This window comes from Brachyhypopomus gauderio, chromosome 20 (genome assembly GCF_052324685.1).
Source record: "Brachyhypopomus gauderio isolate BG-103 chromosome 20, BGAUD_0.2, whole genome shotgun sequence".
Classification (NCBI taxonomy): domain Eukaryota; kingdom Metazoa; phylum Chordata; class Actinopteri; order Gymnotiformes; family Hypopomidae; genus Brachyhypopomus; species Brachyhypopomus gauderio.
The window spans coordinates 1,826,140-1,898,228 of record NC_135230.1 but is presented as its reverse complement, the minus strand read 5'-3'; the positions used below and the strand labels follow the sequence as shown (position 1 = coordinate 1,898,228).

The 72,089-nt window shown below is 40.5% G+C and overlaps 1 protein-coding gene across 1 annotated transcript; it reads right to left on the bottom strand.

The window, feature by feature from the left end:
• Positions 1 to 29,967: 29,967 nt before the first annotated feature.
• LOC143484525 (uncharacterized) lies at positions 29,968 to 66,980 on the bottom strand. The gene is made up of 32 exons (XM_076983301.1): positions 66,285 to 66,980; positions 66,009 to 66,173; positions 65,698 to 65,897; positions 64,841 to 64,953; positions 64,643 to 64,749; positions 58,568 to 58,723; positions 58,121 to 58,335; positions 54,352 to 54,437; positions 54,105 to 54,232; positions 53,400 to 53,522; positions 53,040 to 53,233; positions 52,760 to 52,854; positions 52,465 to 52,595; positions 52,162 to 52,286; positions 51,186 to 51,303; positions 50,886 to 51,101; positions 47,076 to 47,246; positions 46,733 to 46,870; positions 46,559 to 46,608; positions 46,074 to 46,206; positions 45,753 to 45,832; positions 45,131 to 45,251; positions 44,680 to 44,870; positions 44,310 to 44,400; positions 43,959 to 44,082; positions 43,615 to 43,796; positions 42,726 to 42,881; positions 39,983 to 40,116; positions 34,981 to 35,114; positions 34,509 to 34,603; positions 31,225 to 31,495; positions 29,968 to 30,901 (listed from the first exon to the last, which is right to left on the bottom strand). Exons 2-32 carry the CDS (start codon positions 66,153 to 66,155, stop codon positions 30,813 to 30,815), a joined length of 4,314 nt encoding a protein of 1,437 aa, XP_076839416.1. The 5' UTR covers positions 66,156 to 66,173; positions 66,285 to 66,980; the 3' UTR covers positions 29,968 to 30,812.
• Positions 66,981 to 72,089: the final 5,109 nt, after the last annotated feature.

Below are 72,089 nucleotides of genomic sequence, written 5' to 3'. Positions count from 1 at the left end.
AATGGCAGGAAATATGTTAAGGATATGATCTCGCCTTGTCAACCAGGGCTATTAGCTCTTTTATTATGCAAATGCATTAAAATATGCAGGGCCTGTTATGTAAATTACTATTTCCTTTTGTTGACTACTATTACTCTTGTTGTACTACTATTACCATTTGTTGTACTAATTGCCGGGGCAAAATTTATATTTAGTCTTTCTGTAATCACGTTCATCAGCATTCATATATACATTGACCACTATTAGTAATAAGTGGAAAGGAAATCACTTTATTAAACATATGTTAGGCGTAGTACATGTTGATCATTGTACGCCTTAAGTGCTTGTCATTCTCTCTCTCTCTCTCTCTCTCTCTATCTCCAGTGGTAAATTGTGCATGTGAGCACTCCCCGTGAGTTGAAGGAAGACAGGCCTGATGGTCTTGGGTCTGTAGATTGTTGGAAAAAAGAAATTTAAAGGTGCAGAACTTAATGTTTAAACTTAATGTTTTCCTGAAAGGCTATGGAAGAGCAGAAGTGAGAAGGCCTCAATGGCCTTGAGGAGAATAGAATGGGCCTATTCAGTGTAAGCTGCAAAACAAGCAGTTTGAGATAAGGAGATGGATGGCTAGTGAAGAGCAGGGGGGGCTCTAAGGAAGAGTAGCAAAGGTGGGGGCAGATATCGAAACTTAGAGAAGAGGTATGAAAGGGAGGACATCGCCCAGCACGAGGACTTTTTGCTTGGATGCTGCTGAGATCCACTTGGGTTAGGTAGAGTTCTAGGCAACTAGCACCAGTGCACTGGAGAGTTTGTACCATGTATATTTTGACTATATTGTATTCAATTATATTCCATAAAAATTAATCTAAAAGAACTTTTGGTGTTAAGACTTTGCTTGGGTAATTCAGTCAAAACCAATCGGTTCATCGGGGCAGTGTTGGGGCCTATCTGGGTCAAGAAAAAAATATCCCAACAAATGGTAGCAGAGGATGGTTTTGACTGGAGTCGAATTCTGCAATTAGGACGAGAGAGGAGGTCAATCCGTCCGTGAGGTGACTGAACTAAGCCGCGCGGCCTGTTAAAAAGGTAAGGAGCCATTCTCTCCTATTGACTGATATATCATAGGCGAAATTAAAGTTCAGTCACTGAATGGTCGAGGCGAAATACTCTCTGTAAATTTAGTATTAAAATTGTATACGTGTTACAAACTCGATATATAGACAGGAGGATTGCCCTACGACTCATAAAGTCGTAGGAGGACGCCCTGTAAACTGCAGTAAATTTGGCAGGTAGCCCGATTATTCTTGGAACAATCGGAGGTCGCGCCGTTTGTTATTTTAATTAAGGCAGGTAGCCTGGAATTCTGTGAATTCCGGAGGACGCGCCAGTTTATTATTTTAATTAAGGCAGGTAGCCTGGAATTCTGCGAATTCCGGAGGTCGCGCCAGTTTGTTGTTTTAATTAAGGCAGGTAGCCTGGAATCCTGTGGATTCCGGAGGACGCGCCATTTTGATTATTGGGGGCCCCGTGTGTTTTGTTAAAATTCCGTGTGAAGTTGGTGAAATTGCAGCTGTGTGTGTGTGTGTGTGAATCTGCAGTGTTCGGTTGATTCCCATGTATTGTGTGGTTTTATGCTGACTAAAGGCCTATATAAATTGTTGTTAAACAACGATGTAATAAACATTATGAGTCTTGTTTTGAGAGACTTTTTGATCTGGTGAAATATATGAGCTTCAGAGAAGGAGGACTTAGAACCTGGTAAATCGCATGAGCCTTGAGAAAGAGGTGTTCTATAAATTAGGACCACACCCATGAGCCTCAGTTTGAGGACTTAGAATAATAAATAAATATAAGCCTCTTTCCAGGGACTTAAAATCTAGATAAAATCTATGAGCCTCTTATGCGAGGACATTTGAACCCCTGAGTAAATTGCATGAGCCCCCAAGAAAGACGTTCGTCATTGTGTACACAAGCACAAGAGAAACATTTCATAAGAGGTTAAAGTGTAAAACAAAAATTATTATATATTTTTTCATGCATGAAATTATAATTTGGTTTATGACGCTCCGTAAACGTACGATTTAAGTGCTGGAAGTGAAATTCGCGCGAGCTGTGTTGAGCTGGAGTTGTTTGGAGTGTGGAGATATTAACTTGTGTCTGTCTGCCCTTGGGGTGCGCGCTGGCGAATTAAAGCGCTTGCGAACACGACGATAAAGTGATAAAGTTTACTGAATTGATTCTGGGGGATTAAAGCGCTAGTGAGTATAACGAAAAAGTGATAAAATTTACTGAATCGAATTGAAGCAAAAGTGAATTGGGTGTAGTTTGAAAAATTGGAGTTACATCATGGATAATATTAAAGGTTTGGAGGATTATTTAGTTGATACTATGGAGAAATGTGCTGTGCCGAAAGTGAGATCGGACACAGTGGTGGATGTTAAAAGGTGTTTTGAGAAAATGCGATCCGAAGGGTTGTGGCCAGACCCGGACGATCGCGGTATGTATAAAGTGGATTGGGAACATATTTTGAGAAGCACTGAGTTACACAAATCAATAAAGAGAAAAGAAAATTTGAAACTAGTGGAGTTTTGACAAAACAGCAGCGTAAAAACCAACTGGAAAAAGCAGAAACTTATGTCATATGTAAGAACATTCAGAAATTTACATTCAGAATTTATCTAAACACTAACTCCAAAGAAAAGTCTGAGACCAAAAAGGTAGACTCTCCTCAGCCCCATCCCTAGATAGAAAAAAACTTGCAATCGCAGTGCTCATCAGTGTCCGCGTGTAGCGCCGATGGCGCCTTTGTGGGAGAGAGATTAATAGTAGTGTTTGTGTGTAGTGGGTTTGATAGACGTGCGTGTGAGAAAGATGTATGCATGTTTGTGTGCGTGTCTGTGTGAGTGAGTATCGGAGAAAGATGTACAATATGCATGTGTGTGTCTGTGTGGAGTAGGTATGAGAGAGATGTATGCATGTGCGAGTGTGTGCGTGGGGGACTGAGACACTCAATGTCTCACTGACTGGAGAATCCTTGTTCAAGGCGAGAACATTGTTTTATCATGAACTGGTCGATTTTGAGGTATTAGGCTATTTTGATTCTGTAACATGAATTATTTCAAACTGTTGGAAAGAAAATATCCAAATTAATAACTTAGGTGTTTATTTATCTAAACTTTGTCTGGATGCACCTGTAGATTTTTTCTAAATTCATGAAAAGTTAGCATCATTACGGAGCATGAACAACATCGTGGGTATCGTTGTAAAGCTCTCTTTCTCGTGAACAAGAATAACTGATTCAAATATGGTCATTTCCTTTTCTATCAGCAACCAATCGTGAAAGAAAAGAGGGTGATTTAAACGCAAGCCTGACATCTCGTTGGCAGGTGTCGATTTCTGAGAACGTGATTGGTTCAGATGGGTCACGTGGTCACATGCACTTACATTTCCTGGTTTAGCTTTTCAGTATCTTTATAATATAAAACGCCGAAAGTATTACTTTTAACAGCATCACAGAAAAGACAAAAACTGTCACTTGTGAGAAGATGTAAGGGAAAACTTGCAAAAACCAATTAGATAATGAAATGCTTTCACGCAGTGCATCGATGCGTAAGCTGTCCTTAAGAAATAAGTAGACTTTAGATAGCGGGTCGGACCGATGCGCAGCACAGCAAAGCGCGTTTGAACTAATTAGTGGATTAATTTGTCCTAATTGTGTAGGTACAGGGCTTAAAATTAATATCAGACCACGGGTTTTGCAGCAGTTTGATTTTAGAGTGAAGTCTGTGTGAAAGAGATGGACGCCGCAAAACTATAGCCTATACATCAATGCGTCTTAAAGGTATAACTAGAGAAGATGTGGCATTTGAAGTGAACATGTGGATGATGATCTTAGCACACGAGTTAGGGTTGGGACATGCAGGTTTACAAAAATAATACAGGTATGGGACAGGGTTGAGATCAGTGACTGTTGAGATAGAGACAAGAAGCTGATCCACAGACTAATAAAGTGCCCTGACTTTCAATTTGTTGTCAGTTTTACTTTTACACTACAGATTTTATTTAGTGGCAGAATGGACAAAACATTAGTTTAATAAAAATTACGAATAAGAGTGAATGAATACAATGTTTTATGAATAAAAATTTTAAACACATACCTATTTTATGTTATGTAAAAGTAAAAAATAAATGCACCAATTAAACCTGAGGAGATGAACAGGTAGTGATATCCTATACATTTAATTGTATTGTCAAATGCAGGGTTGAGGCAGCAGCAGGTATGGCCATTTCTACCTTTAGTGAATGTGATTCTGCCATGCTGACTAGTATGGAGAGGTTGTGGCTGCAGAGCACAATCTTACTGTCAATGTAATGAAGCTGATATGATCAGAGTATCAAAAGCAGAGGCCGTAACATCTGACATGTCCGCCAGCGTGAAACATAAATGCAATCCTGAGCACAGTGTGTGCGCTGTGTTTCCGTTCTACTGATGTTAAAATTAGACATTACATAGTTCTGTTTTGCTGTTGTTTGTCTTTCTATCGTTGGGGATGATCTATATCACTGCTGATAACTATATGATTAGATTTTGAGTAAGTAAACAATGGTTTCCAATACAAATCCATTAAATTTCAAAATGTATATCTTTATGTAGTTAGTATGTATATATGTAGTTTCACAGTGATTGCTATTGGATAAAATTTTTAACCTATTCACCTGTAGAGTCTTGCCTTAAGTGTGATTTGGACCATCCAAACAAACGGTCGTAATGCAGGACCCATTTAACTTATCGCTTAACTGGAGAGTTTGTGTGAGAGAGGACAGCTTGCTGATGATTGATGTATTTTTGTGTGGTTTGACCCAATAGTGTCTGATTTATGTCAAGTTAAACACAAAAAAAGCCAATTCTGATTGAGAGAAATTAACATGGGAGCTAATGGGGCAGCTTTCTGTGTTTAGTGACAAACAAATGCTCATAACTTTAAAACTGATTGATCAAATTATTAGATATCTCTGCATGCCAGAAAGGACAGGTTTATCTGCCATTTAAAATTTAAATTGAGCTTCTAGGTGAATGTGTAAGGATTTTACAGCAGTTTATCCAGGAGAGTTTTGATCACTTTCGTGCCAGAACACTAACTGGCAGTTGATATTTGAAATTATGAACATTACACCATTCATTTTAATGGGGCTTTCTTATTTTTAAACTAAATTTGATTAAAATCTAAAACTATAATCGACTCCAAAAACAGATAGCACACCTGTCAGAGCAGAGAGCTCAGAAACGCAGTTGGAACAGAGTGTACATTAAGCGGTTTGGGTTGAATTAATTGAAAAATTTGGGGAAGAATAATAAGAAGAAGTATGAGGAATAACAATATAGTGCTTTTCAAGCACTATAAATACATAACATTAGTAGTTAAAATTAGCCATACACTCCGAACCGTCAGAACACATACTTAAATGATGTTAGATCGATGGAGACACTATAGCACAGTCTGTGTGTGAAGTACTGCTTGCACTGATTAGTAACTAACTGTAACCATATTAAAGATATTTTTCTGCAAGACTGAAGTCTTCTGTGCAGTAGCAGAGTTAGCGATAATACTGATTATCCATTTCTATGCACCCAAGGTTGAATCCCAGGGAAACTGATAACTGCTCCTGGGAAGCAGGCATCCTTAGTTTTTTTACACACTTTGACTAGAAAGAATCTGGACTGAGAGAGACAGTTCAGAGTTACTAAATGAAGTGTAAGCTTCACATCAAAATTCACATTTATAGTTCTATATTTTGTAACTCTCTTGCTATCAAATAAATACTGATTCATAAATTATAAGACCTCAACTTGCATGACATCAATTCCACAACAGTGGTATGTGATGTGGAGAAAGCCATAAGGCAAGAAGAAGATGAGTTAATGAAAGATGAGTTACTCAAGCTGTTAAAAGAGAAATAATTAAAAGCCCAAGAAATCAGAGCCAGTCAATACTGTCATTGACAAAGCCCACAACAGTATCTGAAATGATGTCCTTATTAGGCCTGACAGGCTACTGGCGTAGCTATATACCTAACTATAGTGATTTAGCTCACAGCCTCAGAAAACTCGCAGTGTCAAAAGGTCTGAGTAACGGGAAGGTGGAGCTTGACTGGACGGTTGAGGCAGAGAGGGATTTCATAACTCTGAAACAAGCACTTGCTAGCGCTACTGAATTAGCAGCACCAGACTACACACAACCTTTTCATTTAAATGTTTCTGTAAGAGACAATCATGTTCATGCTTGTCTCTTTCAGAAGGGGGAGAGTGAAGGAAGGAACATTTTATTTTTTCACAGTTCCAAATTAGATCAACCAGTGATAGGAACAGGACCATGCACAACATACATGGCAGGACTCACCACAGCGATAGAGAAGACAGCACACTTGGTAATGTGTCACCCACTAATAGTCAGCACCAATCACGGAGTAATGGCGTTCATAAACTCACAAGCCTTTTCTTTGTCAAGAGCACGACAGAACAAGATAAAAGCCATACTCACACAGCCACACAACACGTACAACACTGCGTCAAAACTTGTGAATCTGACTGATAACATTGAAGTAGCCGAAGATGCGACACCACATGACTGCGCTGACGCCACAGAAAGATACATTCAGCTCAGACCAGAACTGCACAAGGTCAGAATTACTAAACCAGGAGCATGGGAACTCTGTTCAGATGGGAGTTGTTGGAGACAAGGTAACGAACTGAAGGCCTCTTACGCTGTGGTACAAGCATGTGGAGGAGAGTGGGAGGAGGTGGAATCAGGAGTGGTTCCACAACCAGCTTCAGCTCAGCTGGCAGAAATGGTCGCACTCACTAGAGCACTGGAACACGCGTCAGGTCAGATTGTGAACATTTACACAGATTCAGCATACGTGCATGGGGTCATCCACCATGAACTAGTCAGGTGGATGGATAATGGGTACACTAACGCCACAGGACAGCCAATCAAACATTTGAGAGCAGTACATGAGTGAAGCTATCATGTTACCCAAAGAAGTGGCTGTGATAAAGGTAAGAGGACATCAGGGTAATGACAGTTTTGTTTCTAGAGGTAATGAAGCTGCTGACAGAGCAGCCAAAGCTGCTGGAGGGTACAACCCACAGAGCTTGTTGTTGCTGGAAACTCATAACATGCCTGAGTTGACGGAGAGCCACCTGGCACAGATCCAAGAACAAGCCACGGTCTATGAGAAGCAATTGTGGATAGACCGGGGAGCCACAGTCATTAAAGGACTCTGGAGGAGTCCAGAAGGGAGGGTAGTTTTGCCCTTAGAGAAGATGAAATTGATACTATGCGAAGCACATGGGCCTACTCACTCCGGAGTGTCGGCCATGGTGACCAAATTAGAATGTTTATGGTGGCATCCATACCTCAAAGACCATGTGAAGCAATACGTGAGCGAATGTGATATCTGTCAGTCATACAATGTAAAGAAACCATACCGGGTGAGAATTGGAGGATACCCAGTGCCCGCGGGGCCATTTGAGGAGATTGTGATCGATTACACAGACATGGGGCCAGACAACAGGGTAAGGGGGTACAGGTACCTGTTGGTCATGGTAGACAGATTCACCAAGTGGGTAGAAGCTATACCCACCAAAAAGGAAGATTCAAAATCAGTCATAAAATGGTTGCAAAATGAGTTGATTCCCAGGTATGGCCTACCAAAAGTGATTAGGAGTGACAATGGGTCCCACTTTGATAACAAACACTTGGCAGAAGTAGAACAAAAGTTGGGCCTAACCCACAAGTTTGGCACTGTCTACCACCCACAGTCACAGGGGTTGGTGGAAAGAGCCAACCAGACCATTAAGACTAAACTGGCCAAAGTGTGCGCAGCAGGAGACATGGACTGGGTTCAGGCGCTGCCACTAGTGTTGATGTCCATGAGAGCAACCCCATGGGAGAATACAATCTCTCCCCGCATCCCTGTCCCGATAGTAGTATTTAGACGCCACGCCATGTATGTAAATACACAACAATTGCAAATACAGAGCTATTTTTGTAGTGAACTTTTTGTAATATACTTAATATTTCAAGATTTTAATTACTGTTATTACTTGTCACAGTTTTCGTTCTTTTGTTCATTTTCGTTAAGGATTATAACCTTGGTATTAACCACGATTGTTGTTAAATGTGGATGTTGTATAACATGTATCAGAGCTCTCGCCCAAAGGTTGAGCAGTGTTGTGATCGAGAAGGGGGACACGAAGAACCCACCGCCATATACCATGCCACTGGTGATGGCGGATGATGATGACCTATCATCCGAAGAAGACAATTCTGTGTGAAAAACTTGTTGTTGTTTTTGATTAATTATGCTTGCTTTGTAGGTATTGGCAGCGTCTGCTACTGATGAAGAATGAAGACGCACCACATATTAGAGCACAACCAACAGTACATGAAAGCTGATTCACTAGTTTAAAAGTAATATGCATGACACATGGGCACATTAATAGAACGGGTCGAGGTGATCTCCCAACAGGCGGGACCTGGGTCTCGTGGACAACGTCAAGTCACGACACCGTGGGAGATGAAGGGGGGCATCTCCAAATAGTCTGAAAGGTCTCGGCCCACGACTGGGGAGGGATCCAGAACCCACAAATCACGTAAAAGAACACATAGACATTGTACTAACTGACATAGTCACACTATGAATGTATACACATTTAGGGATTTTTATGATTGTCTTTCTTTTAAGAAGTGCACTGGGCTAGATAGAATTTTGTATTAGACTAGAGTTAGACCAATGTTTTGGTCTAAAAGGGGGAATGTTGGAAAAAAGAAATTTAAAGGTGCAGAACTTAATGTTTAAACTTAATGTTTTCCTGAAAGGCTATGGAAGAGCAGAAGTGAGAAGGCCTCAATGGCCTTGAGGAGAATAGAATGGGCCTATTCAGTGTAAGCTGCAAAACAAGCAGTTTGAGATAAGGAGATGGATGGCTAGTGAAGAGCAGGGGGGGCTCTAAGGAAGAGTAGCAAAGGTGGGGGCAGATATCGAAACTTAGAGAAGAGGTATGAAAGGGAGGACATCGCCCAGCACGAGGACTTTTTGCTTGGATGCTGCTGAGATCCACTTGGGTTAGGTAGAGTTCTAGGCAACTAGCACCAGTGCACTGGAGAGTTTGTACCATGTATATTTTGACTATATTGTATTCAATTATATTCCATAAAAATTAATCTAAAAGAACTTTTGGTGTTAAGACTTTGCTTGGGTAATTCAGTCAAAACCAATCGGTTCATCGGGGCAGTGTTGGGGCCTATCTGGGTCAAGAAAAAAATATCCCAACAAGATAAGGGTGTGCTTGGCGTCAGAATGGTGCATCTGGCGGATCGGAGGAACAAGGAGGCCTTGGTCCGAGGACCCTGGCAGGAGAGGGGTAATGGGGTGGTACCTGACTCCATAACCACGTCTCCTTGCGCATGTACCCTCTTGTTCTCACTTGACAGTTCATTGTGTATGAATAATGGTTCTACTTTTACACAATATTAACATGTTCACATAACTAAAGAATTGACATGAAACATGATACTGTTATCCACAGTCTCATAAAATACTGGTGACAAAGTGAAGCATAATGTGTTTTTTGTTTGTTTTTTCCCCTTTCAAGTCACATTATTCAAAGTTGTGTTAGCATTCAAAGTCGTTAGCAGTTGAAGTGCAAGTGTTAGGGCTGCCTCAGATGCCACGCCTTCTACCTCCACAAGAAGCACCCGAGTCCTAGACTTAATCGGCGCAATCAGCAGTGATCCGTTTCACCAGTTGCCGTGGAGACGGATCACTGCTGATTTGTTTTGGCTGGCCAACTCGTTCTCAGCCCTTTTCCTGCTTTCCCTAAAGCCAGTACGTTGCGTTCCCGATTTAAGGTGTCTCGCCACCTTATGCTTTCTGTCTCTCCTCTCTGTTATTTCTCTATGACTTATTCGAGTAACTATCTCCTGTGCCGCTTACTGGCCTCTCTCAAGTTTTCCTGTTATACATTTATTTTGGGAAGGTTTTGTTTGTTGCAGTATTTTGCCTGCTGCCAGTTACTTCCCCTGGCGTTCTTGGTTTCGTTTTTACGCGACAAGTTTTTTCTGTGTCTTTTGAGTTGCCTGTTATTTTTCTCCCCTCTCTCTACGGGTGAGTTTTGCTTTGTATGCCAGTGGTTCCCAAACTTTTTCTGCCGTGTCCCCCTTTAGTAGATGAGAATATTTTTGCGCACCCCCCCCCCCCACACACACACACCCCCCCATATTGACACATGTGCACATTTTACTTCCAAGCTCCTCACCCCACCTAGGGGCCACGCGACCCACTTTGGGAACCATTGTTGTATGCATTGTGCTGTCTGCGTTGTTTTTTGTTTCTATTTTCTCCCGAGTGTTCACGGTTGAGTTTCATTTTGCGTGTTGAGTTTTCCACATCATTTTGTGTTGGTGTTTTTGCCACTGTGCGTGTGTGTGCTTTACTCTCTCACTCACGCATTACCTCATGGCTTATTGTGCCAGTTCGAGCCAGTGTTACACCAGATTCTGTGACTGTCAAGTTTTGTGACCAGTGCGGGTGCTATTTCAGTTTCTGTTCACAGGCACAAGCACTTTACGCATGATACGTATATAGATATGCGCTTTCTTTTGTCGTTTTGTTGGTGTCCGCCAGCCAAAAGATGACAGATCATTTACATTTCATTTTCTCTTAATTACATAAATGTACTTAAACAAGAATGTTTCGTTACATCATTTTACACAAAAATAGTGAGCTTCATCGTAAGCAAGCTCTGTAAGATGCTGTCATTACGAATGGTAATTCTAAACATTTGGATAAAATATTTAAATATAGAGTAATAAAAGGTTAGGGTTATTTTTTCATTGTTTTGTGTTATTGTGGAGTCACAGTGTTGCCTGGAGATTCAGTGGTTCACATATTCTTATGTCTGCCGTCAGAATTGGTGACCCCAGTTAAAAGGCTCATCTGTCCATCCCATTTATGATTTTTTTGTTGTTTTTAAGTACATTTATGTAATTAAAAGATGATAAAATGTAAATATAAACATCTGTCATCTTTTGGCTCCTGGACACTAACAAAACGAGAAAAGAAAGTGTATCAGCGAGCATAGTTTACGTAGCATTCGTAAATCGCTAGTGCCTGTGAACAGAAACTGTGAAATAGCGCTCTCTGTGGTCACAAATCTCGACAGTCACAGAATCTGGTGTAACACCGGCACTTGGGTCTGTCTCTCAATTTATTCACACGGTGGTTACGTCACCATACCCACCGCGTTACAGCAAGTCTGCGCAGTGCAGGGGTCCTGCTTCATTTGAGACGTTAATATTCTTCACTGTTAAATCATGTTAATATTCTTCACTGTTAAATCATGTTAATATTCTTTACTGTTAAATCATGTTAATCTTCTTTACTGTTAAATTATGTTAATCTTCTTCACTGTTAAATCATGTTAATATTCTTTACTGTTAAATTATGTTAATCTTCTTTACTGTTAAATTATGTTAATATTCTTTACTGTTAAATTATGTTAATATTCTTCATTGTTAAATCATGTTAATATTTACTGTTAAATTATGTTAATCTTCTTCATTGTTAAATCATGTTAATATTCTTCATTGTTAAATCATGTTAATATTTACTGTTAAATCATGTTAATCTTCACTGTTAAATCATGTTATTCTTCATTGTTAAATCATGTTAATCTTCACTGTTAAATCATGTTAATATTCTTCACTTGTGATGTTGAGGGCAACTTCAAAAAACGAGGTGCGTTCAAAGTAAAACACTAATGTTACGTTTATTTGTGGGTTACGCTGATAGCACGCATTAAACATAACACACATTCGAGTGAGACTCTTAAAGACGAGCACAGGATGCTATACACACACACGCTTTATACAGATATTCTAACAAGCACCGCGTGAAACACATTAGACTAACGACACAAGTGAACACATACACACACACCCAACCACACCCCCACATGTACATACATGGACATGGACTACAGAGACACACGCTGTAGCGAGACATCACTGTTAAATCATGTTAATCTTCTTCATTGTTTAACATGATTTAACAATGAAGAATATTCACATGATTTAGCTTCTTCACTGTTAAATCATGGTCAATTTAGCACTTCATTTTGTTCTGGTAATGAAGTTCAAATGAAAAACATGTGTTTTTGGTTTTCAATGTCATTATCTTCACTGTATGCAGGAGGATAGCAGTGAGGTCACTCAACACATCCCCAACACATCCCCAAGATTGTGGTTGTTCACTGTGCTGATGGAGAGGATGTATCTATCATTCTTGAAGTCAGATAAATGTTTCTGATGTGGTAGTCCTGTTACTGCACGCTGCTTATGGGTCTGACGTATTCCCTCCACCTTGCAATACTGTACAATCTCCACTACTGGTGCATGGCAACACACTTTTCCATCGTGCAAATGAACAACATCTTACAAAGACTCCATCTGCTCCATTACCCCTCACTCACATATGGCAGCGCGGATGACTCCTATTATAGTGTCATGCCCATTGTTATGATATCTTTATGTAGGTTTCATGTAGCCAGCTATGCTTTAATGTAATAATGTTTTAATGCATTAAGGGTTTAAACTTATACTTAAAGTGCACTAGTCAGTTTGAAGGTCGTTTTTGACAAGTTCATGTTGGTGAATGGGGACTCAACTGTTTTACAGAATCGACACATCAGTCATACTTAGTATACATAGTATTCAGTCATACTTTAGTATACATAGTATTCAGCCATACTTTAGTATACATAGTATTCAGCCATACTTTAGTATACATAGTATTCAGTCATACTGTCACATATGGCTCCTCCCTCCGCCCCTGTCTTGTGTTGTTTATCGTAGCCCCGCCTTGATTCTCGTTGCCTTGGTTTCCCCCATTGTTAGTCATGCCCCTGTACCGTGTTTCCCTGCCCCTTGATTATTACTCCCACTTGTGTCTTGTTTAGATTCCGTTTAAGTTTGTTTGATTCCTCGGTTGCCTGTGTTCTCCTTTGCCTCGTTTCTTGCCCCTGTCTCGTGTTCTGTCTGGTTTATTTAATTAAAAACTTAAAAACCTGCTCTTGCGTCATGTCTGCCCTTGCGAAACATTACACATTCTTTAGTATACATAGTTGTAAAGGAATTTGTGATTTACTGTCTGTGACCCTCAGTTAGAACACTATGACATTCAGTTCACTCCCTTATTTGTGTGTCTGCTCCCCAGTTACAATTTCAGTTAGAACCAATCATACATATGTTTTATTATTCTTACCCAATTGTGTTTAGACACATCTTTGTTCTGTATTTAGCTACATGTTTTATCATTAAACTTTGGAACTCTTTCCTGACACCCGTGTGTTGTGAATCTGTTCTCAGCTACGGAACTCTGAGGGCTGTACAAGTTTAAAATCCAAATGATGAACCCTGATGGGTTTGGTCTATGTCTAGAGACGATTTCCGAAACCTTAACAATAGTATTGAGTCATATGTTAATGTTCTTTTGTCTTTTTAAAGAGTGTGTATGGCACCAGATTATTAAACCTCCTGAGCATCTACTTAGTATGCTGAGCTCACCATCTGGGATGCAACGTCTTGGTGTTTTGTGGGACAGAGTCTCCTGCAGTATTACAACGTCAAGATCTTTGATATAATTTTTAAGATCATTTACGGACTTTAGACCAAAGACTGATGAGCCCAGGACTTGGACATTCCATACACCAACTGAAAGGGATGAACATTTAAAATGAGATCAACAAATAAAAAATAACATGAATGTACACATTGCATCTGCTGTATGTGACAGGTGAATGACAGAGTTCATATTCCTTACACAGGTATTACTGAGTCTCCAGCATGTATATTGTTTAATACTAAATTAAGGGCAGACAGTCTTGAATGTGTGTGTGTGTGTGTGTGTGTGTGTGTGTGTGTGTGTGTGTGTGTGTGTGTGTGTGTGTGTGTGTGTGTGTGTCAGAGATCATATTCCCATCTGACATACTCAGGCACGTGTTCACTGATAAGAAGTCATCCCTGGGGAAAAGATCTGCTTTCTGTTTACTAATTAAATAAAACTTTTTTTTACAAGGTGTAGTTTTCCTGCATTTATTATTTCTGCAACATGTGATCAAATATAAGCACAATTTTCTTATTATGTCATTACTGTCAGCAGTGATCTGAGTTATGAGGATATGTTTGACGTCTTCTGCCATCTGATAACAATTTAGTGAAGGATACTGCTTACAAGGCTACAGGACACTTACATAAGCCGACAAACACACAAAAATGAGAAGCCAAGCGTGTCATAACAGCTACTGTGTGGTTTACCTCCCACCTCAAGAATCCAGAGAGGTGTGAGCAGTAAGTATTAATAATTTGCTGTTAGACTTGTCTCACTTGTCATGGCACTTTTGGTAAAGCAGAAGACCAGCATTTATACATAACTCAAGCAGGGGGCACGGAGTGCTGGGTGGTCTCTTCTGATTGGTCAGTGGTAGCAAGTACTTGGATAGGACCACAGGAATGGAGAGGGACCGTTCAAATAGTCTATAAGATCTCAGACCTCACAACAGCTGATCAACCCTCAGACCTCACAGTAACCCCAGGATGGTCCTTCACAGCCTCCCAACACCACAGTCCTCATCCTCGCCTGATAAATACCTGCACTACAGAAAGATTCTCCCCATTCACAGAGCTGCAGTCCTGGTACTTTAGAAGGCCGCTCTGCAGTCCCATATCACACAACATTGTCATCCACACTGACCCTAACTTTAACCCTAACCCAACCTGCACTCAGAGTGTCTGACTCAGTTGTACCATTGTTTTCAGATGTAGTTATAACCATCTTATAACCCAGTTATAACCCAGAAAATACTTGAACCCCAGCACTGTGTATGAACCCATCAGTGCAATGAGCCATACAGAGATCACTAACCTTATTAATGCCCTAAATATTATAAAGATTATTAATTCCTTAAGGTTGTTACTAATTTTATTTAATGCCCTAAGGTTATCATTAACCTTATTCATTCCCTAAGGTTGCTACTAATCTTATTTAATGCCCTAAGGTTATCATTAACCTTATTAACGCCCTAAGGTTGTTACTAATTTTATTTAATGACCTAAGGCTTTCATTAATCTTCCAAATGTCAGTAAGGCCTTCTTTATTGATCATAGTGACTTGAGTAAGATTCAGATTCAGACTATTTATTGAATGGAAAATGGGAGAGGGTCTGAGAGTGAAGAGTGGAGCTAATTTGTGATTACAGTTTATCAATCAATCAATCAATCAAATTTTATTTATATAGCGCTTTTTACAACAGTTGTTGTCACAAAGCAGCTTTACAAGTGCCGAGTCCTAGCCCCCAGTGAGCAAGCCGAAGGCGACAGTGGCAAGGAAAAACTCCCTAGTTTTTTGCATGAGGAAGAAACCTTGAGAGGAACCAAGACTCAGGGGGGGAACCCATCCTCCTCTGGCCGACACCGGTCACCATGACAACAACAATAATATAGACAGAATGTAGACAGAATGTAAAAGATGCAATAATGTCCATTTAGACCGAAAAATATGTAATAATGTCCATCATGGTGTAGGCATCCGGTTAGGCAGGAGGTGGCCGGCCAGGATGGATCGCTTGTCTCTCCTCATCTCATTATTCCTCAAGCAGGCGGGCAGCCATGTGGAGAAATGAAACAGGGAAAATTAGCTCTGTATGAGGACATATACAGGACAGGTAAAATTATAAACATTTCTGGAGTGTGGCAGCAACTCCGGCACTAAGTTAAATTATTACAGCCTAGCTAAAAAAAAGGCAGAACCAGAAGGTAACATAGGCTTGGGGGCATTCTGAGACAATGGCATCCGTCCACTGCACTGTCAACAAACTTGAGTGACCACGAGCAGTGACAGGATAACAGCACCAGCACCCCAGTCTACCATAAAACCCTTCGTCTATGAACCCCTGGATCTGTACCTTTATCTAAGGGGGATATTAATTATCAAACGCTAGACTAAATAAGTGGGTTTTCAACCTAGATTTAAAGATTGTGACTGTGTCAGAGTCCCGGACACATTTAGGAAGATTATTCCAAAGCTGGGGGGCCTTATAAGAAAAGGCTCTTCCCCCTGCTGTTACCTTGTTAATTTGTGGAACTAATAACAGACCAGCACCCTGTGATCTTAGTTGACATGGGGGTTCATAATAGGAAATAAGTTCCTGGAGGTATTCAGGAGCAAGCCCGTGTAGTGCTTTATATGCTAATAATAGAATTTTAAAATCAATACGAAATTTAACTGGGAGCCAATGCAGGGCTGATAGGACTGGTCTAATATGCTGAAATTTTCTAGTTCTGGTCAGAACTCTAGCTGCGGCATTTTGAACTACTTGAAGTTTATTTAGATTCCTATTTGAACATCCTGACAGTAGTGAATTGCAGTAGTCTAGTCTAGAGCTAACAAAGGCGTGCACCAATTTTTCTGCATCATCCTGTGATAATGCATTTCTTAATTTGGCAATGTTGCGGAGATGTAGAAAAGCTATCCTAGTAGTATGATCTATATATTTATCAAATGATAGGTCGGAGTCGAGTATGACGCCTAGGTTTTTGGCTACTGTGCCAGGTGTAATGGGATAGTCTGCAAGATTAAGCATTAAGTTTGGAATTTTCTGTCTTGCGGCCTTAGGGCCCACAAGGAGAACTTCTGTTTTGTCCTCATTTAATTGTAGGAAGTTTAGAGACATCCAGCATTTAATATCTCTTACACAGGCCTCAATTTTTCCTAAACTGAGTTTGTCATCGGGTTTGGCTGATATGTAAAGTTGAGTGTCATCCGCATAGCAGTGAAAATTGACACCATGTTTGTTTATAACTGTGCCCAATGGTAGCATATATAATGTAAATAATAGTGGTCCTAAGATGGAGCCTTGCGGGACCCCATATTTAACCATTGTACGTTTGGATGAAATATTATTGAGCTCTACAAACTGATAGCGATTTGTTAAGTAAGACTGAAACCATGAAAGGGCTGTGCCTGAGACTCCAACCCAGCGTTCTAACCTTTCTAGCAAGATCCTATGATCAATTGTGTCGAAAGCTGCACTAAGATCAAGAAGCACTAACAGTGATACATAGCCTTGATCTGATGCAAGGAGGAGATCATTTGTTACTTTAACTAATGCTGTTTCAGTACTGTGATGGGGCCTAAAACCAGATTGGAACTTTTCAAATGTGTTATTCCTATGCAGATATAGGCATAATTGCTGGGCAACAGCTTTTTCTATGATCTTAGATATAAATGATGTGTTTGAAATGGGTCTATAATTAGATAGCACAGTCGGATCAAGATTTGGTTTCTTGATCAGAGGTTTGATAATTGCTAATTTACATGATTTGGGCATGTGACCTATTGTAATGGATGAGTTAACTATAGTTAGAAGAGGTTCAGTTACAGCTGGTAATACCTCTTTTAATAACTTTGAGGGAACTGAGTCTAATGTGCAGGTAGTACAATTTAAGGAAGAAATTATTTTCTCTAATTCTGATTTTGGGAGTGGATGAAAAGCATCAAGTTTTTCTCCCGGTATGTAATTTAAATCAATATCAACCAAACCAGATGACATACCAGTTGTATTGCTAATAAAGGGTTTTATATTTTGTCTAATATTCTCTATTTTATTATCAAAGAAATCTATAAATACATTACTAGTGAGGTTTATTGGAATCTGAGGTTCTGTGCCTGCTTGATTTTTTGTAAGTTTAGAAATAGTATTAAAAAGAAATCTAGGATTGTTTTTATTTTTCTCTATCAGTGAGGCTAAGTATGCTGAGCGTGTTTTAGTGAGTGCCCGTTTGTAGTCAATAATGCTATCCTTCCAGGCACAGTGGAATACTTCCAATTTAGTAGATCGCCATTTCCGCTCTAATTTACGTGCTATTTGTTTTAAGTTTCTAGTTTGGTCGGTGTACCATGGGGCGAGCTTTTTGGATCTAGCTTTTTTATATTTTAGTGGAGCTACTATATCTAGAGTTGATCTGCAGGTATTCTCTAAGTAGTCGGTTAGACTATCTAACTCTCCTGGATCGGATGGCGAGTGGGCTAAAGCAGTTAAGTCAGGGAGGGTTTCAATAAACCGTGTTGCTGTTGATGAATTTATTGAGCGCTTTATACACTGCCGAGGAGACGGGCGGGTATTTATGTTAAGGTGAAAATCGAATTTTACTAAATAATGATCGGAGATTGCTACGGTTTGCGGGAGTATGTTTATATTATCTACGTCGATACCCAGCGTTAATATTAGATCTAGGGTATGATTTCGATAATGTGTAGGTCCTACTACGTTTTGTTTAATGCCGACAGAGTTCAATATAGAAGTAAAAGCCCTTGTCAGTGGATCCTCCGCATTATCAAAGTGTATGTTAAAGTCTCCTACCATTATTATTTTGTCACTACATACTGCTAAATTTGCTGCAAAATCGGTGAAATCGTTTAAGAAATCTGAGTAAGGCCCTGGTGGTCTGTATACATTAGTTAGGGAGAATGTACTTTTATTTTCAGATGGACTAATAACATTAATAGACTGCATCTCAAATGAGTTTGAGATATCTAAGTATTTCTGATGAATTTCTAAACAATCACGATAGATTATACATATTCCACCTCCTCTGCCTGACAGTCTAGGTCTATGTATATAACTATATCCCACAGGAGTGGCTTCGTTTAGAGTTAAATAATCACCAGATTGAACCCACGTTTCAGTTAGACAAAGAATATCAATTTTCTGGTCTGTTATAAGTTCATTTACAAAAACTGCTTTTGAGTTGAGCGATCGAATATTGATTAATCCAATTTTCAGATCGGTCATATAGGTTGTAATAATTTGATGTGAAGTCTGTATATTAGTTAAAAACTTCGGGCGGACTATTTTCTTATGATTTAGTTTAACCCGGGGCACAGACACAGTCTCAATCCTAAGGGAACTTGGTGACGCCTCTAAGCAGCTAGCAGACAGGTTTAACCCATTAGTCTGCGGCCTGGTCGCGACCCTGGACAGTCAGCAGCTTCTAGTGCTACTCTGCCGACTAGCTAACAGGCTATGGGCTATGCTGCAAGATAACAGGGCAGCGCCATCCCGGGTGGGGTGGACACCGTCCCTGCCTAAAAGACCAGGCTTGCCCTCGAACTCTTCCCAATTATTAATAAAGCCCACTTGATTTTCTGAACACCACTTGGACATCCAGCGGTTTAGCGACGTGAGCCTGCTGTATTGCTCATCACCGCGCCGCATTGGGATGGGGCCACGTTTAAACCACGTTCAAATATTAAATTTTTAACCCTTCACCTAACCCTAGCTCTAACCCTGACCCTTAACCCTAACCACTGGCAGGTCGACAAAGGGACACTGAGATTGGTGAGTCTGTTTTGGAAAAGTGCTCCAAGACACATTCTTGTTCAGATGTCTCTTAAGGGCAAGTTCAGAAGCTATTGGAGTATCATTAGAACATATCTTGCAGGGGTGTGTGATCTTGACCTTTTCAAAGTAGCTTCCATTTAGCTTGTCAGGTAGTTGACAATCACGTATTGTCTGAAGTTATGTTTTCACAGCTGGTAGTGGCCTGGATTGCATCAGTGTACTCATGTTCCTTACAGAATACAGAATAATTATATTTTATCTGTTGGCAATAAACTCCACAGTAGTGGCAAGAACCTAAAAGCATAAACGTACAAATCATTTATCCATCGATAGACAGATGGTAAAGATTCTACAACCCCTGGTTGATGCTATATTGCTTCTCTGGCCGTTTTCCTCTATCCTTCATTCTCTGTGAAAGATATTTTGGGTGTTCAGGTATTTTTTGCCATCCAAATGCTAAAGACCTGAGTGTATTTTTTGATGCATGGAAGCGTGGAGACACATTCTCCTTGAGGGCAGGTTAACAAGAGAAACTACTCATGATTGAAGCCTGCTTGTATGTGTGGGTGTGGCTTTGTGATACTGACCTTTTCAAAGTTATTGATGTATGTATTTGACTTGGCAGCTGGCTGGCAGTTTTTTAATGTCCTAGAGGTGTTTCCATGCCGTCCATTGCGTCCAGGTGTTTCCATGACGTTCCATTGCGTCATTAGACGAGAACAACATCATCAGTTACCTGGACTAGAGTATTTTAGGTAGTTCCTTTTTGCTCATTTAGTGAATGAAAGAAAATGAAAGACACCAACCTCCCCCCCCACACACACACATTGTTGAGGGCATCAAAAACTTATTTACAAGGTAAAGGCTTAGAAAAACTCTGCATCCTGAGTTTCAACTGGTAATGGTGCAAAGAAACGGACACTGAAACTGCACCTAAAACTAAAACGACAACACAATACTGCAAGAGAACGTCGTGAACATTATAGACAGGAGTGAGCTGACTATTAGTGTGAAAGTAAGGTTTGAGTGTCACGGTACAGACCCTGACTTTTCCCTTTGGGCATGTCTGTGTGTTTGTTGTTGCATCTATCCCTGTCCACATACAGTGAGGAACATAAGTATTTGAACACCTTGCAACTTTGCATGTTCTCCCACTTAGAAATTATGGAGGGGTCTGAAATTTTCATCGTAGGTGCATCACCAAATACATCATCCCGACTGTGAAGTATGGGGGTGGAAGCGTCAAGTTTTGGGGTTGTTTTTCTGCACATGGGACAGGACGACTGCACTGTATTAAGGAGAGGATGATGAGAGCATGATGTATTGCGAGATTTTGGGGAACAACCTCCTTCCCTCAGTTAGAGCACTGAAGATGGGTCATGGCTGGGTCTTTCAACATGACAATGACCCAAAGTACACAGCCAAGATAACCAAGGAGTGGCTCTGAAAAAAGCATATCAAGGTTCTGGAGTGACCTAGCTAGTGACCAGACCTAAACCCTATAGAAAATCTTTGGAGGGAGCTCAGACTCTGTGTTTCTCAGCAACAGCCCAGAAACTTGGCTGATCTGGAGAAGGTCTGTGTGGAGGAATGGCCCAAAATCCCTGCTGCAGTGTATGCAAACCTGGTGAGAACTACAGGAAATGTTTGACCCCTGTAATTGCAAACAAAGTGTCACATGTGACTCCTCTCTCCTTTATATTTAATTTATTCAGTTCTCCTTTTTGGTTTGGTCCCACCTATATTTAGGTTCAGCTGTTCTTTGTTTCCTTTGTGATCACATTTATTATTATTTATCTTCGTTGTGAGGAAGGCTCGGTGTGGGTCATTTTTATATTGTAGAGCCTGTTACATTCGTTCTGTCCCACGTCTCGCTCGTATCTTGTGTGTAGGTTCTCCATGTGTCTGGTCGGTAAACTCAGTGATTCTCCTTGGGCATTCTCACGTCCTGTGATCTCCTGTCTGCTAGCTCCTAGTTAAAAGTTCTTCCTAATCTAATACCCTCTTCTGGTCTTACACTATATTTTGTGGGTTCATAGATTGTTCTTGTTTAAATCGAGTGTTCCATGTATGTTTTCATGCCTTGGTTTGTCCTTAGTATAAGCTTCCGTTGTCTACGTACATGCTTTCCCCTGGTCTCAGACTATACCTTTGGGGTTCATAGATTGTGCTTGTTTGATCGAGTGTTCAGTGTACGTTTCTATGCTTTGGTCTGTCTTTTGTATGAGTTCCCTTCATCCATGTTATATAGTTTGCCTTAGTCTCAGACTACACCCTGAGGTTCATAAATCTAGTTCAGTTCTTAAGTTTGTTTGTCATTTATCGTGTTGATTAGTAGGGTTCTACATACTGAGTGTCTGTTGATCTTTTCATTGGTTATCGGTTCAGTTTATATGTGTCAGTTTCTTTGTATGTATGTAACTTTCCTTCTAATTTCCCTACATGTCTTCATTCCTATGTTTCAATGCTAGGTCTTGCCTTTTGTTATAATATAGGATTGTTTGTACATTGTATTTTGTAGTTTGGTTTTCATGTAGGTCATGCCTTGGTTGATTGGCCTTGGTTGTAAATGTATGCAGTCTTAGTTGGTCTCCTGTAGTCATTTGCAGTCACTAGAATATTTTGTTTGGGCAGCTCATTCTTCCTTTTGTGCACAGCGCCATCTAGCGTTAAGTTAAACTTATATAGTGCCTTTCAAGTACTCAAGGACGCTTTACAAAAATCCTATGAGAGAGAAAGAGAGAGAGAGAAATATAAAATAAAAAAAATAATTAGAAATAATTAAACCATACTATGACTAGGTGGAAGGGAGAAAATACTGAGAGAAAAGGTGAGTTTTAAGCTGAGTTTTGAAGGAGGAAAAGGATGAACAGAGGCGACGGTGTTGTGGGAGGGCATTCCACAGTTTTGGGGCCATTACACAGAATGAGCGCCCACCAGCACCACCAGAAGTCCTGTGTCTGAGGACCTAAGTGTTCGGTTTTGGATATAGGGGTGTAGAAGTTGCGCTAAATAATCTGGAGCCAGACCATTAAGGGATTTATATGATAGCAGCAGGATTTTAAACTGTATACGCAGGGTGATGGGTGGCCAGTGAAGCTGATGAAGAATAGGTGTGATATGAGCTGATTGTTTTAGTGTGTGTAAGAATTCGAGCAGCTGAATTCTGAACATATTGGAGAGACCGTATGGATTTATTAGGGAGGCCAAGAAAAAGTGCATTGCAGTAATCTAAACGAGATGAGACGAAGGCATGGACCAGGATTTCAGCGTCTTTGTCTGACAGCACAGGGCGCCAGCGAGCAATGTTCCGCAGATGGAAAAATGAACTTTTAATGGAATAGGATTCTTATATATTACATAAACCGTATTAAGACAAAATTTTAAACAAACAGGGTGTTTATTCTTAATATCAATGTGCAATAGCAAGTAGACTTGGTGGATATGAGCGCGGTATCGGAACATAATGACGGCATGAAATTCATGATAGCATGCATAGATATTTTATCGAAATACGCCTGGGTGTGTGTAATTAAAAATCAGAGCGGTGTCGAAGTAACCAAGGCAAGAAAACCAGAAAAGCTTTAAACAGACAGAGGTAAAGATTTTTAAAATAAAAAATGACAAAGTATAACAAAGCATAACGAAATGGCATTAATAACTAAGTATAACATTTCACACTTTGCTACCGGTACGGGCGTGAAAGCATCTGTCTGTGAACGCTTCAATGGTACACTGAAATCACGTATGTGGAGATATTTTACAAGATTCACACGGAAATATGTTGATGTTATTCAGGATTTGGTTCTTTCGTACAATAACACATATCACACAAGCATTAAAATGAAACCGGCTGATGTGAATGAAGCCAACTCATTCAAGGTGTTTAAAACGATGTATTGTTTTCCTAACGGTAAAAAAAGACGGTCTTTTGCTTTTGACGTGGGTGATATGATTAGAATTTCTTGTGTAAAACACCCATTTGATAAAGGATATGGACAGACATATACTGATGAAATATTCACTGTTTCTGAGAGGATTCCGAGAGATCCCTCAGTATATAGACTGAAGGACTATGATGGCAAAATGTTGGATGGTGTATTTTATTAGTAAGAGATACAAATGATTATTATTAATAAATATAAAGCTTTTAAAGTAGAGAGGATGTTAGAAACACAGAGATAAAAAAGTGGAAAAAATATTGTCTTATTAAATGGATCGGTTGGCCTGATAAATTTAATTCATGGATTTCGGCTAAGGATGTGTTCGATATTGCACAGAGCATTATTCGTAGGTGTCAGACTCATTATTAATAAATCGTGCAAGAGCAAGGTTTTTATGTCATTCTCCCGAGTAACACATCTGCCAGTTTTAATCCCAATAATAAAATATCATGCTACACAACGAAATTTGCTATGCCGTTGGAACTCTCGGGCGTGTGGGAAGTCGTTTTAGTCGAGACAGTTTCCGCAGACATGGCCGCCTTTAGCTGAAGGCGAAAATATATTTCACGTAGAATTATGGACACAGGATAAAACATCAGACCCTGCAGCTTATTTCACGTGTCAAATTTCTTCAGGATATTGTGGGAAAATAGAAAATCTTGTCCATGAAATGAACAGAGTGATGAAGAAACCTGATGTAGCGGTGGCATTAAAATGTAATGCTTTGAAGAACAAGATAACGATGGCTGCTGATAAACTCTATTTTCTGAAAACTACAGGTAAACTGGTGCGAATGTTAGGCATGCGGAACAACGTTGCATTATCTCTTCAAAAGCCCGAAGCTCTGTTTCTGGATGATATTCATGCGGGGATGTATAGGCTTCCCGGATTTAGCGGGACCCCCGTTATGTATGATAGGGTCTTGGGGGGACTATTTAGAGGATTTGATATTGCAAAGCCTCATCTCAAAGCAGCAGCGAAAGGCATAGTGACGTTGTTACAAACATCATGAATTACTTAACAACTTAACAAATCGCTATCAGTTTGTAGAGCTCAATAATATTCCATCCAAACGTACAAAAGTTAAATATGGGGTCCCGCAAGGCTCCATTCTAGGACCACTATTATTTACATTGTATATGCTACCATTGGGCACAGTTATAAACAAACATGGTGTCAATTTTCACTGCTATGCAGATGACACTCAACTTTACATATCAGCCAAACCTGATGACAAACTCAGTTTAAGAAAAATTGAGGCCTGTGTAAAAGATATTAAATGCTGGATGTCTCTAAACTTCCTCCAACTTAATGAGGACAAAACAGAAGTTCTCCTTCTGGGCCCTAAGGCCTCAAAACAGAAAATTCCAGATCTAATGCTTAATCTCGCAGGCTACCCCATTACACCTGGCACAGTAGCCAAAAACCTAGGCGTCATACTCGACTCTGACCTATCATTTGATAAATACATAGATAATACTACTAGGATAGCTTTTCTACATCTCCGTAACATTGCTAAATTAAGAAATGCATTATCACAGGATGATGCGGAAAAATTGGTGCACGCCTTTGTTAGCTCTAGATTAGACTACTGCAATGCACTACTGTCAGGATGTTCAAATAGGAATCTAAATAAACTTCAAATAGTTCAAAATGCCGCAGCCAGGGTTCTGACCAGAACTAGAAAATTTCAGCATATCAGTCCAGTCCTATCAGCCCTGCATTGGCTCCCAGTTAAATACCGTATTGACTTTAAAATTCTTTTATTAGCTTATAAAGCATTGCACGGGCTTGCTCCTGAGTACCTTCAGGAACTTATTTCCTATTACGAACCCCCACGCCCACTAAGATCACAGGGTGCTGGTCTTTTATTAGTTCCAAAAATTAATAAGGTAACAGCAGGGGGAAGAGCCTTTTCTTGTAAGGCCCCCCAGCTTTGGAATAATCTTCCTAAATGCGTCCGGGACTCCGACACAGTCACAATCTTTAAGTCTAGGTTGAAAACCCACTTATTTAGTTTAGCGCAGTGGTTCCCAAACTTTTTCTGCCGTGCCCCCCTTTAGTAGATGAGAATATTTTTGCGCCCCCCCTACACCCCCCCCCCCCCCCCATATTGACTAGGTTGCACCGATTCATGTTTTTCACTTCCGATACCGATTCAGATATCTGAGGCTTTGTATCGGCCGATACTGATCTGATAGAGTAAAACTGCTGAATCGACTTAAAGCATTTCTTTTTAAACACAGACATACTGAATTACAGGTTTATTGAAAACTCTGCACCAGTATAGCACACTTAAACACACATAAAACATGTAAAAACAACACAACTTGCATTTGTTCAGTCAGTGCAATTATGAATATAACATTGAATGTAAAATAAATAATACCAAAGAACCTAAAACTTACAAAAACAATAGGTTCACAACTTTGGTCAAACATGAAAAAAATAAACTACAAGAAACCTTTTAAATAGTTCAAGAATTCTAAATATAATTTAAAATAAATAAGGAGATGAAATAAGAGAAACAGCAATACATATGCGGCTAGTTTGGAAGCGCAGACATCACGCAGAGCACAAAGCATGTAACGGCCAGAAATATGTGTACTGTCTCTTTAAGTTGTCTCGAGTTGAGCGCGCGTATGGAATATTGTTTTTTTAGCTTTCCGCCGTAGACCGAGTCAGACCACTGCTCTTTATTTTATTTCTGTAAGTAACGCATTAAATGAGCTTTGGACAACTCACCAGTTCATGTATGAACAGTGACGTATTGCTGGAGCCCAGGTTTATTTTGGTCAACCAGCAAATAAACGAACTAAGTGGAATACCACCAGCGCGAGTATTAAGGTTGAACTAACTCCGAAAAGCAAGCAATACAAGCATAGAATTAGACTGAGTAGATCTGTTTTTATGGATCGGTCACATTGTCCCCGATACCCGATCTAGAATTTTTTCAGATATTAATATCGGAATAGGTGCATCCCTAATATTGACACATGTGCACGTTTTACTTTTAAGCTCCGCGACCCCCCTGCAATAGCTCCGCGCCCCACCTAGGGGGCGCGCCCCCCACTTTGGGAACCACTGGTTTAGCGTTTGATAATTAATATCCCCCCTTAGATAAAAGTACAGATCCAGGGGTTCATAGACGAAGGGTTTTATGGTAGACTGGGGCGCTGGTGCTGTCGTCCTGTCACTGCTCGTGGTCACTCAAGTTTGTTGACAGTGCAGTGGACGGATGCCATTGTCTCAGAATGCCCCCAAGCCTATGTTACCTTCTGGTTCTGCCTTTTTAGCTAGGCTGTAATAATTTAACTAAATGCCGGAGTTGCTGCCACACTCCGGAAATGTTTATAATTTACCTGTCCTGTATATGTCCTCATACAGAGCTAATTTTCCCTGTTTCATTTTTCCACATGGCTGCCCGCCTGCTTGAGGAATAATGAGATGAGGAGACCAGCGATCCATCCTGAGCCAGTCACCTCCTACCTAACCGGATGCATACATCATGATGGACATTATTACATATTTTTCCTTTTCTTTCTCTTCTTTCTGTCTAAATTGTTGTTGTTGTTGTCATGGTGACCGGTGTCGGCCAGAGGAGGATGGGTTCCCCCCCTGAGTCTTGGTTCCTCTCAAGGTTTCTTCCTCATGCAAAAAAACTAGGGAGTTTTTCCTTGCCACTGTCGCCCTTGGCTTGCTCACTGGGGGCTAGGACTCGGCACTTGTAAAGCTGCTTTGTGACAACAACTGTTGTAAAAAGCGCTATATAAATAAAATTTGATTGATTGATTGATTGAATTATCAGACACACCCCCCTAACCAGGAAGGCTCAGGACTCGCATCTCTTTCGCAAAAAAAGAGGCCTCCTGGCCGAAGGCCTGCCCCCCAGAATAAAAGGCGAGCAATCTCTAAGATGGTGTCCAGTATTAATTTTTCTAAGCGCAGAGGTTAGAAGCGTGGGTCATCATTGAGACAGAAGAGAAAGAGGAGTGACACATTTTTGAAATATGGAGTTTTTACATGGCCTTTCAGCAGAGTGTGAAGAGTGAGCTAGATATTTTCACGCTACCATATACACAAACAAGTATTGAGAAATACACAATTGTAGAGATACCGCCTCTTTTAGTGATAATGGATTCTACGCCTATAGATTTTTTTATTTTGGGGAATGGCACGGATTACATTGACATAAATAATTCTTACAGTTTTCTGAGATGCAAGATCACTAATGATGATGGGTCAGATATTGCTGCTGGCACCGAAGTGGGCTGTGTAAATTATCCTGTAGCTTCATTATTTTCACAGGTAGACGTTATGTTGGGAGATAATTACAAATAATTACCCGTACAGGGCAATGTTTGAGTGTCTGTTGAATTATGGCATGGAGGCTCTTCATACATTTACATTTACATTTATGGCATTTAGCAGACGCTCTTATCCAGAGCGACTTACAAAAGTGCTACGTAGTTGCTTGGAATCTCCAAGGTAGTATAGATAGTCCTGAACACAAGGTACTCTAAGCTGAAAAAACCACTAGACGAAAGTCATATGATACCTAACAATTATGCCAAGTCATTATTATACCTGAATATACACATCACCTGAGGAAAAAGACAGTAAGCAATTCCTATAACCCAATTATGCACAATACCTGAGAAAAAGACAGTAAGCAATACCTTTAACAAACACCTGAGGAAAGAGATGATAAAGCACAATAGACGAAGCATAATTACGTAAAGTGCACTTGAAAGAGGTGGGTCTTCAGTCGGCATCTGAAGACAGCAAGTGACTCCGATGTTCGGACACACAAGGGAAGTTCATTCCACCACCTTGGAGCCAGGACAGCCGTATTATTTGCAAAAGACACGTGTGGACTATTAGATATTTCAGCCCTGAGCAGTTGTAATGATGGGCTTAAAGAAAGGGCTGAATTTAGCGCGCAGAGTAATACATTTGATTTAATAGGACCAATTCATTCAGATATATGAATATCAATTATACCATAAAAATTTTATCCGTGTCTCTTTTCGTGAAGAAAGTGGCAGTTTCACCCACTGTAAAACTCGAGCACGCACATGCACTTTTAAACACAACTGCAAAATTTCCTATTGAACAGGTGTGTATGAAGACATTTAGCTTACCAGCTGGAAGTCATGTATGTGCACAAGAAAACCTTTTCCTAGGTCCGTTACCAGAGTATAATTTTTGCTGTGTGTGACAACGATGCATTAATGGGAGCTATGTGAAAAATCCTTTTAAATTTAAACACTATAACACTGAGTTTGCTGCTCTATATATTGAGGGAGTACAGATCCCTTCAAAACCTTTCCAACTGAATTTTCTTACCGGTAATATTGCTCGAGAATATCACTCGCTTGTACAGGCGTCTGGTAAACATTTGAAAGATCAAGCTTTGGCTATAAATAGACAAGAATACGCCAACGGTTATACTCTATTCACATTTAATTTATGGCCTGACGGAAATTGCGGATCTCATTTGTCATTGATAAAGTCTGGAAATTTACGTTTGGAACTTAGATTTTGTCAACCATTACCCCGTACCGTAACATTGATAGTTTATGCTAGTTTATGCTTATGATTAATAACCGTAGGAATGTGCTAATTGATTATCAGTAATGAATACAAACCAACTATCTGTTCTCATGAGAAGCTGTCGCGGTGTGAGTAGGGGATTTTATGGGGTTGTGGTGGCAGATCAATTACTGACATATAAACTTATTAATTTTCCATGTTTATTGATCATCAACACGTATCCTAGCCATATGCCCGGCGAGCATTAGTTAGCCATCTATCTGAATGACGGACTTTCTGGAGAATTTTTTTATTCTTAAGGGAACTCCCCAAGTTACCCATTTTTCCCTCAAAACATTAATACTTTTCTACATAAAAAGTAAGTAAGTAAAAAATTATTTATATAGCACTTTTAAAAGTGAGACAACAAAAGTGCTTTCTACGCAAACCTAGCTGTAAAGGCTAAAGAAAACAAATGCGTTTTAAGCCTTTTTTAAAAAAAGCTCTTTAGAACCAGATAGCCGAATATCCAGTGGAAGGTTATTCCAAATCTTTGGAGCGCATACAGAAAAGGCGCAATCACCCTTTCGTTTCAGTTTAGTCCTAGGAACTACTAACAGCCCTTGATTAGAAGACCGCAATACCCTTCCATTTGAGTATGCTGTTAATAGGTCAGAGATATACTCTGGACCCTCTCCACAAAGCGCTTGATAAGTTAAAACCAATATTTTAAACCAAATTCTATAAGCTACAGGCAGCCAGTGCAAAGCGGTAGTGAGATCAAATATAACCCTGTGCAGGTTCAGAGCGATGATTCTGTGTGTTGTGGGCAACACTGTGTTTTTCTTACTGAACAGACCTAAAGGAAAATTGTGTACAGAAATTGTGTCTATGTATAATGAAGATTTGAAAAGAAATTATGAGATGGTTGTCTCTTATGTGAAAAAAATATACCCTTGAATAAACAAACGGATATGTACGTCTGCATGCATGCAATGTGTTAACTCACATAATATGTGTAGCAACTATAAAAAAATGCTCACCTGATAATGTAGCTAATAAGCTTTATTGAAATAAAAGCATGATAAAGCATATTACAGAGTCATTCTTTTCATGAATTAAAAAGAAAGCCACGACCGATCTATATTTGGTGATTTAAAAAATCTCAGACGTTATTGGTCGCTTAGGAAGAGGGGTGGTGATTGTAAATACAGGCGTAGCACGTCTATTTTTAGTCTTTAATAAATCGCTCTTCTCAGCATTTGCATCTGCTTCTAGACTCCTGCACCATTACAATATTGATGTTTTACAGTATGACGTTTTTATATAATCTGTTTTACTGTGTAATTGCACAGTTGCTTGTGCAAGACTTGGACAAGTGCTTTAATTTAAAATTTCAGGCAAAACATTTTGTGAATGTAGCATGTTGATTTCATTTAAATGTGTGTAACTGTTAAAAAAAACATAATGCTAAATCAAAATGTAATTTTTTTTGAGGAAGATTAAATACATGTGGCATGTTAATGTAAAAAATTACATTAACAATTAGATAACTAATAATTAAATAAATCAAACCCACCCCAGTATTTATCATCAGTATGTCATAGCAGGCCTACTGTGTTCTTACATTAAGAAACTTCATGGTCTCCAGATAATTCAGTGTATAAAGATAATTAATGCATTTAATAATTGTAAACATCTAAAATGAATATATCTATGCCTTTGATAATCTGCTATTAAAGTGCAATTAATACTAATAATAATATGTCAAACATATGGCTAACTAAGGCCTAACCCTAACCCTAAGTTGTGACAGGTTCATGTTTGAATATTTTCGGCATTGGTGTCAGCAGCATTTATAGTGACTGGTGTGTATTTATAGTGTTTGATGGTTAATGCACTGTGTGCAGAGTAACCGTCAGGAGTCCCACAAACAGAGAGAGACGCCACAGTCCTGCTTCACCATGAACTGTTGCACATCCTGGAAAACACAGATCATAAAACTATGTGAACTCTGGGACAAGCAGTTCACTAGTGGTGTCCTGCATACAGGGTCTGGGAACTCCACTACCCACAAGTCCACTGACTCCTCTAGCGGCAAAACACTTTAGTTATTTTGTTTATGATTTGATGTTTCTCTATCATTTTACCATCTCTACCATGTTTAAATGTAAAGTCCATTATAAATAAAATGTATTATTAGTACTATTACTATAACTGAAACTGGAAAATAGTACACACACAATAGAAATATTAAACTCACAACAGAAACAATAATGCCTTTCTACTTTTTGAGGAACTTACCAGCTGTGGTATTGGCAGTATAGTTAGTGAAGGTGGTGAGAACACTGGTTTTAGTGATAGTAGTTGTAGTGTTCATGCTGATTTTGTTGACAGTAGGAGTGGTGTTTGCAGTGCTGGGGTTTTGTTTCCCAATCAGTCCTATTCTCAGAGTGTCCAGCTGAAACTGGTACTGCTGAAGTCTCCATGATTGGACCACTGTGTTGTTCTCAAACAGCTTCAGAACAGGTAAATTATTCCTAAACAGATCATGCATTGCACTCACATTCAGGACCTGACACACACACACACACACACACATACACATCATGTTACATTTCCATCAATATGTATTAATATTGTTAGGTATAAAGTTTGTTTATTCACCTGTCTGTAAGTAAACGTCTCATTGCTATATGTAGACACGACCAAAACTCGGTGTACTATGGAGTAGATGGAGAAGTTAGTATGGAGTAGATGGAGAAGTCAGTATGGAGTAGATGGAGAAGTTAGTATGGAGTAGATGGAGAAGTCAATATGGAGTAGATGGAGAAGTCAATATGGAGTAGATGGAGAAGTTAGTATGGAGTAGATGGAGAAGTTAGTATGGAGTAGATAGAGAGGTGCATTGTTGAGTAAAGGAGAGCATTGCTAATATAAGGTGGTGTTACGACTCTTGGTCACTAGGTGTCAGTATTTGCCCTACGGGTTGTTTTTATGTGTGGCGGCGCACATAAAGAAGAGTATTGTTGAGTAAATATGTCTACTGTTAAATAAAGAAGAGTATTGTTGAGTAAAGAAGTGTACTGTTAAATAAAGAAGAGTATTGTTGAGTAAAGAAGTGTACTGTTAAATAAAGAAGAGTATTGAGTAAATAGGTGTACTGTTAAATAAAGAAGAGTATTGAGTAAATAAGTGTACTGTTAAATAAAGAAGAGTATTGTTGAGTAAAGAAGTGTACTGTTAAATAAAGAAGAGTATTGTTGAGTAAAGAAGTGTACTGTTAAATAAAGAAGAGTATTGTTGAGTAAATACGTCTACTGTTAAATAAAGAAGAGTATTGTTGAGTAAATACGTCTACTGTTAAATAAAGAAGAGTATTGTTGAGTAAAGAAGTGTACTGTTAAATAAAGAAGAGTATTGAGTAAATAAGTGTACTGTTAAATAAAGAACAGTATTGTTGAGTAAAAAAGTGTACTGTTAAAGAAGAGTATTGTTGTAAATACGTCTACTGTTAAATAAAGAAGAGTATTGTTGAGTAAATATCTCTGCATCCATAACATACACATTTATTTTTTCTGCATATGTAACCAGCTGAGTACCTTGCACTGAAAATAAATTGGTAGTTTGTGTGGGTGTCACTATTATGTTGGTCTACATACAGCTGCAGCCCTTTATGGTATTAATCAATTAGGTTAATCATAAAATCTCATTGACTCTGGTGTAACGTGGGTCGATACCGTTGGTGGTCTGCAGATATCATACTGAATTTTGAGACCAGATAACAGGTATGTGGGAGGGGTTTTTGATCAGTTGATGGCTTCATAATAAATCATGCAGGTTCTGTGATTGTGATCTTTTTATGTCAGGTTTTTTTTTTTATCTTAATTCATTGTGAAATAATTGAATATTGAGAATATTGAGTGTTTCCTTTGGGGAAGGGGAAGTAATACTCTGCTTACTGTAATATTAACCACAAGAACAACAGTCTTGGGGGGGTAGAGTCCTAGGTGGTGTAGTTGAGATATGGGAGGGGGGGGTACAGCCCTAGGTGTGACGGGCAGGGTGAGCAACTCAAAAAGGAAGCGATCACGCCAAGTCTCAGGGAAAGAGGATGGTTTAATAGAAAGTGTGCAAACCAAAAACCCGTGCATGGTTCCAGATTAAGGATATAATGACCAGCAGTCAACTGGTACAAAGACAAGACATATATAGACGAACAAACGACCCTCAGGTGAGACGGATCACGGGTCCCGCCCACCTGAGGGACGAACATCACGTGACCAAAAACAGGACCGCTGCCGCTGTAACCGGGGGCGACCGGTAGGGGGCCCCCCACAACGTGACACTAGGCAGATACAGGGTGTCGGTCGGCCGACTGGCTACACATAATTTATAGCTCTTCTGTTTTGTCTTTTGTGAAAATGTTTGTATCCATAACATAGACTGATTGACACACTGAATGGATAATGCAACGTTGAGAATAACAGGAACTCCAGGTACTTACGCTAAAGGAACGGAGTACGACAGGCACAGGCTAACAAGGAGACTGGGAAATATGGAACTAGAAGAAGGTAATGGAACACGAACAGGGTCATGGAACATGGAACTAGAAGAAGGTCATGGAACTAAAACAAGGTCATGGAACATGGAACTAGAAGGTGGTCATGGAACTAAAACAGGGTCATGGAACATGGAACTAGAAGAAGGTCATGGAACACGAACAGGGTCATGGAACATGGAACTAGAAGGTGGTCATGGAACTAAAACAGGGTCATGGAACATGGAACTAGAAGAAGGTCATGGAACACGAACAGGGTCATGGAACATGGAACTAGAAGAAGGTCATGGAACTAGAACAGGGTCATGGAACATGGAACTAGAAGAAGGTCATGGAACTAGAAGAAGGTCATGGAACATGGAACTAGAAGAAGGTCATGGAACATGGAACTAGAAGAAGGTCATGGAACTAAAACAGGGTCATGGAACATGGAACTAGAAGGTGGTCATGGAACATGGAACTAGAAGAAGGTCATGGAACATGGAACTAGAAGAAGGTCATGGAACTAAAACAGGGTCATGGAACATGGAACTAGAAGAAGGTCATGGAACATGAACAGGTGACAGAACTGAAAATTGCAACAACATATTACATTGAGCAAAAATGAGGCATGAAACACACAGGGCTTCAACAGGCAAAGTGAAATCAGCCAAGAGAAAAATAAAGCAAACTCAAAATCAGGAACAGAGCCAAAACATCAAAGCAGGTGACAGGGTTGCCAGGGAGAACCACATGAAGGTCAGTGCTAATGCAGAGCCAATGTGCTAACAGATCTGTACTTGTTACTGGTCCCCTTCATGGTATTGCTGTTGCCACAGAACAGAGGTTCTGACATGCTCTGAACATTCTACCTCATCCCAGAAATGCCCTTCATAATAAAAGTCTGGGCATTGTAATGCCCAGGAGGATGGTGGATGAAGGTGGGTGGATGAAGGCAGGTGGATGACCCTGAAGGGATCTGAACACAGTAAGTAGATGTCTGAAACCCCATAACTCTGTTTAAGTCAGTTGTGTTGTTATATCATACCATGATCACATTAGGGTCCAGGTTAATGAAGGTGGTTATATCCATGCTGATGTTCTTAGCAGCAAGAGTTATTATATCTGACAGAGGAGCTCCACCTACAGACAGACACGCAGACATGCAGGTGTGTATTCATTTTTGGGACTGAACATTTGGAAGTGAAAAATTAATTAAAATTCTTTGGAAAAAAATGTATGTACCCAGTGATCAAATGGAATAAAATATTCGCACTCATTATACTTTTAAACACTATTTAACATCTAGGCAGATTTCACAATCCGAAAATAAATTAACTGGATGAAAAACAGGATTTTCATATTAAACTGAAACTGTTTTATGTATATAAAATATAGAAGCTAAAGCAGTCACATTAGCAAAGCAAATAATCTGAAATACTAATGGGTTGTGTACATTACTACATTTACTTAGCTATTGTGTGTGTGTGTGTGTGTGTGTGTACACGTGTGTGTCTAACCTAGAAATGGGTTGATGAGTTGGTAGTATTGTTGCACATCTCTGGTTTCGTTAATAAATGCGATGACAGCGATATTGTACAAAGTGTTTTTCTGAGAAAATGAGCATGAGGACAAATCAACTGGATTTGCAAACCTGCAGATAAAAAAGACAGAAATCCTGAGACTGCATCTTAAAGGGTGAACAATCTTGTGACGATCCTACATCATCATTTAGGTGTACAGTGGGGGAAATAAGTATTTAGTCAGTCACCAATTGTGCAAGTTCTCCCACTTAAAAAGATGAGAGAGGCCGGTAATTGACATCATAGGTAGACCTCAACTATGAGAGACAAAATGTGAAAAAAAAATTGAGATCATTTTGTCTGACTTTTAAAGAATTTATTTGCAAATAATGGTGGAAAATAAGTATTTGGTCAATAACAAAAGTTCATCTCAATACTTTGTTGTATATCCTCTGTTGGCAATGACAGAGGTCAAACGTTTTCTGTGTAGGTACCATGCTAAACCAGCAGGTGGCAGTACCACTGGCAACACATGGAAGAAGCTTGCTTTGACGGAAGTAAGGGTGTGTCTACAGTTCAGGTGTTTAAATACCCTGAACAGCCATTCATCTCTCTCTCTCTGGTTTGACCGACACATAGGTTAGACCTATTAAAGAGAGGCTCCGTAATATCTCCTTCTCTCTCTGGTTTGACTGACACCGAGGTTAGACCTATTAAAGAGTGGCTCCGTCATTTCTCTCTCTCCGGTTTTCTTTGAGAACACGCGAACTTTGTAACGACTAACAGCAAACAGTTGAAAGTCATACTACTTAATTAACGAGCCAGAGTAACGGTGTAATCTAACCAGCAACCGATCAACGTTACCGCGACAACAGATTCACCGAACGACTTCAATCAAGCTTGTTAACGCGGCCACACGGACTGAAACAAAGGCGATCAATTCCCTGTAGTTAAACCGTGAACGAGACTCTCATTCCTGGACTTCATATCCAGAAGGACGTTTCCCAGCACACCTGGACGACATCGCTTTATCAACGAGGAACCTGTGGTGGAAATTCCCTCCTAATTCAGGGAGGACGACAAACCACCTAAAACCCTCAACATGTGAGAGTCTAACCGCTGGGCATAGTTTATAAAAGGGCAAAGTTACTTGAACTGTAGAGTTAACCAAGTTTTCTGTTAATACATTCTTAATGTGTTTAACTTTATTTTCATAATCTTCATCAAGATTTGTATATACAAAGCTCTCTTTGCTGTGCATGCCACCATCTTTTATTTATCTGATTAATGGACAACTTGTAGTCTTCCCCATTCTCAGACACACCACATTAATTTTTAGTTATTAAGCCAGCTCCATTACTCTTTGTTCTGACCACGTTGGAATAAACCAGCTGAGCTCATTAACACAGTCGCGCTGCTCTACGGTTTAAAGTCGGCGCCATTTTAGTTGCTTTGTTCTCTATAGGAGAACTGAGATTACAGCTCCACCTCCTCACACGCGCACAAGCGCGTGCACACATTACACTCCTCCCCTTTTTACACACACACACACACACACACACACACACACACACACACTAAATACCCAGTCTTCACTGTAAATATACTGATCCTTGTTGATGCCGTTTGTTTTAGAATAGTTGGTTTTAAATAAATCTATCATTTATTTTCACCATAATGTCTGTGTTGATGTCATTCAAACGTGGTTGTTGCCAAAACCTCCAAAGAATTCATAGTTAAATCCTTCAGATACCAAACCATTAATTACCTTTAGTTGATAACTAAACTTGTTCTGGTATAATTAGAATATGAGACTGATTCTAAATTAATGAGACTGATTAATAATTAAGGTAAAACAAATTATATCTACTTTTAAAGGATTAGTAGGTGAAACCCCTACACTGTAAGTCTTTACAAGGTTGGCACACACTGTTGCTGGTATGTTGGCCCATTCCTCCATGCAGATCTCCTCTAGAGCAGTGATGTTTTGGGGCTGTCGGCGGGCAACACGGACTTTTAACTCCCTCCAAAGGTTTTTGATGGGGTTGAGATTGGGAGACTGGCTAGGCCACTCCAGGACTTTGAAATGTTTCTTACGAAGCCACTCCTTTGTTGCCCTGGCAGTGTGCTTGGGATCATTGTCATGCTGAAAGACCCAGCCACGTTTCATCTTCATTGCCCTTGCTGATGGAAGGAGGTTTGCACCCAAAATCTCACAATACATGGCCCCATTCATTCTTTCATGTACACTAAAAATGTGTGCCATACTTTGTCAATTGTGATTTTTACACCCCAATTGAAATTTGTCCTCCGCTTTTAACCCATCTGTGCAGTCAGAACACAAACACACACTAGTGATTACTAGGAGGCTGTGGATCACACGTGCCCAGAGCGGTGGGCAGCCCTAGCCCGGTGCCCGGGGAGCAGTTGGGGTTAGGTGCCTTGCTCAAGGGCACCTCAGTCATGGCCTTAGGTCTGGGAATCGAACCCACGACCCTCCGGTCACAAGACCAGTTCCCTAACCGCCAGGCCATGACTGCCCATACATGGACCAGTCGTCCTGGTCCCTTTGCAGAGAAACAGCCCCAAAGCATGATGTTGCCACCCCTATGCTTCACAGTTGGTATGGTGTTCTTTGGATGCAACTCAGCCTTCACTGTCCTCTAAACACGACGAGTTGTGTTTTTACCAAATAGTTCTACTTTGGTTTCATCTGACCATATGACATTCTCCCAATACTCTTCTGGAACATCCAAATGCTCTCTAGCAAACTTCAGACGTGCCTGGATATGGACTGGCTTAAGCAGGGGGACACGTCTGGCACTGCAAGATCTGAGTCCCTGGCGTCGTAGTGTGTTGCTGATGGTAGCCTTTGTAACGTTGGTCCCAGCTTTCTGCAGGTCATTCACTAGATCCCCCCTTGTGGTTCTGGGATTTTTTTTCACCGTTCCTGTGATCATTTTGACCCCACGGGCTGAGATCTTGCGTGGAGCTAGTGATGGGACGAACGATACTGGTGCGTCAACACTGTGCCGAGCGCACGAGAGTGAAACCCCGTATCGGTGCGTGTATTGCTTTAAACAAAAACCACGTGACCGATACAAGAAGCGTATCGTTTGGCTGTGCCGCGCCAAATTGTGTTTATAAGGAAACGAACTGTATCGGCATGTCGCGGGTTTGTTGGATGGAGTTTTACTGTTACTTTTAGATTTTGTATTTTTGCCCTCACCGATCGAACCAGAAAATTTTCCACTGTCTGGAATCATTTTGATCTTTTGACGCCAAATAAGGTATTGTTTCTCCTTTGGACATTATTTTTTATTAAATATGTTTGTACTCTTTTCTGGTAAGGGTTTTTTATTGTATTCAGATAAAGTCACTTTTGATTTTATTTTATTGTAGGTGAAGTGTCGACTCTGCTCCACGGAGCTGTCTTACATCAATAAGAGCACTTCATCAATGCTGAGGCATTATAGAGCTCGGCATGGCAATGAAGAATCAGCACATACTGGTGAGAGTACCACAGGTGTGTTAAAATTCTCAAATAAAATTAAAATGTTTTAATTTAAAATTGTTTATTACACACAAAATGCTTTGTGTAACTATGTAATATTGTTTGTAAACTTGTCAGTACTTTAATAAGGCAAAAAAAATGTCCTTACATTTCCTAACAAGCAAGCTGTGGATGAGGCTGTGATCAACATGATCATCAAAGACTGTCAGCCTCTCTCCATCGCACTTAGATATTTATGCACACCATCTTCGTCTGTACCCTGTGAAAGAGTTTTTTCTAAGGCAGGAGAACTTGTATCTAAGAGGAGAAATCGCCTTGGACCCAACACACTTCCAAAACTTTTGTTCCTCAATAAAAATACATAAATGAATGAATTTCTTGTCATTTTTTGTGTTTTATATTATTTTTCTTTTTCATTAATGAAAATCCTTACATAAGTTGCACATTTTAGCTGAATTTTATTAGACAAATTTGCTATACTTTGCAGAGTTGGTTTAGCATTTACACAAGGTTTTAAGCAAATTTTGGACTCAAAAAATTGAGCAAATGAAATTATAAAATGATGAGATCATATTTTAAGTAAACGAATGTCGATTAAATATTTCACGAGTTGATGTGTTTTCAGGATGCTTTTTCAACTTTTCATTTTGTTTACCTGCAATGATATTATAAATACTGTCACTATTGAGTGACAAACACAGTGTCAATACTGTGTCAACACAGTTTGTGTAGTGTGTCGATACACTCCTTGAGGTATCATCTTCCCATCACTACATGGAGCCCCAGATCGAGGGAGATTATTAGTGGTCTTGTAGGTCTTCCATTTTCTGATTATTGCTCCCACAGTAGATTTCTTCACACCAAGCTGCTTGCCTATTGCAGATTCAGTCTTCCCAGCCTGGTGTAGGTCTACAATTCGGTTTCTGGTGTCCTCCGACAGCTCTTTCGTCTTCACCATAGTAGAGTTTGGAGTGTGACTGTTTGAGGTTGTGGGCAGGTGTCTATACTGTTTATACTGTTAACGACTTCAAACAGGTGCCATTAATACAGGTAATGAGTGGGGGAAAGAGGAGCCTCTTAAAAAAGAAGTTACAGGTCTGTGACAGTCAGAAATCTTGCTTGTTTGTAGGTGACCAAATACTTATTTTCCACCAATATTTGCAAATAAATTCTTTAAAAGTCAGACAAAATGATTTTCTCAATTTTTTTTCACATTTTGTCTCTCATAGTTGAGGTCTACCTATGATGTCAATTACAGGCCTCTCTCATCTTTTTAAGTGGGAGAACTTGCACAATTGGTGACTGACTAAATACTTATTTCCCCCACTGTAAAACCCCATAAAACTGAGAAATCAATCAATCCCTCCATCCATCCATCCATCCGTGTGTGTAAGTGTGTGTGTGTGTATGTGAGTCTGTGTGTGTGTGTGTGTGTGTGTGTGTGTGTGTGTGTGTGTGTGTGTATGTGTGTGTGTGTGTACTTACCTCAGGCTGTTGACAGTAATGGTTCTCAGTACACTGGTGCTTAAAGAACAGAGGCTGGAGCTGACTGCATTTATTTCACCAGTCCCCAATGTGTTTCCAGGAACACTCAAATAATTCATTATCACTGCAGTACTCTATAACACACACACACACACACACACACACATACACAGTACACAGACAATTTCAGCCCACTAAACGTTTATACACACTACCGTTCAAAAGTTTGGGGTCACCTAGACAATTTTGTGTTTTCCCTGAAATCTCATACTTTTATTTATCAAATGAGTTGCAAAATGAATAGAAATATAGTCAAGACATTGACAAGGTAGAAATAATGTTTTTTTTTTATTTGAAATAATTTTCTACTTTAAACTTTGCTTTCGTCAAAGAATGCTCCCTTAGCAGCAATTACAGCATTGCAGACCTTTGGCATTCTAGCTGTTAATTTGCTGAGGTAATCTGGAGAAATTTCACCCCATGCTTCCAGAAGCCGCTCCCACAAGTTTGATTGGGTTAATGGGCACTTTTTTCATACCATACGGTCAAGCTGCTCCCACAACAGCTCAATGGGGTTGAGATCTGGTGACTGCGCTGGCCACTCCATTACCGATAAAACACCAGCTGCCTGCTTCTTCTCTAAATAGTTTGTGCATAATTTGGAGGTGTCCTTTGGGTCATTGTCCTGTTGCAGGATGAAATTGGCTCCAATCAAGCGCTGTTCACAAGGTATGGCATGGTGTTGCAAAATGGAGTGATAGCCTTCCTTATTCAAAATCCCTTTTGCCTTGTTCAAATCTCCCACTTTACCAGCACCAAAGCAACCCCAGACCATCACATTACGTCCACCATGTTTGACAGATGGTGTCAGGCACTCTTCCAGCATCTTTTCAGTTGTTCTGCGTCTCACAAATGTTCGTCTGTGTGATCCAAACACCTCAAACTTTGATTCATCTGTCCATAACACTTTTTTCCAATCTTCCTCTGTCCAATGTCTGTGTTCTTTTGCCCATATTAATCTTTTTCTTTTATTAGCCAGTCTTAGATATGGCTTTTTCTTTGCCACTCTGCCCTGAAGGCCAGCATCCCGGAGTCGCCTCTTCACTGTAGATGTTGACACTGGCGTTTTGCGGGTACTATTTAATGAAGCTGCCAGTCGAGGACCTGTGAGGCGTTGATTTCTCAAACTGGAGACTCTAATGTACTTGTCTTCTTGCTCAGTTGTGCAGCGGGGCCTTCCACTTCTCCTTCTACTCTGGTTAGAGCCTGTCTGTGCTCTCCTCTGAAGGGAGTAGTACACACCATTGTAGGAAATCTTCAGTTTCTTGGCAGTGTCTCGCATGGAATAGACTTAATTTCTCAGAACAAGAATAGACTGTCGAGTTTCAATTGAAAGTTGTTTTTTTCTGGCCATTTTGTGAGTTTAATCGAACCAACAATTGTAATGCTCCAGATTCTCAACTAGCTCAAAGGAAGGTTAGTTGTATAGCTTCTCTAATCAGCAAAACTGTTTTCAGCTGTGCTAACCTACTTGCACAAGGGGTTTCAAGGGTTTTCTAAACATCCAATAACCTCCTTACACAGTTAGCAAACACAATGTACCATTAGAACACTGGAGTGATAGTTGTTGGAAATGGGTCTCCATACATCTACGTAGATATTGCATTAAAAACCAGATGTTTACAGCTAGAATAGTCATTTACCACATTAATAATGTATAGAGTGTATTTTTTGATGCATTTGAACGGTAGTGTATATATATATATATAGCTAGAATAGTCATTTACCACATTAATAATGTATAGAGTGTATTTTTTGATGCATTTGAACGGTAGTGTATATATATATATATATATATATATATATATATATATAATATTTATAATAATATAATATAATATATTATATAATATATATATCAGTAGCGAACCGTGACCTTTAAACCTGGGCCCGCTACCCCCCCCCCCCCCCCGAATTTTTTTTTTTTTTCCTTTCTTAATAATCTGCAATAAAGAAAAACTGAGACGACAGTACAGCTTTAAAAACGCAATAAACAATAATATCTGTACTAGATAACGTCTTAAGCAAAATAAGTTTCCAAACAAAATAAGGTTCACAGCTCCGTGGTTCTCGGAAGCGGAATATGTAAACAACGCGCACAAGGACGTCAAAGGGATGAATCGAAACTAGCTAGCGGTGGTGATAACGACAGCTAGCGTCGCCACAGCGGGCGGAAATTATCATACAGTTAAGCCCGCCCACTAAGAGAGAAGATATGATTGGTCAATTTTGCTATCATTTGAAACTGGTATTGCGCTGAATTATAACTGCCAGGCCCTCTGTAAACGAACAGCGGGCATCACAGTCCTGATAGGGGGAGAGACAGGCTCACAGGCTTCCACTTAACCCCTCACCTTCCAACACAGATTGAATAGACACGGTTGAATATTTTATTTGCTTATATTTTTGTAATTGTTTAGATGTCGAATGTCAAACTGTAAGTAGATAAAATAAAATTGGATAATTATATATATAATGCTTTAAGAATATTTTAGGCCCTCTGAGAGGGCGTAGAGGGCCCTAACGGTTCCCCACTGATATATATATATATATAAATATTTATAATATATTTCTCTGTAATTACCCCTTGCATCAAATTAATAAGAAATTGACCATATCCACATTTCAAAACCAAAAACCCAATACATTCTACAAACATACAATGATGGACGTGATGTGTTACCTGGTCTGAAGTCCAGGCACCATTAACTGGGTTCATTAAAGATGCCAGTGTGTCTATTGTGGTGATGGTCCAATTGTTGATTTCACTGACTGTGGCCACATGAGATGTGGGACCCAGTTTCTGCAACACACTGTCCTCAAGACCTGAGGGGTACAACTGTAACACAAACACACACAGACACCATTAACTCCTCATAGACTATGCATAACTAGGAGCGTACTCATTCACTGGAGAGTTTGGTTAATATAAATACTTCTCAAAAATGATGGATTTCACAATTTTTTTAACATTTCATGGCATGTACTATTAATGACATAGTTAGGATTATAACACAGTGTTTCCAGGATAGCCAGCCATACTGCCCTAACAGTCTACCTTAATAGTCATAATCTTAATGGCTTAAAGAACTAATATAAATTAAAATCCACATCAGAGAAAATAAAAATTACAACGTGTCCTCATGACAAGTCCAGCAAGGGGTAGTGCTGACATCATCAGATAATGCTATCACCAGAAATCATACATTACGTCCTAAAATCATCAGATAATGCTATCACCAGAAATCAGACATTACGTCCTAAAATTATCAGATAATTCTATCAGACATTACTTCCTAAATGTATGTTTCGAGTAATTACGTAATTAGATGTAGTATAAAGGTTCGTGGTTCTTGAGGGGGGGCAGTTCTCTCTCTTGCAGATATTTTTAGTGCATGTAACAGAGATCTCTGGATCGATCCATTTGTCTATTTGATACTTTAAATACTTCTCTTCTATCTAACTTTATTTATTAATATCATACCCATGCCTCTGACTGCTCACTACTAAAGTTTAAATTTTAACGACTGCATATACATGGAAGACCACATCATGTCCTCAGTAATGCTGACCTGGTTTAATTTGTTAAGAATGATCCTCTCAAAGCTGGGGTCCACAACTTTCTGAGTGATGGCAGCTGGATTGTTCTTCAACACAGTTAAACTGAGACACAAATCAAACTGAGTTGAATCGTAACCAACAGGGAATGATGGATCTGCAATGTTTGCTTCTATAATTTCACCTGCAGTACATCCTGCCAGAAAAAAAAGACAAATTTAGTTACCGTTCTTATACTGACTAAACAGTATTATCCAATTACACTTACAACACTGGTAAGGACACAGCTTAGGTCTGACAACCTGTGTCCCTTTGTGTCAGTGTTCAAATGTGTGTTTCTGCTGTGAGGCACTGATACCTGCAGCACGTTTACTCTTGATATTTGAGTTGCTTGCTGTGAATAATCTCTGTAGTGTTGTTATTGGAATGTTCTGTGTCTTCAGGGTAGGGATGAATGACCTCAGAAATGTCATTTTGTCCATCTTCAAGAATGCAGTCACACACACACACACACACACACACACACACACACACACACACACACACACACACACACACACACACACACACACACACACACACACACACAATGGATAAATAAATACAGAATGAAATTACATAACACACCCTTCAAATGACCAGAGTCCCTTTAGCTAAACACCTGACAACAAACCAGGAAATAAACAGACAAAATAACTAAATTACATACAGAACTAAATTTGGTCCAGAAATCCGTGTTCAAGTAGAGGGGCAGGTTGCCTAACTGCTGTAGTGTCTGTAGTTTCCATGTTGAGGGATTTCTGTGGACAGAAGCACAAGGTAAGATCCTATACACTCTACAACTATACATACACACTACACCTACACACACTACACATATACACACACACTCCACCCATGCACTTGCTACAGCTATATACACATACTATATCTACACAGACCACACCTACACATAAAAGTGATTCCAAACTAACTAGAGGGTAAAAATTAAAACAAATTCCATAACATTTTAAACAAAGTTTTGATGTTTGTAACTGAACATCATAAGGACAATCTCCATAAAGTTGAATGTCTCTCACCCGTAGGGCGTGTTGCCACTGAAGAGCAGTGTCTGTATACCCGTGACCTGAGAGGCAGTCAGGTCTCCACAGTTCTTCAGCTTCTCTATGATGAGTGGGTCAGAGTTCTGGATGTAGGAGGAGTCTAGTGTGCAGATCATATTACCCAGAATTCCCACCTGAGTTTGACTCAAAGTGAAGCCAGAGATGCCCTGCATTGATGTAGAACAGGTACAGAACAGGTGTGAAATTTAAATGAATTTAATGAAATAGAATTTTCACTCTGTAAACTGACTCCAAGTGGAACTTACTGAATTGCCACATTGTCTTTAAATGGTAGATTATAGAATGGCAAGGATGATGTGTGTGTGTGTGTGTGTGTGTGTGTGTGTGTGTGTGTGTGTGTGTGTGTGTGTGTGTGTGTGTGTGTGTGTGTGTGTGTGTTTGTAAGAATGTGAGGTGTGATGTTTACCAGGCAGGTTTGTGCATTCTTGAACAGAGTTTTCTGTATGTTGAGGAAGCTGGAAGGAATAGAGAAATCTGCTGCACCCAGAGCGCTGAAATACGAACTGCAGTTCTGTACATTTGAATAACTACAATACACACACACACACACACACACACACACACACACACACACACACACACACACACACACACACACACACACACACACACACATATTACAGATAACACATGAATCTAATCCACATCAGTAAATTAAATGCAAACTAGACTCACTGCAACATATTCAAAACATTTGAATGAAATAGTGAAATGAAAACATGAAAAGGTGATTACAAACAGGTTATCATTCTGAAACTGGTTTATATGGTTAAAATACTGGAAACATGTAGTTCTTCATTCAAAATGGTGATTTGGGCAGCTGCCAGTAAGCGTGTTGTCATGACGACATGCATTTGTTTTTTTTTTTATTTCTACTGATCATTAAGGATGTACACTGGTGTGGTATTTTCATTAGTACTCAATGTTTTAAGCACATGTAATCAAACCAGTGTTTGTTCATTTGCATACATCTGTGTGTGTGTGTGTTTGTGTGTATGTGTGTTTGTCCATTTGTGTGTGTTACACACTTGTAGTAGAGAAGCATGTCAGAAGGGACATCACTGAAGGTGATAGATGTATCTTTCACATAGTTGTACATGCAGGTCAACTACAATACAGAACACACCGTTAATCACACCAATCACATCCTCTTTCAGATATATACCATACCATATATACCAGATATATCATATTTGATGTTGACACATTTTTATTGCACAATCATGAAATCACAGATAATCATCAAATGTCTCCTTACACTTAGAACTGATAATGTACATAATTACTGATATGAAACAACATTTCCAATCAATGTAGATTATTAACTGGTTAAATGTCGGCCTGTATACCTGTGACTCTTGCAGAGGGACCTTGCTCCTGTCTGGTTGTGGTCTACAGGCTTGCACCACCTGTATGACTTTTGATACAGGGAGAGCCTGAGCTGAGGTGCAGCTAAACCCCTGGAGTACTGCATCTGACAATCTGCAGAAACACACATACACACACACACACACACACACACACACACACACACACACACACACACACACACACACACACACACACACACACAAACTTCAAATATTTTGCTTTTATAACCACATACAAAAATCATATTACATATTTCAACCTTTCTTGCACACATGGAACAGTTTATGTGTTTGTGTACATGTTTCATGTTCAAACAGGTTATGTGTATGTGTGTGTGTGTGTGTGTGTGTGTGAGCGTGTGTGTGTGTGTGTGTGTGTGTGTGTGTGTGTGTGTGTGTGTGTGTGTGTGTGTGTGAGCGTGTGTGTGTGTATACTGTGCAGCAGAGTGTGTGATTTAACTCACTCCTCTACGTTATTACTGACACTGACCACATCAGGGAAAAGCACAAGAGCCTAGAAAAAACAAAACAATAATGACACATTTATGTATTTATTTATTTTCTATACACATACATACATTGCATACACATAACAGCAGATTTCTTAAGTGAAAGAAAAACGTTATGTATTATCTTACCTGTTCGTGATTCCAGTTCTTTGGGTTCACAAATGAAATGTTAACAGCATTCAGAGATGCTAGTAACACACGTGGGATGTATTTTGCTAATGCGTTTGGAACGTTCACCACTGCCTGAGACTCGTTTATAGAGACAATCTAGAAGAAAGTGTATTAGCACATCTTCACCTTTTCTACAATAACAAAATATGGAGGTTATTCTGTGTCAATATTAAAATTAAAATGTAATACGCAACTTGAAGTTGTTTTGTTTTTTTCACTTATTTTGTACAGTGCTTTATGTCCCATATTTATAGCTAATGGCAAATTATTATGGTGAATGTGTGTGTCTCATCTGAAATACCTTCCGAACAAATGTCTCCTGCAGAATCACTGGTGCTGTCAGAATGTTGTTGACGAATGTTGGATTCTGGGATACAATCTGAAGCTGAGAGGATGGAATACTGGACATGGTTGCTGTGGAAACACCTCCAATGAGCGTGCCCAGAGTCACCAAGGACGAAGCACTGTTGATCTGTCAAAACACCATCCAATCAGAACACAGATCAACAAAGTCCAAAGGGTCATGATGTCCATGAAGATAAAGTGCTGAATGGTAGTGCCAATTTGGGGGCAGAGGTAGTTTGAATGTAGCACTAATTTGAAGGCAGTGTTAAGTTGCTAAGGGTGAAACTTCCTGAAGAGGTATAAAAGTGAAGAAGGAGAATAAATAGGATGTTGTTCCATTAGCCTTCCAAAGTTTATGCTTGGTGGTAGGATAACACTGAGAGACATGTCACGCCTCCTGAAGAAACTAATCATACTGGTAAATGTAAAATGATGGAACCAGCTGCTAATGAATGGAACCCACCCCGAATGGTTATTTGAAGGCTCTGATCAAAAACCTGGACCATCCACTGATCAATAAGCTGGACCATCCACTGATCAATAACCTGGTCTATCCATTGACCAATAACCAGGACCATCTACTGATCAATAATCTGGATCATCCACTGATCAATAACCTGGACCGTCCACTGACCATTAACCTGGACCATCCACTGATCAATAACCTGGACCATCCATTGACCAATAACCTGGACCATCCATTGATCAATAACCTGGACCATCCACTGATCAATAACCTGGACCATCCATTGACCAATAACCTGAACCATCCACTGACAAATAACCTGGACCATCCATTGATCAATAATCCACTATTATTTACATTATATATGCTACCATTGGGCACAGTTATAAACAAACATGGTGTCAATTTTCACTGCTATGCAGATGACACTCAACTTTACATATCAGCCAAACCTGATGACAAACTCAGTTTAGCAAATATTGAGGCCTGTGTAAGAGATATTAAATGCTGGATGTCCCTAAACTTCCTCCAACTTAATGAGGACAAAACAGAAGTTCTCCTCCTGGGCCCTAAGGCCTCAAAACAGAAAATTCCAGATCTAATGCTTAATCTCGCAGACTACCCCATTACACCTGGCACAGTAGCCAAAAACCTAGGCGTCATACTCGACTCTGACCTATCATTTGATAAATACATAGATAATACTACTAGGATAGCTTTTCTACATCTCCGCAACATTGCCAAGTTAAGAAATGTATTATCACAGGATGATGCGGAAAAATTGGTGCACGCCTTTGTTAGCTCCAGATTAGATTACTGTAACTCACTACTGTCAGGATGTTCAAATAGGAATCTAAATAAACTGACCAGGGTTCTGACCAGAACTAGAAAATTTCAGCATATCAGTCCAGTCCTATCAGCCCTGGATTGGCTCCCAGTTAAATTCCGTATTGACTTTAAAATTCTTTTATTAACTTTTAAAGCATTGCACGGGCTTGCTCCTGAATACCTTCAGGAACTTATTTCCTATTATGAACCCCCACGTCCACTAAGATCACAGGGTGCTGGTCTTTTATTAGTTCCAAAAATTAACAAGGTAACAGCAGGGGGAAGAGCTTTTTCTTGTAAGGCCCCCCAGCTTTGGAATAATCTTCCTAAATGTGTCCGGGACTCTGACACAGTAACGATCTTTAAGTCTAGGTTGAAAACCCACTTATTTAGTTTAGCGTTTGATAATTAATATACCCCTTAGATAAAGGTACAGATCCAGGGGTTCACAGGCAAAGGGTTTTACGGTAGACTGGGGCGCTGGTGCTGTCATCCTGTCACTGCTCGAGGTCACTCAAGTTTGTTGACAGTGCAGTGGACGGATGCCATGGTCTCAGGATGCCCCCAAACCTATGTTACCTTCTGGTTCTGCCTTTTTTTAGCTAGGCTGTAATAGTTTAACTTAATGCCGGAGTTGCTGCCACACTCCAGAAATGTTTATAATTTCACCTGTCCTGTATATGTCCCCATGCAGCGCTAATTTTCCCTGTTTCATTTCTCCACATGGCTGCCCGCCTGCTTGAGAAATAATGAGATGAGGAGACCAGCGATCCATCCTGGGCCAGCCACCTCCTGCCTAACCGGATGCCTACACCATGATGGACATTATTACATCTTTTTCCTTTTCTTTCTCTTCTTTCTGTATAAATTGTTGTTGTTGTCATGGTGACCAATGTCGGCCAGAGGAGGATGGGTTCCCCCCCTGAGTCTTGGTTCCTCTCAAGGTTTCTTCCTCATGCAAAAAACTAGGGAGTTTTTCCTTGCCACTGTCGCCTTTGGCTTGCTCACTGGGGGCTAGGACTCGGCACTTGTAAAGCTGCTTTGTGACAACAACTGTTGTAAAAAGCGCTATATAAATAAAATTTGATTGATTGATTGATTGAATAAGATGGAACATCCACTGATCAATAACCTGGACCCCTGACCAATAACCTGGACCATCCACTGATCAATAATCTGGACCATCCACTGATCAATAACCTGGACCATCCACTGACCATTAACCTGGACCATCCACTGATCAATAACCTGGATCACTGACCAATAATCTGGACCATCCATTGACCAATAACCTGAACCATCCACTGACAAATAACATGGACCATCCACTGATCAATAAGATGGAACATCCACTGATCAATAATCTGGGCCATCAACTGATCAATAACCTGAACCACTGACCAATAACCTGGACCTTCCATTGACCAATAACCTTGACCATCCACTGATCAATAACCTGAACCATCCACTGACCAATAATCTGGGCCATCCACTGATCAATAACCTGGACCATCCATTGATCAATAACCTGAACCATCCACTGACCAACAATCTGGACCATCCACTGATCAATAACCTGGACCATTCATTGACCAATAACATGGACCATCCACTGATCAATAACCTGGACCAGCTACTTGTGGATAAAACAGTCACCAAAGGAGCCAATCACCAACTACTGGTGTATAAAACAGTCACCGGAGGAGCCAGTCACCAGCTACTGGTGGATAAAACAGTCACCAGAGGAGCCAATCACCAACTACTGGTGGATAAAACAGTCACCAGAGAAGCCAATCGCCAACTACTGGTGGATAAAACAGTCACCAGAGGAGCCCATCACCAGCTACTTGTGGATAAAACAATTAATAAACATTAAGTTTAGCACTTTGCCATTAAAGAAAACAACTTTTTGTGTTTGGGACCACACCAGTCAGAGTATTTCTCCATCAGGGTAGGATTGTACTGTTTTGTTCAGCATAGTTAACTAGTGGGTTGTTAGCCACTTTTGACGATTGACCCAGTGCTAACAAATATAGTTTTAGGTAATATATTTCCATTCGCCATAACTTTGCTTTGGATAATTTATTCTTCATTTAGTCCTTCATTTATATTGTTGTTTCGTCTGGAGTTGTGCCAGATCAAATGGAGTTATTGACAATTTCAATGATATTCAAATCAAATCAAATCAAATATATTTGTATAGCGCTTTTCACAACATGTCACAAAACGCTTTACAGGATTTACAAGGTTAACATTATGATATTCTGGTATTTGCTTCAGCTGATTCCTGTTGTATATAAATGTGCATTTGTGACTCTATTGGTGAGGTGTGTTTGTGTTTGATGCATTGAGCAAGCAAGTTTGTGTGTAGTTTCACCACCGAGCCAATACTGGCCAGGCTTTCAGAGACACCACTGGTAGTGGGTAGGGTGTAGTGTGTAGGGTGTCTCATGTAGTGTAGTGTACACTTACCTGATACCCTGCAGTAGTAATCCTCTGGATGATGTCATTGACCTGACCTTGATTCCAGCCTGTGACTGTACTGAGAGTGGATATAGAACTGTTAATAACGTTTGGGTTCGCGGCCAGGATCTGACCCTCAGTCAGGCCGATATTCTGTTTGCCAAGTGATTGGATAGTGTCTGTGGTTAACGTGGAGTTAAAATTTGCTACCAGCGCTGCTGTGACCTGTGAAAAGAGGATTGTGGGTAATTATCAAGACTAATCAGTTAAATCAAATGGTAGCAAGAGGTCACTAGTTTGACTGATTACCTCTAAACTAATTGTAGTGCAGCTGTTGTTGAGGACTTTCAGGATGGTTTTACTTTTTGGTTCTAGAAGATTCACAAATGCAGAAGCAGGTGTCGCACACAGGAGATTGGCTGGCAAGCTGCAGACACACACCCCACACAGAGCCACACAGCCATACAAACACCCATGCAGAGATAAGACAGATGCACATATAGAACAGTTTTCTCTTTTTCTTTTAACATCTGAAGCAGGGCACCTACAGTGCTCCAGTAGAGGGACTGTAACAGGGAGGTGACATGGGGGAACTTTGGGTTCCTGATAACAACTATGACATGCAGCTGCATTCTGGATGTGTTGTGCAGGTCTAATTACACAGTGGGGAAGGTCCACTAGGACCAAACTGCAGTCATCCAGTCTCAAGATGATACGGCACTGAATAAACACCAACATTCCCACTATCCACATATACAATGACTTTCTCTATAAATTACAACATATAAAATTAAAATTCATGAAGATATTTGTGAAATATGTGCCAAATTGTAAATGTTTAGTTTAACCTAGCTTTAGCTACCCTAATGGTCAAAAGACAATATTGTAACGTCAGGAAGAGACAGAGAGGGATCCTTATGCAAAAGCACAGTGCTCTTTATTTGGCAGATAGATACAACCAGAGAATGCGAGGTGTGAATGCATAAACGGAGTGATGAACACACAAAGAAAGTATTTATTTCTACAACTCACACACAGCGCCTGGATACCAGACAGACTCTTATAAGTCTGAGTCGAGTTGGGTGTCATTAGTGACGAGTTCCAAGTCGAGTCTGAAGTCATTTTGTAGGCAACTTAAGTGCGACTTCGACTCGAGTCACTCACTCGAGTGCCCACCTCTCATTTTGATATAAAAAGTCCTTCATAGATATTTTTTATTTTTGTATTCTAATATCACACATTATAAACATTATTGTTTTTATTGCTAATGTGTGTAGTGTATAACCTGAGAGGGTCGTAGTTAGGATTCTGTGCAAATAGCAGTGCCATGTAGTATGCAGTAACGTTGGCTGCAATTCCTGGAGTGTTAAACAACTGAAGATTGTCTGGATTCACTGCAAACACACTGATCTACAAAAAACAAATACAGACATTTAGCTATGAGAACAATGTGTGTTTGTGAATTATTATAAAGAATTTTATTTATTTTTATCTGATGGACATTTGCCTTTGTTTCCTGATCCAAATACTGATGGGAGTTACGTTACCTGGTTGTGTGTGTGCATGTGTGTGTTTATGTGTGTGTTACCTGGCTGTCTGACACAAATGTCTGGAGGTCACTAAGAGACATGAAGGTGATGAAAGGTCCGATGTTGTTGGTGAACCAGGCGGTGGAGTTCAGGTTGGGATCTGAGGAGTTATAACAGCGAGGAGTGCCACCTACAACACACACACACACACACACACACACACACACACACACACACACACACACACACATACACACACACACACACAAACACACACACACACACAATATAAGTACTGTTTCTACAATATGAACATACAACAATAAACAGAAAGGGAATTGTAACCATTCTTACTGCTGCTGGTCAGATAAGCCTTTATAGACTTGTACACATCAGCTGAGGTGAAATCAGTGTTGGAGAAATTATAATTGTTCCCCAGGACTGACACTCTAAACACACACACACACACACACACACACACACACACACACACACACACACACACACACACACACACAGGTGAAAAGCATGCAGTTACAAGAGTATAATAATAATAATAATAATGATAATAAAATGAGACTCTATATGCAGTGTTAGGTCGTTGGCGTTCATGTTACAACAAACACAAACTCACAGTTTCCTGTATGACAGACAGGAGGCGCTGTTGAGTTGAGCAGGTCTGATCAGCTGATAGCTGAGGTAGGGCAGGTATTGAGCCAGATAGACATTAAACCACTGATTTACATCAACCTGAGATGATACACTGAGAGCAAGAGGCCACACACACACCAACGTCTGCCTGGCAAGATCTGGAGACTGAACTGGTTGCTGCAGAGAGAGAGACAGAGAGAGTGAAAGAGAGAAAGAAAACAATGATAAATTTACACATGAATTACTGCACTGAACAAAGATGAGATGAAACAGCAGGAATGAAGAACAAACATGAGACACATGGAGTACAATGTCAGAGTGTGTACATGTGTGACAGGCGTACCGTCTGTAGGTACTGGTTGGTTTGGTTGTAGTTGTTGAGGAGTGTGCAGACGTCTGAACTGTTAACTGTTTTTGTCGTGTTCAGGAGCTCAGTTATCTCTACTGGAGAGATGGAGCCCAGCAGCTATAGGACAGAGAGGAGTCACCCAGGTTATTATAAAGGGAGGGATGTGTGGACAAAATGACTTTACTGGTAACTTATTAACTGTATAACTAAGACACCAACTGTGACTCTGAACCCTACACATCCTTCTTCAGGCTTATGGCACAGGAATACCTCTACACAGTGTGGGAGATGTAATATTTCCCTGTGTTATTCATCTTAGGATTGTCATGTAGGAATACCTCTACACCAGGGGTGCTCATTACGTCGATCGACCGGTCGATCGCGAAGGAAGTGTCGGTCGATCGCGAAGGAATGTGCATAGATCGCGTCACATAAAATAGTAGTAGATGAATCGCACATCTGCAGTGACGGTTGTATTTGGATGGATTGACATTCACGGTAGCCAATCTGCAATCCACTCAACAAATAATGTTCGCCACCCCCCCCCCCCCCCCCCCCCCCCCGCCCCAGATCTTTCTGACTTGGTCATCTTATAAGTAGCTCGCAAGCCGAAAGCTTGTGGGCACCCCTGCTCTACACAGTGTGGGGGATGTAATATTTCCCTGTGTTATTCATCTTAGGTTTGTCATGTAGGAATACCTCTTGTTGTCGGTTGGCTGGGATGAGGGAAAGGAAGACGCTCAGATCAGGGAATTCAGATCTCAGGAAGGTGTTGTGGAGGAAGAGATAGAAGCTTCCTCCAGTGTAGCAACGCAATCCATTCGGTCCTATAGTGTATATATATTTATATATATTTCAAATTTACTTCTGGTAATGTATGTATTACCATTTGTGTATGTAGGTATGTATTATTATTTGTTTAATGTCAGGGGTTTGGGTGCTGTACCAGTGAGGAGCTGTAAGATGCTGGTGAAGATCTGAGTCTGTGTGCTGCTACTGAGATCAGATCCCACAGAGTCCAAACTGTTCACTCTGTTTCAGACAAGAAACATCACAGCCATGACACACAAACAAGAGAGAGCAACCTTCTACAGTTTCACGTTATACTTCTTACACTATGACTATGCAGAAACATTAGCAGAATAAAAAAGGCACCACTACTATATACAATTTATATATATTTATTAGGTACACCTGGCTAGTAACTGGTTGGACCCCCTTTTGCCTTCAGAACTGCTTTAATCCTTCATAGCAGATTCAAGGAAACATCTCCCATTCCACCACATCCCAAAGGTGCTCTATTGGATTGAGATCTGGTGACTGTGGAGGCCATTAGAGTACAGTGAACTCATTGTCGTGTTCAAGAAACCTGAGATGTCTGAGATGATTTGCGCTTTATGACATGGCGTGTTATCCTGCTGGAAGTATTCATCAGAAGATGGATATACTGTAGTCATAAAGGGATGGACATGGTCAACAATACTCAGGTAGACTGTGGCGTTTACACGATGCTCAATTGGTACTAATGGGCCCAAAAGTGTGCCAGGAAAATATCTCCCACACCATTGCACCACCACCACAAGCCTGAACCATTGATACAAGGCAGGATGGATTCATGCTTTCATGTTGTTGATGGCAAATTTTGACCGTACCATCTAAATGTCACAGCAGGAATAGAGACTCATCGGACCAGGCAACGTTTTCCCAATCTTCTATTGTCCAATTTTGGTGAGCCTGTACAAATTGTAGCCTCAGTTTCCTTTTCATAGCTGACAGGATTGGCACCCGGTGTGGTCTTCTGCTACTGTAGACCATCTGCCTCAAGGTTTGACGTGTTGTGCGTTCAGAGATGCTCTTCTGTGTGCCTCGGTTGTAACGACTGGTTATTTAAGTTCCTGTTGCCGTTCTATCAGCACAAACCAGTCTGGCTATTCTCCTCTGACCTCTGGCATCAACAATGCATTTGCACCCACAGAACTGCCACTAACTGGACATTTTCTCTTTTTCTGACCATTCTCTGTAAACCCTAGATATGCTTGTGAGTGTAAATCCCAGCATTTTCTGAAATACTCAAAAAAAAAATTATATATATATATATATATATATATATATATATATATATATATATATATATATATATATATATATTTCTAAAAATAAAAATAGAAAATAAAGGGAACACTGTAACTCCAAGTCAACCAACTTCTGTGAAACAAACCTATTCAGTTAGGAAGCAACACTGATTGTGAATCAATTTCACCTGCTGTTGTGCAAATGGAATAGACAACAGGTAGAAATGAGAGGCAATTAGCAAGACCCCCCTATAAAGGAGTGGTTCTGCAGGTGGTGACCACAGACCTTTTCTCTGTTCTCATCCTTTTTGGTTGATGTTTTGGTCACTTCTGCATTTTGTCAGTTCTCTCACCATAGATGTAGCATGATGCGGTGTCTACAACCCACAGAAGTTGCTCAGGTAGTTCAGCTCATCCAGGATGGCACATCAATGTGAGCTGTGGCAAGAAGGTTTGCTGTGTCTGTCAGCACAGTGTCCAGGACCAGGAGACAGGCCAGTACACCAGGAGACATGGAGGGTGCCGTAGGAGGGCAACAACCCAACAGCGGGACCACTAACTCCTCGTTTGTGTAAGGAGGAACAGGAGGAGCACTGCCAGAGCCCTGCAAAATGACCTCCAGCAGGACACTAATATCCATGTTTCTGCACAAACTGGTACGAGGGCCCGATGTCCACAAGTGGGACTTGTGCTTACAGCCCAACACCGTGCAGGGCGATTGACATTTGCCAGAGAACACCAAGATTGGCAGATTCGCTATTGGTGCCCTGTGCTCTTCACGGATGAGATCAGGTTCACACTGAGCACATGATAAAGTCTGGAGACGTGACAGAGTCTGGAGACACTGTGGAGAACATTCTGCTGCCTGCAACATCCTCCAGAATGACTGGTTTGTCAGTGGGTCAGTAATGGTGTGGGGAGGCATTTCTTTGGAGGGCCGCACAGACCTCCATGTGCTAGCCGGAGGTACCCTGACTGCCATTAGGTACAGGATGAGATCCTCAGACCCATTGTGAGACCATATGCTGGTGCAGTGGGCCCTGGGTTCCTTCTGATGCATGACAGTGCTAGCCCTCATGTGACTGAAGTGTGTCAGCAGTTCCTGCATGATGAAGGCGTTGATGCTATGGACTGGCCTGTCCGTTCCCCAGAACTGAATCCAATCAAGCACATCTGGGACATCATCCATCAACACCACGCTGCACCACAGACTGTCCAGGAGTTTACTGACGCTTTAATCCAGGTCTGGGAGGAGATTCCTCAGGAGAACATCCACCGCCTCATCAGGAACATGTCCAGGTGTTGTAGGGAGGTCTCATCAGGAGCATGCCCAGGTGTTGTAGGGAGGTCTCATCAGGAGCATGTCCAGGTGTTGTAGGGAGGTCTCATCAGGAGCATGTCCAGGTGTTGTAGGGAGGTCTCATCAGGAGCATGTCCAGGTGTTGTAAGGAGGTCTCATCAGGAACATGCCCAGGTGTTGTAGGGAGGTCTCATCAGGAGCATGTCCAGGTGTTGTAGGGAGGTCTCATCAGGAGCATGCCCAGGTGTTGTAGGGAGGTCTCATCAGGAGCATGCCCAGGTGTTGTAGGGAGGTCTCATCAGGAGCATGTCCAGGTGTTGTAAGGAGGTCTCATCAGGAGCATGTCCAGGTGTTGTAGGGAGGTCTCATCAGGAGCATGCCCAGGTGTTGTAGGGAGGTCTCATCAGGAGCATGCCCAGGTGTTGTAGGGAGGTCTCATCAGGAGCATGACCAGGTGTTGTAGGGAGGTCTCATCAGGAGCATGCCCAGGTGTTGTAGGGAGGTCTCATCAGGAGCATGTCCAGGTGTTGTAGGGAGGTCTCATCAGGAGCATGTCCAGATGTTGTAGGGAGGTCTCATCAGGAGCATGCCCAGGTCTTGTAGGGAGGTCTCATCAGGAGCATGTCCAGGTGTTGTAGGGAGGTCTCATCAGGAGCATGCCCAGGTGTTGTAGGGAGGTCATAAAGGCACGTGGAGGCCACACACACTACTGAGCCTCATTTTGATTTGTTTTGAGGAATTTTCACTGTAGTTGGATCAGCCCGTCATTTGATTTTCCACTTTGATTTTGAGTATGATTCCTAATCCAGACCTCCATGGGATAATAATATTGATTTACATTGATCATATTTTTGTTATTTTGTTCTCAACACATTTCAACATGTAATTTTCACCTGGAATATTTGATTCATTATTCATCCAGGATGTGTTATTTTAGTGTTCCCTGTATTAGATTTATAGTGTATATATAAATATGTAGAATGTTCGAGGTAAGTTACTGCAGTGTATGGAGAGATATTACAAATTATAGTAAAGTGCACAACGTTTCCAGAGAAACAGGATGTTTCAGACAGAGGTCCTTCATCAGCTGTGCAAACATATATACTACTATACTGTATATACATGTACTACTGCATATGGTGAAAAACACTTTAAATTACTATAGCTACAATTGACAATTAATACATTTAATACAAAATAAATAAAGTTGAGAATATATTTAAGGCATTTACCTCTTTGCTAAAGATTTCATAACATTGTTTCCACTGTTACTATGTTTACATTATAAAATACTACTAGACCCCCAAAATAGTGTAAATATCACACGAATATTAGATTCTCACGCTGTCTGGGTAATGTTACAGGTGCGGTTTCTGACAATGTCGAAGTAGAGTCTGACATCTCCAGGCAGGAGGCTGGAGATGAGAGGTCTGAGTAGCACAGTCAGCCACTGGAGCAGCGTGGAGTCAGACACGTAGGGAGAGGACAGCCCCCCCATCACCAGAACGCCATGAAGAAAGGCTGACTTCACCCCGCTGGAGTACAACGAGGCATTCAGCTAAGACAGAGAGTTCAGCATACAAGCAAAGACATGATGTGAAATTTATAATTTCGGCAACACTGAGTGAATACATGAAGTTCCAAAGAACTTTAGAAAATGAATGAATGAAATAAAGAATTGCACATTTTTTTATTGAACTAAATTATGTTTTAATTAAACTAGTAATTTTAATGATTGATTGCAACTAAATTAACGAATGTGGCTTTTAACAAAAGGAAGTGTTGAACACCTGGATGTTGGGAGTGAGGATGTCAAAGAAGGAGGTAAGCTGGTCTGGACGAAGAACTGACATCACGGTGTTGACATCCTGAGGACCGCGGAGTCTAGAAGGATCGGAGCACATCTGAGCCAGCTGAATGGGAGTGAGCAACTGTGCTACTGCCAACTGATGAGGAGATGGAGGGAGAGTGAGAAGGAGTGAGAGAATGAGGGAGAGAGTGTTTGTGAGGAAGAGTGTGAGGGGGAGTGAATCCAGAACACATAATAGAAAGCTTTCATGATGCTGTGTCTCTTTGAATCTACAACTGTTTTGCAAATTAGGTGAAGTCCTGAGAATGTGTTGTAAATGTTGTGTAAACTTCTGAGAATGTGTTGTAAATATTGTGTAAAATCCAGAGAATGTGTTGTAAGTGTTGTGTAAAGTGCTGGGAATGTGTTGCAAATGTTATATGACTCCAGAGTGAGACAAATGACAAGTGGCCCAGATATGTATGATAAAAAAGTCTACAAGTATGATAAAAACATATTTTAAGCTTTAAAAGCAGTAAAAAAAAAAAGCTGTAAAAAATATTCTTCAGCATCTTATGTCGTTAAAACGAGAAAAATACCATGGTAAATTTGGTTTCACCTTCACATATTAGGAATTCTTTCTTCAATAACTTTAAGACAGTATCAGCAAAAGTACCAAAATATGCTAATTCTGGCAATCAAGACAAACGCCTACAACTTTTTTTACTTCAGGAATAGACTATTTTATATAATTGACAACGTTATTGTGAATGTACTAAAGTCACCACAACAATGTCAAAGGCACCGTCTACAAACAGTGGCAGTCACAGAGTCCACAGACAACTGCGCACCATGAGACCTCAAAAACAAGTTGTTTTACATAAAGTTAATGATGTAAAGCAACTTATAAATGAGTATTCATACCTTGCACCAATTTGTAGTGGTCAGTTTTTGTCTAAAAATTTCAATAGCTTTTAAGAGGTGCAACACAAGAGCATAAAACAAGCTGTATTACATTCAGTGCATCCTAAACAATTTTATTGTGGTTATTTAGACCACTACAAATTACAGTGCTCTATGGACTCTGCGACCGCCACTTGCATTCTTGTTAAGGTAATTTGTAGACAATGCCCATAGTGTTGTGTGCGTGTCAAAAGTAGCTGGAGTCGGAAAGAGAAAAATATATATACAGAGAAAAAGAGAACTGCAAGGACTACCTAAGATAGGCAAACTTAATCTAATTATGTTTACTACATCATAATGTGCTGTGATACAGCTGATTGTTTTTCTGTAAGTTTGACAGTGAATAAAGAAACCATGCAGAATTGATGAAGACCATATGAGCCCATTATGGATTTTGAAAACTGCCACCGTAATAATTGTCACGGTTCAGCTCCGGACCCGTCCTTATGGGCGTGTTATAACGTTGTCTGCATCTGGGTGTGGGGCGTTTGTAAGCATGTTCGTTAGTCTCACCTGTGCCTTGTCTCGTGATCACTAGGGAATGTGTTATTCACCTCTTTAATATGCGTTCGCGCAATGTCTCGTGCTCGTTTTTGGCTAAAGTTCGTGCCTGTGTGAGTCACATTTGTAAGTGCTTGCGCTATCCGTGCTGAACTTCACATTTTGTGTGATTAAACTTATGTTTCACTGTTACTTCGTTTATTGTGCCTGTCTCTTTCAATCATCAAAATAATAATAATAATCTTTATTTGTATAACACCTTTCATATATACAAGCAACTCAAAGTGTTTTACAGAATAAATAAAAAGAAACATTAAAAGGAAGCAAAGATAAGAAGACAAAAAGAAAATATTAAAAGAAATTAAAGATAAAAAGGAAACAATAAAATAATTTAATAAAGTCACAAGTTATAAAATAATAGACAACATAATTTAATAAAGTAAATAAGATGGAACAGAGTTAGAATTTCTTAACTAAAAGCAGATCTAAACAGAGATTCTTCTTGAAGCTGTGCAGGGATGAAATGCCTTTGAGCTCTTCAGGAAGAGAGTTCCAGAATTTTGGGACATAGTGGCTAAAAGCACCCTCGCCAATATTTAATCGGCTTTTAGGAATCACCAGTAGATTACTGTTTGAAGACCTGAGAGACCTGACTGGAACATATCTAACCATCATTTCATTGAGGTAAAGAGGAGCAAGACCATGAAGACATTTAACATCCATGACTAGAACCTTAAAATCTATTCTAAAGCTGACAGGTAACCAGTGCAGTGAGTGGAGAGCAGGTGTAATGTGATCTCTCTTTCTCCTGCAGGTCAGAACCCTTGCAGCAGCGTTCTGAACTTGCTGTAGGTGAGAATTAGAGCTCTTTGGAAGAGCAAATAGAACAGCGTTACAATAATCTAGCCTTGATGTGATAAATGCATGGACAAGTTTTTCACTGTCAGCAGGAGAGAGCATATCTCGGACCTTAGCGATGTTTTGAAGGTGAAAATAAGCTGTCTTGCATGTAGTCATGATGTGTTTGTCACGGTGAGGCGGCCCCCTACCGGCCGCCTCCGTCCACAGCGGCTGTTGTTGTTGTTGTCTGGTGACGTCATGTGCATCCCTCAGGTGGGCGGAGCCCGTGATCCGTCTCACCTGAGGGTCGTTTGTTTGCCTATATATGTCTTGTCTTTGTACCAGTTGACCGCTGGTCATTATATCCTTAATTTGGAGATAGTGCACGGGTTTTAGGTTTGCACACTTTCTATTAAACCATCATTTTTCCCTGAGACTTGGCGTGATCGCTTCCTTTTCGTTGCTCACCCCTGCCCGTCACAGTGTTATTTGAAGCTGCGCTCATTATCAAAGGTGACACGCCCCGTTTTTAACACATTGTTTGGCCTTTAGATTCATTTGATTTAAATAAATCTGGACATCATTCCTTTGTGAACCTCTGTCTTTTTAATTGCAGAAAACTATCAGACAACCATGTCTGTATATCATCTATGCAGTCAAACAGTGAGCAAATTTGATTTTAGGGCTTTAGGTTCTAGAGAAATGTAAAGTTGAGTCTCATTTGCATATTGATAATACCTAATACCATGTTTGTTAATGATATGTGGTAACGGAAGCATATATGGGTTGAACAGTAATGGCCCAAGAATTGATCCTTGGGGGACGCCACAAGTTATTTTTTGACATGTTGAGGTACCTAATTGAACATAGTAATCATGCCAGTTAGATACGATCTAAACCAGTCTAAGACTAAGCCACCAATGCCTACCCAGCTCTGTAGTCGATCAAGAAGTATTTCATGATCAACAGTGTCAGAAGTGGCGCAGAAAAAGGACTGAGAGTTTGCCTGCATCCTTATTTAATCTCAGGTCATTTACTACCTTAACTAGTGCTGTTTCAGCGCTGTGGAGAACTCTGAAACCAGACTGAAAAGTGTAATTGGATTTATCGGATTTACTTTGACATAATAATTCAACTGGATTGACACAACTTTTTCAATCATTTTGCTAAGAAAGGAAAGGTTAGATATAGGTAGATAATTATTGAGAATTGTGGGATTAAGATTTCTGTTCTTTAGCAGTGGTTTAACCACTGCAGTTTTAAGAATATTAGGGAATTCTCCCAGTTGCAGAGACTGATTAACAATCGTTAGAACTTCATTAATTAATGAGCTCAGAACCTGCTTGAAAAAGCATGAAAAAGGATTTTAGTGACGAAATCACAACAAGTAGTGTTACCATGTCAACTTCTTGGAAATAAGACATATTAAAATTAGGCTGCATAACTGATATAAGGGTTGATAGTCTATTAGTGCTTGTTGCTATGTTCTGCCTTATAGTAGTAATCTTGTCCCTAAAAAATATTGCAAACATCACATTTTTCAACTGAAACAGTTTCAGGGAAGACACAGGAGGTGGGGTTTATTAGCTGATCTATACTTCTGAACAGGCCAGCTGAGTTATTATTGGATTGTCACGTTGAGGTTCCAGACCCCTCCCTTTGGGCGTGTGTTTACGTCTTCTACGTCTACTCGTCTGCGTCTGTGGATCACCGTGGGTGCGGTTACGTCCTGTGATATTCCGTCTCACCTGTGGCTCGTCTCGTAATCACTTGGGGTTTATGTGGTTTGTCTATTTAATGTGCGTTCGCGCAGTGTCCTGTGCTTGTTGTTGTCTGAGTCACGCAAGTGTTTGTGTGTGTGCCGTGTTTTATGTGCGCTGTATGCGCTTTAAGTGTGTTAAAAATAAACGTTGAGTCCGTGACAGCAAGGATTCTGTCTCGTCCTTCCTCGTGCTGCCGGACGTCACAGAACGACGAGCTGCCAAGACACCAAAAGAATGCCAGGCTATGCCACCCGGCCAAAGAAGGGCAAGCGACCCAGTAAGCGCTGTCACGCCTCATCCCTTGGCCAGCACATCACAGCCGCACCGACTCCCGAGTTGATGAAGCAGGACCCCATATGTGCGTACATGCTGTGCGCAGCTCGGAAGTCCTCTAATCCCGAGGTGGCGGAAGAACTCCGCCAGGGAGCGGTGCGGATATGGAAGGAGCGACACCCCACTCCTTCTCGCGCCCTCTCGCCTCTGAGGGTGGGTGCCTTCGAGCTATACTCGACGGCGACGACCCCCGAGAGCGAGTTCGGGGAGGAGGACTCGCCCAGTGAGGAGGAGGAAGAGGAAGAGGACCATCCGCCGTCCGTAGGCTCTGCCCCCGCTGAAGACCACGGTGAGGGGGAGGTGGGCGAAGATTATCCTCCCTCCGTATACTCCGCACCCACCGAATATTACGGTGAGGGTGAGGAGGGCTACCCTCCGTCCATGTGCTCCTCTCCCGCCGTGGAATACGGTGAGGAGGAGGAGGAAGATGAGGAGTCCTACAGGGAGGAGGAGGGGTCCTACACAGAGGAGGAGGAGAGTCCACCCCCTTCGGAGTTCTCCGCCAGGACAGTGAAGGGGAGGAAGAGTCCGGAGGTGGGCTCATTCCCCGAGAGCTCCCCAGGTAATGAAATGGACTGTTCCCGGGGTGGCAGCCCGGAGCAGCCCATGAGCTGGAGCCGTGGCAGTGAGGAGGCGATGGAGGAAGAGGAAGACACTCCCACTGCCGGGTCCAGAGGGAGATCGCGAGGCGAAGATGGACTCCTGTATGGTCTACCAAGGGGAGAGACTAGCCACGCTGCACCTGGCGCATCCGCCAGCCGCACTGCACCCGGTGGAGGGTTTGCAGCGAGGTCTACCTAGCCTACATAGTACCATACCAACATACCAACATAGTACCATACCAACCAACCAACATAGTACCTACAGCCTACATAGTACCTATTAGCCAACATTAAGCTAACATAGTTGTGCACAACTGGTCATGTAATCAAGTCCCTTTATATCTGCTGTAATAAAACATAGTCTAACATTTCAGACGATTATTATCTCTAAATTTTGAAAAGAAACATTAGACTAAACATTTTTAGCATAAAACTGCTAGCTCTTGAATAATGCTAGCCATAGGTTAATGATTTCAAAAGGGAAAATTCCAATCCTCTATTTTTTGCAATTGTATTCTGACGATTATCAATGTGTTTTAATGATTATGTAAAAACTGGGACAGAAATGATATAGGTGTTCTTTATAGAGATGTTTTTAGTTTTGGGCCGGAAAGGTTGCGCACATTCTTCCAAACAAAAGAAGCGAGAAGCACGCGTACCAATCGGTTCATCAGAACATACACCTACATAAAAATGTAGAAGAAACAGAAGAAACTGTAACCTGCCACTAAACCCATGAACTTATCTGAGTAAAATGTTTAAAATATTGTAGTCAACATGAAAAAGAGATGCAAGTACATGCATTGTGTGGTAAAAATGGAGCAGTTTACGGAAGGTAAATATATAGGTATATATAAGGTGTATATATATATATATATATATAGTGCTGTACTAAGTTAGATTTCTCTGAAGTTCTGAATGCAGTTAAAATCGTGCCTGACATGAGGTGTGTTCGAAGACAGTGACTCTAGAATGCAGCATGCTTCTAGTAAAGGCTCTTCACAAAAAACTCTTAGCTATTAAATGCGTTAATCAGCCGTGCACTACTCTTAAGAGTGATGGAGAGTGATTTACCCCACTGATGTTGAACTTTACCAGCCGTGAGAAGGGCAGGTAGACAGAGAACTGGCCAAGGTTCACAATGAGCCAGTCTGCATCTGTTTGGTTGTTCAATCTGCAAGCTATTTAATAAAATGAGGACAAGTAAGTGTGCAAATAAGTGTTGCTTTAGTTGATGAATCCATGCTGTGATGGCACAGAGAGGTAATGTACCTGGTTGGGTGGTTTGGTCAGTGAGTTGATTGAGGTAAAGTACCAGAACAGCTGCTATTTCATAATTTCTTATTTCTGGCATTTTAGCAGAAACATTACTTAATCCTTGAACACTGAAATGGAAAAGGAGATGTAGCTTCAAAAAACCAAAATCCGAAGATGAAAAATGACAAAACAACAGAACAATACAAACAACAAACAGTCCTAAATAAATTTCTAATTAAATTAGTAGTCAGTTTGTTAAAATGTGCTGTTAGTTCAATTTATGTATATTTTGTCTTAGTGACCAAAATTCCTTCTATGTAATACAAGACATCAGAATTAACAACTGGGTTAGTACACACTACATTCTTGAGTTCACAGAAAGCCCTAAATAGAAAAAAATACATATAATTAAAAATAAACAAACAAAACAAAGGAACAAGAATGACACAGTTGTTAAATCACATTCTTTGCATTTGGATTAGATATATTTACTGTAATAATGTTTTAGTATATCGTCGAGATGAAAGTCCCTGGGATAAAATGTCAGACAGCACAGAGTACACCTAGATGACTATTTTATTAAAGATGAAGTGATTGGCTTCACATGTCTCAGAGGAAATAAATTTTCTCGCCGGTTGGTAGCTGTTGTATGACTGGGCAAAACTACGTAATAGAAAAAATGTGCTTCTCTCTGCCTTTGGCAGTTTGTAAATATTATTTATTGGCAAAATAATGACAACATTAAAACACATCAGGAAATAAAAGATCAGAAATATATGAGTAAATAATAGATCTAATTTCACTTACATCACTTCATAGTTTAATAAAAGATCAGAAATATATGAGTAAATAATAGATCATATTTCACTTACATCACTTCATAGTTTTTGCAGTTGATGTTAGTTGTTGCATTAGTGAGCATCTCTCCAGTGAAACTGGGGAGTAGAGAGACCAGCTTCACAGTAAACCAGTCAGTCCAGTTAAAAGTCACAAACTGTGGAAACTGGACACTAATGATTCTGAAGGTTCGATTCATCATCATGTCTCTCACAGGAGGAATAATATCACCAACCTGCAAAAAACATGAACAAGACTCAGCACATCAGATGAGCAATTTGCTTCAATAAGAAATGCTGCTTATTTATACTATGGTTTTACATAATCCTACATATAAAAATGTTACCTGCAGAGTTAAGAAGGTTGTGAAGTATTCATCCACATTGTTAAATGCATTGCCTTTCTCCAGACGATTGAACACAGAGTTTATCTGCCTTGTACTGTTCAGTGCCCCAGAGTTAATGGTGAACAGAGCTAACTGGGCTGGTGTCATGAGGTCCAGTGTGCCAATCTGTAGAACAACACAAAAAATGCAGTTATGGCTTATGAGAAACTGGCTGGATTATGACCAATATCAAAACTTCAATAACCATGCAATTCAGAGGAACCTGGTGTTACTCACGGTAGCAAAATTATTAAGAGTTGTGCTAAGGCTTGGAGGAGTGGCAAGAGTGATAGAGGCAGGAGTGATAGTGGCAGGTGTGATAGTGGCTGGAGTAAGAGAGACGGTAGTAATAGTGGCAGGATTAATAATGGCAGGATTAATAATGGCGGGAGTGATAATGGGAGGAGTGATAGAGGCAGCAGTGATAATAGTAGGAGTGGTACTGGCAGGAGTGGTAGTGGCCAGAGTGATAGAGGCAGGAATGATAGAGGCAAGAGTGATAGAGGCAGGAAGGGTAGAGGCAGGAGTGATAATAGCAGGAGTGGTATTGCCACTTGTTTGTGTGCTGGTAGAAGTTCCATTTGTGACTGGAAATACAAGAGGAGGTGACGTGGTGTTACTACTTGCACTGCTGGGTGTAGAGATGTTGCTGACAGTAGGTGGAGTAGTGATGGTGATTGGGAGGGTAGAGAATGTATTCAAGTTGTTGACATTTGAAGGGATAGATGCATTGTTAATTGTTACTGTGTTGTTGACAGGTATTGCAGAAATACTTGTTGGGATTAGCAGAATTGTTGCTGTGTTCAGGCTGGCAGTGGTTGAAGTAACGGTGTTTGTAGTTGGATTGTTATTGCCACTTGCTTGTGTGCTGGTAGAAGTTCCATTTGTAACTCCAAATCCAAGAGGAGGTGAAGTGTTGTTACTGCTTGCACTGCTGGGTGTAGAGATGTTGCTGACAGTAGATGGAGTAGATGGAGTAGTGATGGTGATTGGGAGGGTAGAGGATGTATTCATGTTGTTGACATTCGAAGGGATAGATGCATTGTTAATTGTTACGTTGTTGTTGACAGGTATTGCAGAAATACTTGTAGGGATTGTCAGAATTGTTGCTATGTTCAGGCTGGCAGTGGTTGAAGTAACAGTGTTTGTAGTAGGATTGTTATTGCCACTTGTTTGTGTGCTGGTAGAAGTTCCATTTGTGACTGGAAATCCAAGAGGAGGTGAAGTGTTGTTACTACTTGCACTGCTGGGTGTAGAGGTGTTGCTGACAGTAGATGAAGTAGATGGAGAAGTGATGGTGATTGGGAGTGTAGAGGATGTATTCAAGTTGTTGACATTCAAAGGTATAGATGCATTGTTAATTGTTACTGTGTTGTTGACAGGTATTGCAGAAATACTTGTTGGGATTGGCAGAATTGTTGCTGTGTTCAGGCTGGCAGTGGCTGAAGTAACGGTGTTTGTTGTAGGATTGTTATTGCCACTTGTTTGTGTGCTGGTAAAAGTTCCATTTGTGACTCCAAATCCAATTGGAGGTGAAGTGTTGTTACTACTTGCACTGCTGGGTGTAGAGGTGTTGCTGACAGTAGGTGGAGTAGTGATGGTGATTGGGAGGGTAGAGGATATATTCATGTTGTTGACATTTGAAGGGATAGATGCATAGTTAATTGTTACTGTGTTGTTGACAGGTATTGCAGAAATACTTGTTAAGATTGGCAGAAGTGTTGCTGTGTTCAGGCTGGCAGTGGTTGAAGTAACGGTGCTTGTAGTAGGATTGTTATTGCCACTTGTTTGTGTGCTGGTAGAAGTTCCATTTGTGACTGGAAATCCAAGAGGAGGTGAAGCATTGTTACTACTTGCACTGCTGGGTGTAGAGATGTTGCTGACAGTAGATGAAGTAGATGGAGTAGTGATGGTGATTGGGAGGGTGGAGGATATATTCATGTTGTTGACATTCGAAGGGATAGATGCATTGTTAATTGATACGTTGTTGTTGACAGGTATTGCAGAAATACTTGTTGGGATTGGCAGAATTGTTGCTGTGTTCAGGCTGGCATTGGCTGAAGTAACAGTGTTTGTAGTAGGATTGTTATTGCCACTTGTTTGTGTGCTGGTTGAAGTTCCATTTGTGACTGCAAATCCAATTGGAGGTGAAGTGTTGTTACTATTTGCACTGCTGCGTGTAGAGGTATTGCTGACAGTAGGTGGAGTAGATGGAGTAGTGATGGTGATTGGGAGGGTAGAGGATGTATTCATGTTGTTGACATTCGAAGGGATAGATGCATTGTTAATTGTTACTGTGTTGTTGACAGGTATTGCAGAAATACTTGTTGGGATTGGGAGAATTGTTGCTGTGTTCAGGCTGGCCGTGGTTAAAGTAACAGTGTTTGTAATAGGATTGTTATTGCCACTTGTTTGTGTGCTGGTAGAAGTTCCATTTGAGACTGGTAGTCCAAGAGGAGGTGAAGTGTTGTTACTACTTGCACTGCTGCGTGTAGAGGTATTGCTGACAGTAGGTGGAGTAGATGGAGTAGTGATGGTGATTGGGAGGGTAGAGGATATATTCATGTTGTTGACATTCGAAGGGATAGATGCATTGTTAATTGTTACGTTGTTGTTGACAGGTATTGCAGAAATACTTGTTGGCATTGGCAGAATTGTTGCTGTGTTCAGGCTGGCAGTGGCTGAAGTATCGGTGTTTGTAGTAGGATTGTTATTGCCAATTGTTTGTGTGCTGGTAGAAGTTCCATTTGTAACTCCAAATCCAATTGGAGGTGAAGTGTTGTTACTATTTGCACTGCTGGGTGTAGAGGTATTGCTGACAGTAGGTGGAGTAGATGGAGTTGTGATGGTGATTGGGAGGGTAGAGGATATATTCATGTTGTTGACATTCGAAGGGATAGATGCATTGTTAATTGTTACTGTGTTGTTGACAGGTATTGCAGAAATACTTGTTGGGATTGGGAGAATTGTTGCTGTGTTCAGACAGGCAGTGGTTGAAGTAACGGTGTTTGTAGTAGGATTGTTATTGCCACTTGTTTGTGTGCTGGTTGAAGTTCCATTTGTGACTCCAAATCCAATTGGAGGTGAAGTGTTGTTACTACTTGCACTGCTGGGTGTAGAGATGTTGCTGACAGTAGATGAAGTAGATGGAGAAGTGATGGTGATTGGGAGGGTAGAGGATGTATTCAAGTTGTTGACATTCGAAGGGATAGATGCATTGTTAATTGTTACTGTGTTGTTGACAGGTATTGCAGAAATACTTGTTGGGATTGGGAGAATTGTTGCTGTGTTCAGGCTGGCCGTGGTTGAAGTAACGGTGTTTGTAGTAGGATTGGTATTGCCACTTGTTTGTGTGCTGGTAGAAGTTCCATTTGTGACTGGAAATCCAAGAGAAGGTGAAGTGTTTTTACTACTTGCAATGCTGGGTGTAGAGGTGTTGCTGACAGTAGGTGGAGTAGATGGAGTTGTGATGGTGATTGGGAGGGTAGAGGATGTATTCATGTTGTTGACATTCGAAGGGATAGATGCATTGTTAATTGTTACGTTGTTGACAGGTATTGCAGAAATACTTGTTGGGATTGGCAGAATTGTTGCTGTGTTCAGGCTGGCAGTGGCTGAAGTAACGGTGTTTGTAGTAGGATTGTTATTGCCACTTGTTTGTGTGCTGGTAAAAGTTCCATTTGTGACTCCAAATCCAATTGGAGGTGAAGTCTTGTTACTACTTGCACTGCTGGGTGTAGAGATGTTGCTGACAGTAGGTGGAGTAGATGGAGTAGTGATGGTGATTGGGAAGGTAGAGGATGTATTCAAGTTGTTGACATTCGAAGGGTTAGATGCATTGTTAATTGTTACTGTGTTGTTGACAGGTATTGCAGAAATACTTGTTGGGATTGGCAGAATTGTTGCTGTGTTCAGGCTGGCAGTGGTTGAAGTAACGGTGTTTGTAGTAGGATTGTTATTGCCACTTGCTTGTGTGCTGGTAGAAGTTCCATTTGTAACTCCAAATCCAATAGGAGGTGAAGTGTTGTTACTACTTGCAATGCTGGGTGTAGAGGTGTTGCTGACAGTAGATGGAGTAGATGGAGTAGTGATGGTGATTGGGAGGGTAGAGGATGTATTCAAGTTGTTGACATTTGAAGGGATAGATGCATTGTTAATTGTTACTGTGTTGTTGACAGGTATTGCAGAAATACTTGTTGGGATTGGCAGAATTGTTGCTGTGTTCAGGCTGGCAGTGGCTGAAGTAACGGTGTTTGTAGTAGGATTGTTATTTCCACTTGTTTGTGTGCTGGTAAAAGTTCCATTTGTGACTCCAAATCCAATTGGAGGTGAAGTCTTGTTACTACTTGCACTGCTGGGTGTAGAGATGTTGCTGACAGTAGGTGGAGTAGATGGAGTAGTGTTGGTGATTGGGAGGGTAGAGGATGTATTCAAGTTGTTGACATTCGAAGGGATAGATGCATTGTTAATTGTTACTGTGTTGTTGACAGGTATTGCAGAAATACTTGTTGGGATTGGCAGAATTGTTGCTGTGTTCAGGCTGGCCGTGGTTAAAGTAACAGTGTTTGTAGTAGGATTGTTATTGCCACTTGTTTGTGTGCTGGTAGAAGTTCCATTTGTGACTGGTAGTCCAAGAGGAGGTGAAGTGTTGTTACTACTTGCACCGCTGGGTGTAGAGGTGTTGCTGACAGTAGATGGAGTAGTGATGGTGATTGGGAGGGTAGAGGATATATTCATGTTGTTGACATTCGAAGGGATAGATGCATTGTTAATTGTTACGTTGTTGTTGACAGGTATTGCAGAAATACTTGTTGGGATTGGCAGAATTGTTGCTGTGTTCAGGCTGGCAGTGGCTGAAGTAACGGTGTTTGTAGTAGGATTGTTATTGCCAATTGTTTGTGTGCTGGTAGAAGTTCCATTTGTGACTCCAGATCCAATTGGAGGTGAAGTGTTGTTACTACTTGCACTGCTGGGTGTAGAGGTGTTGCTGACAGTAGATGAAGTAGATGGAGAAGTGATGGTGATTGGGAGGGTAGAGGATATATTCATGTTGTTGACATTCGAAGGGATAGATGCATTGTTAATTGTTACTGTGTTGTTGACAGGTATTGCAGAAATACTTGTTGGGATTGGGAGAATTGTTGCTGTGTTCAGGCTGGCAGTGGTTGAAGTAATGGTGTTTGTAGTAGGATTGTTATTGCCACTTGTTTGTGTGCTGGTAGAAGTTCCATTTGTGACTGGAAATCCAAGAGAAGGTGAAGTGTTGTTACTACTTGCACCGCTTGGTGTAGAGGTGTTGCTGACAGTAGATGGAGTAGATGGAGTAGTGATGGTGATTGAGAGGGTAGAGGATGTATTCATGTTGTTGACATTCGAAGGGATAGATGCATTGTTAATTGTTACTGTGTTGTTGACAGGTATTGCAGAAATACTTGTTGGGATTGGCAGAATTGTTGCTGTGTTCAGGCTGGCAGTGGCTGAAGTAACGGTGTTTGTAGTAGGATTGTTATTGCCACTTGTTTGTGTGCTGGTTAAAGTTCCATTTGTGACTGGAAATCCAAGAGAAGGTGAAGTGAAGTTACTACTTGCAATGCTGGGTGTAGAGGTGTTGCTGACAGTAGATGGAGTAGTGATGGTGATTGGGAGGGTGGAGGATATATTCATGTTGTTGACATTCGAAGGGATAGATGCATTGTTAATTGATACGTTGTTGTTAACAGGTATTGCAGAAATACTTGTTGGGATTGGCAGAATTTTTGCTGTGTTCAGGATGGCATTGGCTGAAGTAACAGTGTTTGTAGTAGGATTGTTATTGCCACTTGTTTGTGTGCTGGTAGAAGTTCCATTTTTAACTCCAAATCCAAGAGGAGGTGAAGTGTTGTTACTATTTGCACTGCTGGGTGTAGAGGTATTGCTGACAGTAGGTGGAGTAGATGGAGTTGTGATGGTGATTGGGAGGGTAGAGGATATATTCATGTTGTTGACATTCGAAGGGATAGATGCATTGTTAATTGTTACTGTGTTGTTGACAGGTATTGCAGA

Bases quoted from the DNA above. Each gene is read 5' to 3' on its own strand.
- LOC143484525 (XM_076983301.1), bottom strand. From the start codon at position 66,155: ATGACACCAGCCCAGTTAGCTCTGTTCACCATTAACTCTGGGGCACTG. The intron at 43,797-43,958 runs GTATCAGTGCCT...TTTTTCTGGCAG, and splicing joins CAAGAGTAAACGTGCTGCAG to GATGTACTGCAGGTGAAATT. The intron at 42,882-43,614 runs GTCAGCATTACT...TTTGTGTTACAG, and splicing joins TTCTTAACAAATTAAACCAG to TTGTACCCCTCAGGTCTTGA.